General features: G+C 37.4%; 3 non-coding genes and 1 pseudogene across 3 annotated transcripts; 2 read left to right on the top strand and 2 right to left on the bottom strand.

Annotated features, from left to right (window-relative positions):
- The first annotated feature begins 15,947 nt into the window (after window positions 1-15,947).
- LOC148580097 (uncharacterized) lies at window positions 15,948-64,046 on the top strand (annotated as a pseudogene).
- Window positions 24,587-24,694, top strand: LOC148580100 (small nucleolar RNA R71). The gene has a single exon (XR_015896744.1). It is a non-coding gene; the product is annotated as a small nucleolar RNA R71 (small nucleolar RNA).
- On the bottom strand, window positions 30,891-30,998 carry LOC148580099 (small nucleolar RNA R71). The gene has a single exon (XR_015894469.1). It is a non-coding gene; the product is annotated as a small nucleolar RNA R71 (small nucleolar RNA).
- LOC148580098 (small nucleolar RNA R71) lies at window positions 42,453-42,560 on the bottom strand. The gene has a single exon (XR_015895550.1). It is a non-coding gene; the product is annotated as a small nucleolar RNA R71 (small nucleolar RNA).
- Window positions 64,047-72,089: the final 8,043 nt, after the last annotated feature.

The raw sequence follows: 72,089 nt of genomic DNA, 5'->3' as shown, positions 1-72,089 counted from the left end.
GAGGCCATTGTTCAAATAGCTCACTTACCCAAATAGCCTACCTTTTATCTTCCATTGTTAACCAATTTTGAGCCTATGCTTAACCCACTTATTCTTAATTGAAGCACATTACAAGCTTAAGTGAAAAACAATAAATGTCCTTAATTTGGATCTTTGATTAGCTTAGGCTACTGAGCGTGTTCATCATTTGATTTTGGAAAAGTTGAGAACATTGGGTAAAGATAAAAGTGTGTTTGTGTTTTTGTTGAAAAATTTTGGGAATTGGGTGCTGACGTTAGGATTTTTGCCAGTAAAGAATTTTATAAAAACAATCACATTGTAGATATAGTCTCTAAACCAACAGAAATCCCTTCGTACAAACGTTTGGTTGTCACAAGTAACAAACCCCTTAAAAATTGATAACCGAAGTATTTAAACCTCGGGTCGTCTTCTCAAGGAACGGTAGGGAAGTATGTTTTTATTAATTGTTATGAAGATTGTAAATCAGGGTTTTGAAGATGAGGAACAAGTGATTTGAATTGCAATTAAAATAAGAAAAAGACTGTAAAATAAATAAATAACTATAAAATAAACTTTTGGCAAGGTATGAGAAATTGGAAGTCCTATCCTAGTTATCCTTATCAATGATCATGAAGACCGAATCTTAATTCCACTTAGTTAACCTTTACTTAAAGTAAAGAAAGGTCAAGTGACTAATTGTGTTTATCTTCAATTCCTAGTTAATCCCTGAGGAAAGATTGGGATTATTGAAGTTCAATTCAATTAGCAAAAATAGCAGTTATCAATCATGTTGAGTTTGATAACTCTTGAGTTACTGATTTCTTAACCAAGACCAAAAGGGGAAAAGTAAATCTATTGGAATAAAAATGTCTTCAGATTGGAAGCAATAGTAACATAATAAAAGAGAGCGATAATAAACTGAAATACCTCAAATAACATTAATTCAAAGAATAATCTGTAACATAGAAGAATTCATAAATTAAATTGAGAAGATAAATAAAAAGGACTGTTGAACCTGATAAAAAGAGATAATCCTGAAAGCAAAGGAAATCCTAATTCTAAATCCTAAAAGAGAAAGGAGAGAACCTCTCCCTCAAAACTACATCTAAATTATGAAAAGTAACTAATTGGAGACTCTCTTTTGAATGGATGTATTCCCTCACTTCATAACCTCTGATCTGTGCCTTCTGGACTTGGATTTGGGCCAAAAAGGGCTTCAAAAATCGTTGGGAGCATTTTCTGCTGCGTAGCCTCTATCACGCGTCCGCGTGGGTCACGCGGTCGCGTCAATTGGAGTTTTCCTTGCCACACAGTCGCTTCAGTCATGCGTCCACGTCATATGCGTTTCGCTTAAGGCGCGCGATCGCGTCAATCACGCGGTCGCGTCACTACCATTTCGTGCTAGCATGGGCTGCGTTGTCCATGTGATCGCGTCACTACCAGTTTCTTCAAAAACTCCGTTTTATGCTTTCCTTCCAATTTTGTTTGTTTCCTTTCCATCCTTTAAGTCATTCCTGAATTAGAAGATCTGAAACTACTCAACACACGAATCATGGCATCGAATGGAGGTAAAGGGTAATTAAAATAATTATTTTTAAAGCATAGGAAACATGTTTTTCACATATATCACATAATAAGGAAGTGAAAGTAAAACCATGGAATTTATATGAATAAGTGAGTGAAGGATTGAATAAATCACTTAAATTTGGCACAAAATATATCATAAAATATGGGTTTATCAGGTACACACTCATATATTAATCATGTGTAAACCATATGCATTGATATTCTTGTATATATCTTAGTAGAAAAAAAAAAGAGAAAAATAATTGCAATAAAATGGGGACAAAAATGCCCCAAAGAAAAGGTTTAATAAAAATCAATGCATATGTGTGGTGATCAAAAGAGAATGCATGAGTGTGTGAAAAAGTGAAGAATGGGTAGTTAAGTTTGTTTAGAATTGTATAGGTTGTCATAGGTTAGGTGGGAAGTTTAAGTTAATCAAAGATTCAAAATTCTAACTCACTTGACCATATGCATCCTACCTTGATCCTAGCCCCATTACAACCTATGGGAAAGCCCTCATGATATTTGTATGCATGCATAGAATAATTGTTGATTGTTAGATGAAAAACAAATCTTAGAAAGCATGATTGGGGGAGAATTGAGTGAATCAATCCCATACACTTGAGTGGCTAGAGCGGATACACATCCGGCGAGGGTTCGATCGCTCAATTACATGTTTCCACCCATGATCATCTTTTCTTGCAAGTTTGTAAAATCTATCAATGATTCAATCCAATTGTGGTTTGCTTTGATTGCTATTGCCTTAACCCTCGTGCTTGCATGTGTATTCCTGGAGATTGATTTATTTTGACTGAGCCATTGCATTCATGTAAATAGGTTGCATATAGATAGATTGGATTTAGTTAGTTTGCATTGAATAAATGTTGATACCCCTTTGCTTCTTTCTTGATTTTAGCATGAGGACATGCTTAGTTTAAGTGTGGGGAGATTTGATAAACCCCGATTTCGTGGTTTATCTTGTGCTTATTTTAGGGGATTTATTCACCTTTTCCCACATTTATTCAATGAAATAGCATGGTTTTGTAATTCTCCTTTTAATTATGCTTAAGTGTAAAAACATGCTTTTTAGGCCCTTAAATTGGTGATTTTGATTCTGTAACAACCCTGATTTTCGAGTACGCGAGATCATTTCTGAATACACGGATTTCTCCGAAAGATCAGTAAAGGGAATACCTCTTCTGTATCATCAAGCATCTCAATCCTCATTGTCATTATATTATCTTTAACTTAGGACCTTAGTTGAGACAAGCTCGATAACGCGGTCATGAAGAACCTGGTCTGTTTTAGTTAAAAATAGAAAATCGGTTTAACCGGGTTTACGGTTTACTGGTGCAGCTTTGCACCAACACTCTCTGATGACTTTAGCAATGCTAAGGCCTCATTATACATGTTTTATTCTTATAATAAATATGTTACTAGTGTCATTTATGCTAGTAGCTCAGAAAATAATTTTTAGAGATGTTTTTACAAGTGTTCCGATACATCTAGTTTTAGTAGTATACACCTGAGATATTTTAATATTATTTTAACCCACCTCCAAGCCAACCAATCACAACTCACCTTACACCCTCAAGACCTCCAAGGCTGTCTCATTTCATCATTTTGGCCGAAAATAACAAGAGAGAAAAGAGAGAAACTTTCATGAACACTTAATCTTCAAAGCTTGATTTCTTCTGAACTAAAAGTCAAATCAAAACTCCGATTTCACCAAAATGATCCTCTCTTCTTCCTCTACATAACCATGTAACTTATCAAGGATGGAAATAAGGTGAGATGGCTGTCTCCCTCCCATTTCAATTCGGTTTTCAAGGAAAACCATGCAAAACATGTGTTTTCTTGATGTTCTTCCTTAGGAATCATGCTTAACTTGACTTGAGGGCCAAGAAATGTGAATTTCCAGTAAGTCTAAGGAGAGAAATCTCTTCCTAACATACTGAGTGAGATTTGGTCAGTTGAGAGTTTTTGGATTTAAAGTTGTTCTTGATGTGATTTAGGAGGAAAAAGTGCTTAAGGACCACCTGAAAGTTTAACCGAATTAGGAGCAGCAAAACCAGGTAGGGTGTCACGAAATTAATCTTGATTATTTGTGTTTGATTTGTGTGAATGTTGTATAAATTGGCTGTGCTAAAAATTGGTTGCATATATGATTGATTCTTGGTGAAAATTTGGTGAAATTTTGATGAAATTTGATGAAATTCAAGCTTTAAAGTTCATGTTCTTGGGCAGCTGGAAAAACGAAACCCTAAGCTTAAATTGAGGTTCAATTTGTGTTAAAATCATGTAGAAAAGATGGGATTTTAGTGGCTGGAAATTTATTATGAATTATAGTAAAAATCGGTTGCTGAAAAGACTAAAAAACAGGTAAAAACAGAGAAAGAATCTGAAGAATTTATAAAGAACATGAAGAACACTTTGAGTGTGGTGAAGAACATTGAAGAACACCTTTTAGATCTTAGAAAGGGCAAGGAAGTAAATATTTTGGTGTTTGAGGGGTTATTTTGTAATTTCTGAAAGTTAGGGTGGTTAAAGTAGAAATATTAAAAGTTACGGGTGGTAAAAAGTGAATTTTTAAAGGTTAAAAGTTAAAAAGGGGTAATTTTCGAAAAATTAATGATAAAATAATAAATAATAATAAAATATTAAATAATAATATTTAATTAAAAATAATATTTTAATAAAAATAATAAAATAATGCGGAAAAGGCAGTTTTCTGTAAAAGCTTTAGAAAGACAACTTTAAGCGCAGAATCTCATAATTACCTTCATAAAACACTTAGGAAATGGTAAGAACATATTAGTGAGGCAAAGATAAATGAAAGATAAAAAGTTAAAGAAAAGATAAAAAAAAACCAAAGAAAAGTCTGTAAAGTTTTAATGACAGAAAAACAGACAGAGACTAGTGAATGAACTAGGGCAACATAGTTAGTCCTGGAATTGCGAATAGGGTTAGTTATTATATGAAAAGTTAAACTGTTTCAGTATAGACTTAATGAACCTATACTTGGGACAGACTAACTATTCATACCGAAATTTACATAAGCTTTAAATACATACGTTAAACAGAGAAATCAGAACAGAGTAAAGAAACACAGAGAATAGAGTAACCAGAGCAGAATAAAGGGATACAGAGAAAAGAGTAACCAGAGCAAAGTAAAAAGACAAAGAGAAAAGAGTAATGTAATAAAGAGAAATGGTTTAAGTTACAATGTTGTAAAAGTAAAAGCTGTAAAGTTTGTATAGCATGATTGAACAGAGAAAGAAAGAGGTACTGCATAAGAATGTGAAAGTGATGATGATAATGAGAATGATTATGTGATGATCTGCTGCGTGAAGGCAGTCAGATAGATGGTGGTACGACCACTGAGAGTGCTTTCTGGGATACTTAGCTATAATGCAATTCTGTAAGTAAAAGGACTCTTACAGAGGTATCGAGAACACATGACTAGCATATACTCCTGTAAGTCAAAGGACTCTTACAGTGAGAGTATGTGTGTATGCTCCTGTAAGTCAAAGGACTCTTACAGTGAGAGTGTGTGTATGCTCTTGTAAGTCAAAGGACTCTTACAGAGAGTGTGTTGGGCAGATATAAGTTAACTAGCTCCGCCATGCAAGTCAAAGGACTCTTGCAGTGGTTTGCCTCACAAGTCAAAGGACTCTTGCGAGGGACATTGTCAACAGGAAAGCCTTACCTGGTCAGAGGACTCCGGGTAACGTCGGGAGCGGGTATGTAACCGACAAATGAGCTCATTACCTGGGCTAGGGCTAGACATGCATCATACTTGGTAGTGCATTTCCTTTGTTATGATTGTGGTATGAATGTATGTTTTCCTTGTTTGTATTCTATTTTCTGTGTCTATTTTGTATTTTCTTGTATCCTTCTGTTTGTGTTCTGCTATCTGTTTTCTCTATCTTCTCTATTTATCTGTATCTCCTATTTACTGTTTTTTTGTATTCTGCTATTTACCTGCTAAATAACACGGAATTAATGAACTTAACTAATAACCCCGACCCTACTAAGAACTCCCCAGTTCTTACCCCTTCTCTCTCCCTTCCCCCTTCAGATGGAAGCATGAGTACCCTTCCGTAGTTCGCTGACGATCGTTCACAAAAAGGATCCCACTCTAAATAGTCTTCTGAATCTAGAGTGAACTCCGTTACATGTTTATATGTATATACTATGAGGCCAGCCAACGTCTGCACCCCGCTTTTCTACAAACTTTAGCCTAAGTCCTCTGTACGATGTTGCTGTTATGTGGCCACTCGATGAAGTACTTGAGAGATGCTCTTTGATGACATATGATTGTGCAGGGGAGTAGCAGATGATGTTCTACCTTTTGGTGACGTTCCACCTGACTTTAGTTTTGTAGACTTAGAGCGTACTTTCCGTCGCTTTAGTAGTTTAGAGGGAATAGGTGAGTATAGAGTCTAGACTAGCCTGGGTGCCAGCTTAGGGACTTTTTGAACAGGTCAGGGCCTAGGATGTTGTATATATATATATGTATATAGTTATTATCTAGCTATATCTAGGGGTGTTCTAACTAAAAGTCTATACTCTACTAAAGGCTGGATCACTAAATGTTGTTAGCTGCTTGTGATGTATTTATGTGTGGTTGCTTATAACTGTTTTATCTATTATTATTTGTGAATTGATTATAAATGATTCTGTTCATTAATTCAAATGTTTTCAAAAAAAAAGTACCTCGCTAACTAACTACGCTTTTAACAACGAATCAGGCTCATATAATAAATAATAGATAATAATTAGGATGACAAATTGGTAGCACTCAGTTTCTGGTATGTCCTAGACGTACTGAAAATTGGATCGTTACAATTTGGTATCAGAGCAGTTCGTTCCCAGTAGAGCCTGGGGAGTGGACTGACTATGCTTCATTGCATACTCTGCTTGTGTGTCTCATGCCGTTAGGGAATCTTTAAGATACATTAGGCATGAATGTCTATGAGTGCTCATTTTGGGAATGTTCATGCTTAGCTTGTGATATTAAGACTGATCACCTTAATGTTGATTGTTTGGTACGGATAAGACCTCAATGACTGTGAATAGGCATGGTTTAATCGAGTTCCGAATGACAAATTCATGTGAGGCACAACTATTCTTATAGCTGTTATGATCTCCATGGCCATGGCTATGTGATATTTAGATGCTGTAAGGAACGAACTGATATCTTCGTCAGGAAGGCTTGAAGGAAATAGACTGCTTGAAGATGGATTCTTGCATGCGGCTGAAATTTTGAGGGCAAAATTTTCTTTTAGGAGGGTAAAATGTAACAACCCTGATTTTCGAGTACGCGAGATCATTTCTGAATACACGGATTTCTCCGAAAGATCAGTAAAGGGAATACCTCTTCTGTATCATCAAGCATCTCAATCCTCATTGTCATTATATTATCTTTAACTCAGGACCTTAGTTGAGACAAGCTCGATAACGCGGTCACGAAGAACTTAGTTTTTGAACCGTATCAGTTAGGGGTTTTGATTCGGTTTTTCGTAAATAGTCTCAGTTTGACAAACCGGACTCGATTTATGAGAGGAGAGAGATAATAGTATAATATTATCATTATATTAGTATTAGAAAATGCTTGAATGATATTATAAGGTTACCTGGTCTGTTTTAGTTAAAAATAGAAAATCGGTTTAACCGGGTTTATGGTTTACTGGTGCAGCTTAGCACCAGCACTCTCTGATGACTTTAGCAATGCTAAGGCCTCATTATACATGTTTTATTCTCATAATAAATATTTTACTAGTGTCATTTATGCTAGTAGCTCAAAAAATAATTTTTAGAGATGTTTTTACAAGTGTTCCGATACATCTAGTTTTAGTAGTTATACACCAGAGATATTTTAATATTATTTTAACCCACCTCCAAGCCAACCAATCACAACTCACCTTACACCCCCAAGACCTCCAAGGCTGTCTCATTTCATCATTTTGGCCGAAAATAACAAGAGAGAGAAGAGAGAAACTTTCATGAACACTTAATCTTCAAAGCTTGATTTCTTCTGAACTAAAACTCAAATCAAAACTCTGATTTCACCAAAATGATCCTCTCTTCTTCCTCTACATAACCATGTAACTTATCAAGGATGGAAATAAGGTGAGATGACTGTCTCTGTTCCATTTCAATTCGGTTTTCAAGGAAAACCATGCAAAACATGTGTTTTCTTGATGTTCTTCCTTAGGAATCTTGCTTAACTTGACTTGAGGGCCAAGAAATGTGAATTTCCAGTAAGTCTAAGGAGAGAAATCTCTTCCTAACATACTGAGTGAGATTTGGTCAGTTGAGAGTTTTTGGATTTAAAGTTGTTCTTGATGTGATTTAGGAGGAAAAAGTGCTTAAGGACCACCTGAAAGTTTAACCGAATTAGGAGCAGCAAAACCAGGTAGGGTGTCACGAAATTAATCTTGATTATTTGTGTTTGATTTGTGTGAATGTTGTATAAATTGGCTCTGCTAAAAATTGGTTGCATATATGATTGATTCTTGGTGAAAATTTGGTGAAATTTTGATAAAATTTGATGAAATTCAAGCTTTAAAGTTCATGTTCTTGGGCAGCTGGAAAAACAAAAATCTAAGCTTAAATTGAGGTTCAATTTGTGTTAAAATCATGTAGAAAATATGGGGTTTTAGTGGCTGGAAATTTATTATGAATTATGGTAAAAATCTGTTGCTGAAAAGACTGAAAAACGGGTAAAAATAGAGAAAGAATCTGAAGAATTTATGAAGAACATGAAGAACACTTTGAGTGTGGTGAAGAACATTGAATAACACCTTTTAGATCTTAGAAAGGGCAAGGAAGTAAATATTTTGGTGTTTGAGGGGTTATTTTGTAATTTCAGAAAGTTAGGGTGGTTAAAGTAGAAATATTAAAAGTTACGGGTGGTAAAAAGTGAATTTTTAAAGGTTAAAAGTTAAAAAGGGGTAATTTTCGAAAAATTAATGATAAAATAATAAATAATAATAAAATATTAAATAATAATATTTAATTAAAAATAATATTTTAATAAAAATAATAAAATAATGCGGAAAAGGCAGTTTTCTGTAAAAGCTTTAGAAAGACAACTTTAAGTGCAGAATCTCATAATTACCTTCATAAAATACTTAGGGAGTGGTAAGAACATATTAGTGAGGCAAAGATAAATGAAAGATAAAAAGTTAAAGAAAAGTTAAAAGAAAAACAAAGAAAAGTCTGTAATGTTTTAATGATAGAAAAACAGACAGAGACTAGTGAACGAACTAGGGCAACATAGTTAGTCCTCGAATTGCAAATAGGGTTAGGTATTATATGAAAAGTTAAACTGTTTCAGTATAGACTTAATGAACCTATACTTGGGACAGACTAACTATTCATACCGAAATTTACGTAAGCTTTAAATACATACGTTAAACAGAGAAATCAGAACAGAGTAAAGAAACACAGAGAACAGAGTAACCAGAGCAGAATAAAGGGATACAGAGAAAAGAGTAACCAGAGCAAAGTAAAAAGTCAAAGAGAAAAGAGTAATGTGATAAAGAGAAATGGTTTGAGTTACGATGTTGTAAAAGTAAGAGCTGTAAAGTTTGTATAGCATGATTGAACAGAGAAAGAAAGAGGTACTGCATAAGAATGTGAAAGTGATGATGATAATGAGAATGATTATGTGATGATCTGCTGCGTGAAGGCAGTCAGATAGATGGTGGTACGACCACTGAGAGTGCTTTCTGGGATACTTAGCTATAATGCTATTCTGTAAGTCAAAGGACTCTTACAGAGGTATCGAGAACACACGACTAGCATATACTCCTGTAAGTCAAAGGACTCTTACAGTGAGAGTGTGTGTGTATGCTCCTGTAAGTCAAAGGACTCTTACAGAGAGTGTGTTGGGCAGATATAAGTTAACTAGCTCCGCCATGCAAGTCAAAGGACTCTTGCAGTGGGTTGCTAGTGCCGCCCTGCAAGTCAAAGGACTCTTGCGAAGGACATTGCCAACAGGAAAGCCTTACCTAGTCAGAGGACTCCGGGTAACGTCGGGAGCGAGTATGTAACCGACAAATGAGCTCATTACCTGCGCTAGGGCTAGACATGCATCATACTTGGTAGTGCATTTCCTTTGTTATCATTGTGGTATGAATGTATGTTTTCCTTGTTTGTATTCTATTCTCTGTGTCTGTTTTGTATTTTCTTGTATCCCTCTGTTTGTGTTCTGCTATCTGTTTTCTCTATCTTCTCTATTTATCTGTATCTCCTATTTACTGTTTTTTTTGTATTCTGCTATTTACCTGCTAAATAACACGAAATTAATGAACTTAACTAATAACCCCGACCCTTCTAAGAACTCCCCAGTTCTTACCCCTTCTCTCTCCCTTCCCCCTTCAGATGGAAGCATGAGTACCCTTCCATAGTTCGCTGACGATCGTTCACAAAAAGGATTCCACTCTAAATAGTCTTCTGAGTCTAGAGTGAACTCCGTTACCTGTTTATATGTATATACTATGAGGCCAGCCAACGTCTGCACCCCACTTTCTACAAACTTTAGCCTATGTTCTCCGTACGATGTTGCTGTTATGTGGCCACTCGATGAAGTACTTGAGAGATGCTCTTTGATGACATATGATCGTGCAGAGGAGTAGCAGATGATGTTCTACCTTTTGGTGACGTTCCACCTGACTTGAGTTTTGAAGACTTAGAGCGTACTTTCCCTCGCTTTAGTAGTTTAGAGGGAATAGGTGAGTATAGAGTCTAGACTAGCCTGGGTGCCAGCTTAGGGACTTTTTGAACAGGTCAGGGCCTAGGATGTTGTATATATATATGTATATAGTTATTATCTAGCTATATCTAAGGGTGTTCTAACTAAAAGTCTATACTCTAATAAAGGCTGGATCACTAAATGTTGTTAGCTGCTTGTGATGTATTTATGTGTGGTTGCTTATAACTGTTTTATCTGTTATTATTTGTGAATTGATTATAAATGATTCTGTTCATTAATTCAAACATTTTCAAAAAAAAAAGTACCTCGTTAACTAACTACGCTTTTAATAACGAATCAGGCTCATATAATAAATAATAGATAATAATTAGGATGACAAATTGGTAGCACTCAGTTTCTGGTATGTCCTAGACGTACTGAAAATTGGGTCGTTACAGATTCACTTTAATTCCATTCGATGCCTTGATGTGTTTGTTGAGTGATTTCGGGTTCGTAAGGCAAGTATTGAATGAAAGAAATGAGAAGAAAAGCATACAAAGTGGAGAATGCATGAGGAAACAAGAATTGGAAATGCATCGATGGGCGCGCACGCGTACAAGGCACGCACGCGCCGAAGTGATTTCGCATAGAGATGCGCACGCGTACATGCCGCGTATGCGTGGATGAAGAAACAGCCAATCGATGCGCACGCGCACATGGCGCGTACGTGCCGGTACTCACACGTGACCCACTTAAAGGCAAAACACTGGGGGCGATTTCTGAACAGCCTATGCCCAAATCCAATTTGTTTCTGAGTGTATTTCATGCAGAATTGAAGCCCAAGAGAGGGGGGAGCAATTAGTTAGTCAGCATGAGCCTTTAGTTAGTTTTATAGAGAGAGAAGCTCCCTCTTCTCTCTAGAATTAGGTTAGGATTAGGTCAAATTGTCTTGGATCTTGAATTAATTACTTGATTTCATCTTGTTTCTTTTACAATTTCTCAATTCTACAACTTAATTTCCTTAGTTGTAATGTTAAGTTCTCATTTTTCTCTCTTGTATGTTGATGAATATTGTTAGATCTAATTTCCTTTTAATGCAATTTCATGTTTCTATGTTTCTTTTATGTTGATCTTGCTTGCTATTATTAATTTCTCACTTATGATAGTTATGGGTTTCTTTAATTTTAGCATTTTGTGATGATTATTTTTATTGCACATTAGGTCTTTGATAGAATGTTTCTTATAGTTTTTGAGTAGTTCTCTTGACCCTTGGCCTAGGCTAAAGGGGATTGAGTAATCTTGAGTCCTTGGGCTTCATTGAATTGGTAATTCTAGAACCCTTGGGGATCAATTTGATAACCATTGACTCTACCCTACTACTAAGTTAATTAGTAGCTAGGTTGGGACTTATGGATTGATGTTGATCAAGCCATTCGACGTACTCCAAGCCTAGGAGGACATTACGTACTTAAGGCTTTAGTGAGTAGACCTAATGCGCTCAGTTCCTCATAATTATCAATATTTGAATTATTGACAAGGATAGTGATCTCAATTACCTAAGTCTTAGCCAAGAGTCTTTTATCTTGCTTCCTTTAATTACTTGCTTGATTTACTTTTCTTGCTCCTCTTATAAACCAAAACCCCTTGCATTCTCATAGCAAATAATTGACCACTTCATTGCAATCCTTGTGAGACGATTGGGAGTCTAAATACTCCGGTTAATTCTTATATGGGGTTTGTTCTTTGTGACAACCAAAATTTTTTATGTGAGAATTGTTTGTTGGTTTAGAGCTATGCTTACAACGAAGTAATTATTTCATATAAGAAGAAAATCTAGACCATCGAGCGAATCTACACCTATCAACAACCTCCAAAACATATCATGGTTGAAGATTTTGAAGAGGTTTATCAAGAGATGAATTCAATCATTGGTGAATTCTTATCTACAATTGAATCCTGTCCCATTGGACATGAAATGGAGATTAAAGAAGAAGAAGCACAACCTCCCATGCCCTTGGTAAGCAATGAAGAAAAGATTGAATTGGAAGAAAGCTACCAAGAGGAAGAGGTTGGAATTGAAGAAGCTTGCCTAGAGGTGGAAGTAATCAAAGAAGAACACAAGGGAGTGGAGCTTGTAAGGTCATTGGAAATTCCTCTCCAAAAGCTATCACCATCTATTTTTCATTCAAGTGGGTAAATCTCTCATCTCTAAGCTTAATTATTCCACTTGAATATGGTTTGCTTGAGACGGATGGGCAACTTAGAGCTCTTTGTGGCTTTAAGAGCAAAAGGGAGATGGTTAGTGGTTGGCATTGTAAATCAAAGTTCATGATGCTTACATGTTCAAGGCTTAATTGCAAGGGTTGGTGTAGAAATAGATTGCTTGGGACTAGGAGGATGTTTGGTCGCTCGAGTGAGAATTCCAAGATTATGGCACCTGGATGGATTAATGATGACATGTCATCATGTCATGTTTTTCTATGCTTTTTCATACAAGAAATTGATTATTAGTGCTTAAATATTGAATGCTTTTGTGCTTAAATGGTATATTTCTTTGATCTTTTGATTTTATAAACTTTGTAGGAAATAATAGAAGAAGAAGCAATAAAAAGCACTAAAAGAAGAATCATACTCCCAAGGTGGCAAAAGAGTTGAAAACAGACTCAAGGAGGAGTAAAGAGGATTTGCAACCCTGACCTCTTCACACTCCAACACAAATAACTTGAGCTACAAAACTCCAAATGAGGTGATTTTAGTGGCAATGGAAAGTAGGAATCTAGTGCTTTCCAAGAATATATGGCACTGCATGGTGGACACTAAATCTGAGGGAGAAAACATACCCCAAAGGTGCAAAGATGAACATAGTATCAACCTGCAGTAAGGCCAGCTGACCTCTCCACCTTCCAATTAGGATAACTTGAGCTGTAAAGCTTTGAATGATGCACTCTCAAATGCATTGGAAAGTAGACATCCAGAGCTTTCCAATGATATATAATAGTATGGGGGTGAACATTAAGTTTGAGCCTCAGAAGCTGGCGCTAACTTTGGCCTCCAATCAGCGCTCATTTGCCAACTGAGCGCCACGCTCACTAATTGAGCGTTTTCGGCCTCCAAAACAACACGACCATGCCTTCTTCAAAGGACCATAACTTAAGCTACAGATGTCCAATTGATGCACTTCTAGTTGCGTTGGAAAGCTGACATTCAGTGCTTTTCAACGATATATAACAATTTATACTTGGCATGAAATTGAAGTACAAGTGATAGGCATCTTTAAGGCCCAAAAACCACGCTAAATAACAAACATGGCTGGCGTTCATTTCCCAAGTGAGCGCTACGCTCACTGAGGGAGCGTTTGCAGGATTTTCAGGCTTGGAGGCAAAGCTCCTTTCTGTCCATACATAAATGCAGCGCTCACTAAGTGAACTTGGTGCTCACTAAGAGAGCGCTAGTAAGGAAATTTGCGCACCAAAGAAGCACCAAGGGAGAGCGCTTGGAGAGTGAACGTAGCGTTCACCAAGGGAGCGCTAGTAGAAGGAGTGCGCACGTGAGGGGAGCACTAATGGAATGAACGTAGCACTCAATTCATGAACTGAGCGCTCTACTAGAAGGAGAACCAAGCCACCCCTGACCCACTTATTCAAGGCCAAATCGAAAGCAAGCAAAGCCCATTAACATGACTCAAAGGCACAAAGAAAAGCTAGATTAGGAATTTCATTCGAATTGTAATTTGTTTTCAATTTCAATTTCATTTTCATTTTGTAAAGCCTATATAAAGGCATAAGTTTCATTTCAGTGGGGAGATCTGTAAGGCTGGCTCTACTAGAGAGCAATAGGAGTAGGAGTATGAGTAGAATAGAAGGCTCTCTTTGATACACTTTTAATTTTCTGCACTCTCTACATTTCAAAATTCAATTCAGCTTTATGAAATTGCCATTGCTTACACTTCTATGCTACAATTTCCTTTTATGCTACAATTTCCTTTTCTGCTACGATTTCCTTCTCTGTAATTTTATTTTCTGCAACTTTACAATTCTGTTCATGATTTAGCTTGATTTAATCTTCCTACAATTTAAATTTCCAATTACTTATTCTCAAGTTCTCTTCGATTACTGCTCTCTTTAATTTTTCTGCACCCAATTCCCTTTACATTTGATACAATTTACGTTTCTTGCTCTTTAAGATTCTGCCATTTACTTTCTGCATTTTACAATTCCTGCAATATATGTTTAGTTGCTTCAATTTCATTCAATTCACCACTGTTAGCTTGACTAGATTAATTACCTCACTAAAGTTGCTTGATCCATCAATTCCTGTGGGATCGACCTCACTCTTGTAAGTTATTACTACTTGCCGGTGAGTTTGTGTGGAATCATTTTTCCCTCATCAAGTTGTTGGCGCCGTTGCGGGGATTTATATAGATCGACAATGATTAAGTGGGTGAGAGGTCTAGATTAAGCATTTTCTTTGTTTTTGTTCTTTTAATTTTCTGTTCTGAGTTGATGCCAAGGTGTTTGAGTTATTACCTCACTAAGAAAATTTCAACTGTGACTTGAATTTTAATTTTCACTAGTGTTGTGTTTTACAAAATTTAAAAGGAGTTCAATTTATCTCTTGATCAAACAAATTTCATGGGATATTGCCCACCATCACAATATGATTCAAGTCATTACCCTAATGATGGATGGGAATATCACCAAGAAATCACGTATTGTGAGCAACCCAATTAATGGAGATATGCTCCAGAGCCACAACTTGATCAAGCAAATCACATGAGATATTGTCCACCACCACAAGATGATTTAGGTCATTATTCTCATGGTGACTGGGATATCAACAAGGAATGAGAGAGTATGAACAATCAAGTGAAATGAACTATTTTCCAGAGCCACAAAGTGACTCATACTGTTATGACACGCACACAAATGATGGCTGGGAAGGGAATTGCAATGATTCACATTCTAATCATTCAAAGACATTATCACTTAATTATGCTGTCAATACATATATGGAAGATTATTCCTCCATACCACAAAATAATACACTCTGTGATGAATTCAACAATTACTCAAGTTGTGGGTGGGAGGATCAAAACCAAATAGGATTCAATAGTTCATACTCCACTCATCAAGAAACATCATCACTGTAGTATGCTTTCAATAAGTTCATGCAAGATTGTCCCCCAATGCCACAAGATGATCCATACTATGATGAATTCAACAATTCTTCAAGTTGTGCTTGGGAGGAACAAAATCAGAGAGCACCCAATGTGTCATACTCCATTAATCAAGAGCCATCAACACTTGAGCAAACCTTCAATTCATTCATGCTAAATTGTCCAACCTCACCTCCCAGTTTTCCACTTGAAAATTTTTCATCATTTGATTTTGCCTCAACACAAAGCCTCCTTCAAGATCCATACACCTTATCTCACCAACCACAAGATTCATTTCACTACACAGTAGACTCATCTCAACATTCACAAAATTCATTTTACAACTCACAAGATTCATTCCATACTACTCAAAACAATCTCACCACAACACATCCATATCCACAAAATTTCTCTCAACCTTCATCTTTTGAGCTAGTAGCTGAGGATTCCCTTCAAAAATCTAGAGAATTATTGGAAAAGCAAGAACAATCCTGGAAAGAGCAAGAGATCCTCTTCAAGAAAATGGATGGACACTTGGAGCAAATGAGGAGAAACTTAGAGCTACTGAGCAAGGAAGATGAAGAACAATTGGTGGATGTGAAGGAGAAAATGGAAGAACAAGAAGAAGTGGTCTCTATGACAAGTGAATTTTCAGTAAAGAAGGAAGAGGTAGTAAAGGTAATTAAACCTGAGGTTGTATATCTACAAAAGCCACTTGAGATGACAAGGGAACATAAAAACTGACAATCCTCACAAACTTTCCTAAACCAAAACATCTCAGCACTTGAATCCATGATTGAATGATATGAAGAAGAGATGAAGAAATCTTGGGAAGAATAACAAACCTCCTCTATGAAAGTGCTATTAAGTCAAATGTTGAGTGCAAAGGAGGAAGTGAAATAACAAGAAAGTGAGGAAGTCACTCAAGAGAGTTCACACTCAAGTGAAGCAGAGAAGTACATTGAGGAATAGCTCATGGAACCACCAATTCAAAAGGCTTTTGATGAAGAAAATACTCCAATAATCACACAGCAACCATGTCTTGATATCCAAGGAGTGAAGGCAACCAACAAGAACACCGAAGAGAGGATTGTGACCAAGATACCAAGGACAACATTCAAAAAAAGGTCAACTGCAAACAATCCTCCCCCTGATCCAGCAAGCAAGTTAAATTCAGCAAATAACAAAAGAAAGCTTGCTGAGGAGAGGCCAAGACAGGGGACACTAGCTGGTTCATCTCTCCCCTTGAGGTCATTCCTCTTAACAAACTAGAAGAATATGAAGAAAGTGAAGAACAACATGTCAAGCTAATGACACTAAAAGAGCGCTTGTTGGGAGGCAACCCAACCTTAGGTAACATTTCATTTCTTTGCTTTGTTTATTTTCTCTGTCTGCTTTGTTTAAAATTCAATAAATTGGCATATGATTATATTCTAAGTTTGGTGTTGTCCTGCAACAAATTGTTTTCAATCTTTTGGATAATTGCATCAAATAAAAAATGAAAGTGTCACACTGAGATTCTAATTTTGGTGTGCCACTTATTTTCTATGCAATTTATTCAGCAACACCACTTGTCTGCATAATCATAATGCCTCTGTAGTTTTGTCTTTCTTTTGGTTTGATCTTTTTTCTTTCTTTTCTATTATTCCCTTGGCTTTAGTCATATCCTTGTTTTCAATGCTTTTATTTAATTTGCTCCTTAACTGTTTTCGTTAAATACCTCACCAAGAAATCCTTATTCATGACAGATTCTTTGCTTGGTGATTGTATTTAACATATAACAGTGTTTAGTTTTAGTTTAAATAAATTGATCTGTGATTACATTCTAAGTTTGGTGTTGCTATGCAACAAAATTTGGTTCCAATCTTTACTAGATACTTACATCATTCCAAATGAAAGTATCACACTAAGTTTGGTGTGCCACTTATCTTTTATGCCATGTATCATGCACACACAACTTGTTTTTGCAATCACACTGTCTCTGTTTCCTGTGACTTCATTGATATATTTCAATTTTTCTTGCTTAAACACATGTACTACTAACATTTTATTGTGTAAGACACTCGTGATCCATCTTAGCCCCATCATCCTTGTTTTAATTGTTGCTTGAGGATGAGCAAGCATTCTGAAGTTGGTATGGGAAGGGGAAGAATAGGAGGAAAAGGACAACAACAAGGAATATGAACTACAAGGTAGTAACGCTCTTTTTTCCTCCTACTTACTTCCAGCACTGTAAATTTCATGATTGTCTTTATCTTCTCTGTATGCATGTGTGGTATGAATAAGCATAGCCTGAATTTTGAATTGTAACATGTTGCTGTGACATTATGACTACCATCTTGAATTTTGTGAGTTCAAAAGCAATAAAGCATCATGATCATAAACAAACAAGGTCATTAAAGAAGAATGCAGCATAAGCATACATGTTTTGGAAAGCTAGTATGATTAATTGTTGCTCAATTGCATTAGATTTTATTTAATTGAAGTTTTCATCTAGGACATTTTATGAAATTTTTGAAATCATGAAAACCTTGAAGGAAGAAAATGCAAATAAGGCAAGAAAGAAAAAGGTAAAGAATGAGAAAGCTAAAGGCTATGAGTACCAATGACAATTAAGTTTTTAAGTACTTGTGGTGTTTATGTATCAGGCAAAAAGCTTGAAAACAAAACACTTAGAGTCAAGGTTAGGCTCAAATGAAAATGCACTCCCTCAAAGCTCAAGGCTCTGAGTATCAATGATTAGAGAGTAAAGAAAAGAAACAAATTAGCTAAAAAGGACCTCTAATTAAATGCTTGTGGTGCTTATGTATCAAGTGGTAATACTTGAAGACAAAGCATTTAGAGTCGTAGCTTTGTTATCAACTCATGGGGCAAAGCACCCAAAAGGAGAAGATAATAAGAGAATGAAAAGCTTATTTCAAGGAAGAAACATAAGGAAAAGATTTCATAAAATGAGTTAGATAGAAGCATCAATCATTTACATTTCTTTTGTGATTGTGGCATGCATAGAAAACTAGCCGACCATGAACATTAAGTTGCTATTCTTCTTACCTTGGATTGTCAATCTCTATTGCATGATTATTTTCTTGCTTGGGGACAAGCAAGGTTTAAGTTTGGTGTTGTGATGACATGTCACCATGTCATGCTTTTCTATGCTTTTTCATACAAGAAATTGATGATTAATGCTTAAATATTGAATGCTTTTGTGCTTAAATGGTATATTTTGTTGATCTTTTGATTTTATAAACTTTCTAGAAAATAATAGAAGAAGAAGCAATAAAAAGAACTAAAAGAAGAATCATACTCCCAAGGTGGCAAAAGAGTTGAAAACAGACTCAAGGAGGAGCAAAGAGGATTTGCAATCCTGACCTCTTCACACTCAAACAAGAATAACTTGAGCTATAAAACTCCAAATGAGGTGATTTTAGTGGCATTGGAAAGTAGTAATCTAGAGCTTTCCAAGCATATATGGCACTGCATGGTGGATACTAAATCTGAGGGAGAAAACTTACCCCGAAAGTGCAAAGATGAACATAGTATCAACCTGTAGTAAGACAAGCTGACCTCTCCACCTTCCAAGGAGAATACCTTGAGCTGTAGAGCCTTGAATGATGCGCTCTCAAATGCATTGGAAAGTAGACATCCAGATCTTTCCAACAATATATAATAGTATGGGGTAGACATTAAGTTTGGGCTTCAGAAGCTGGCGCTAACTTTGGCCTCCAATCAGTGCTCATTTGCCAAGTGAGCACCACGCTCACTAATTGAGCGTTTTCGGCCTCCAAAACAGCACGACCATGCCTTCTTCAAAGGACCATAACTTGAGCTACAGATGTCTACTTGATGCACTTCTAGTTGCGTTAGAAAGCTAACATTCAGAGTTTTCCAACGATATATAACAATCTATACTTGGCAAGAAATTGAATCACAAGTGATAGGCATCTTTAAGGCCCAAAAACCACGCTCAATAACAAACATGGCTGGCGTTCATTTCCCAAGTGAGCGATACGCTCACTAAGGGAGCGTTTTTGGGATTTTCAAGCTTGGAGGCAAAGCTTCTTGCTGTCCGTACATAAATGCAGCGCTCACTAAGTGAACTTGGTGCTCACTAAGAGAGCGCTAGTGAGGAAATTAGCGCACCAAAGAAGCACCAAGGGAGAGCACTTGGAGAGTGAATGTAGCGTTCACCAAGGGAGCGCTAGTAGAAGGAGTGTGCACGTGAGGGGAGCACCAATGGAATGAATGCAGCGCTCAATTCACGAACATAGCGCTCTACTGGAAGGAGAACCAAGCCACCCCTGACCCACTTATTCAAGGCCAAATCCAAAGCAAGCAAAGAAAAGTGGAGCTCTGCTTGTTTGCATGTAGAACGGAAGTGTTTGTCAGGCACGCGTTCATAAGTGAGAATGATCATGAGCGTCACATAATCATCACATTCATCATGTTCTTGGGTGCGAATGGATATCTTAGAAGTGGAATAAGTTGAATTGAATAGAAAACAGTAGTACTTTGCATTAAATCATGAGGAACAGCAGAGCTCCACACCTTAATCTATGAGGTGTAGAAACTCTACCGTTGAAAATTACATAAGTGAAAGGTTCAGGCATGGCCGAATGGCCAGCCCCCAACGTGATCAATATGATCCAAAGTTGAATTAAAAATCATAAGATGTCTAATACAATAGAAAAAAGTCCTATTTATACTAAACTAGTTACTAGGGTTTACAGAAGTAAGTAATTGATGCATAAATCCACTTCCGGGGCCCACTTGGTGTGTGCTTGAGCTGAGCTTGAAGTTTACACGTGGAGAGGTCATTCTTGGAGTTGAACGCCAGTTTGTAACGTGTTTCTGGCGTTCAACTCTGGCTCGTGATGTGTTTCTAGCGTTTAACTCCAGACTGCAGCATAGAACTGGCGTTCAATGCCGTTTTTCATCGTCTAAACTCGGCCAAAGTATGGACTATTATATATTGCTGGAAAGCCCTGGATGTCTAATTTTCAACGCAATTGGAAGCGCGCTGGGTTGAGTTTTGTAGCTCCAGAAAATCCACTTTGGGTGCAGGGAGGTCAGAATCCAACAGCATCAGCAGTCCTTCTTCAACCTCTGAATCTGATTTTTGCTCAAGTCCCTCAATTTCAGCCAGAAAATACCTGAAATCACAGAAAAATACACAAACTCATAGTAAAGTCCAGAAATGTGAATTTAACATAAAAACTAATAAAAACATCGCTAAAAGTAACTAGATCCTACTAAAAACATACTAAAAACAATGCCAAAAAGCGTATAAATTATCCGCTCATCACAATACCAAACTTAAATTGTTGCTTCTCCCCAAGCAACTGAAAATCAAATAGGGTAAAAATAAGAGAATATACTATAAATTCCAAACTATCAATGAAACATAGCTCTAATCAGATGAGCGGGACTTGTAGCTTTTTGCCTCTTGAATAGTTTTGGCATCTCACTTTATCCATTGAGGTTCAGAATTATTGGCATCTATAGGAAATCAGAGTTCAGATAGTGTTATTGATTCTCCTAGTTCAGTATGTTAATTCTTGAACACAACTACTTTATTAGTCTTGGCCGTGGCCCTAAGCACTTTGTTTTCCAATATTACCACCGGATACATAAATGCCACAGACACATAATTGGGTGAACCTTTTCAGATTGTGACTCAGCTTTGCTAAAGTCCCCAATTAGAGGTGTCCAGGGTTCTTAAGCACACTCTGTTTTTGCTTTGGACCTTGACTTTAACCGCTCAGTCTAAAGTTTTCACTTGACACCTTCACGCCACAAGCACATGGTTAGGGACAGCTTGGTTTAGCCGCTTAGGCCAGGATTTTATTCCTTTAGGCCCTCCTATCCACTGATGCTCAAAGCCTTGGGATCCTTTTTATTTACCCTTGCCTTTTGGTTTTAAGGGTTATTTTCTTTTTTTTTTCGCAAGCTTTTCTCTATTCACTGCTTTTTCTTGCTTCAAGAATCAATTTTATGATTTTTTAGATTATCAAATAACATGTCTCCTTGTCATCATTCTTTCAAGAGCCAACATATTTAACATTCATAAACAACAACTTCAAAAGACATATGCACTGTTCAAGCATTCATTCAAAAAAAAGTATTGTCTCCACATCAATATAATTAACTAAGTTCAAGGATAAAAACATTTTTCTTTTAAGAGAGGTAATGGATTCATATTCACTACTTTAAGGCATAGACACTTAGACACTAATGATCATGTAATAAAGACACAAACATAGATAAACATTTAACATAAGAAAACGAAAAAACAGAAAATTTAAGAACAAGGAATGAGTCCACCTTAGTGATGGTGGCATTTTCTTCTTGAGGTACCAATGATGTCCTTGAGCTCTTCTATGTCTCTTCCTTGTCTTTCTTGCTCCTCCCTCGTAGCTCTTTGATCTTCTCTAATTTCATGGAGGATGATTGAGTGATCTTGATGTTCCACCCTTAATTGCTCCCAATAATTGTGTGGAGGAAAATGTATCCCTTGAGGTATCTCAGGGATCTCTTGATTTGCAGTCAAATGTTCTACCACTGAGCTATAGACCCTTGAGATGAATCTCTCCATCTCCTATGACTCGGAGGTGGAAGCTTTTGTCTTCCCTTTCCTCTTTCTAGAGGTTTCTCTGGCCTTAGGTGCCATCAATGGTTATGGAAAAACAAAAAAGCAATGCTTTTTCCACACCAAACTTAGAATATTGCTCACCCTCGAGCGAAAGAAGAAAGAATAGTAGAAAAAAAAGAAGATATGGAGGAGATGGAAGGATGTGTGTATTCGGCAATATGGGTGGGCTTGGGTGGGAAAGAGATTTTGAATTTTGAAGGTAGGTGGGGTGTATGGATGTGAGTGGTGAATGGAAAACAGAAGGGATGACTGTGAATGGAGAGAGAGAAGGTGATATAGGATTATGAGGATGGAAGGTGAGTGGAGGTATGTGGGGATCCTGTGGTGTCCACAGATCCTGAGGTGATCCTGTGGGGTCCACAGATCCTGAGGTGTCAAAGAATTGCATCCCTGCACCAATTAGGCATGTAAAATTCCTTTAAATGCAATTCTGGCGTTTAAACGCCGAATTAGTGCTTGTTTTGGGCGTTCAGCGCCAGTTCTATGCTTGTTTCTGGCGTTCAGCGCCAGCTTTCCTCAGTGTGCATTCCTGGCGTCTGAATGCCAGGATGCTACTTGTTTTGGGCGTTCAACGCCAGATCCATGCTCTGTTCTGGCGTTGAACGCCAACTAGATGCTCCTTACTGGCGTTTAAACGCCAGCAAGCCCTTCCTCCACGGTGTAATTTTTCTTCTGCTGTTTTTGATTCTGTTTTTGATTTTTCTATTTATTTTGTGACTTCACATGATCACGAACCTAATAAAACATGAAAGAACAATAAAATAAAAATAGAATTAGATAAATAAAAATTGGGTTGCCTCCCAACAAGCGCTTCTTTAATGTCAATAGCTTTACAGTGGGCTCTCATGGAGCCACACAGGCGATCAGGTCAATTTTATAGACTCCCAATTCCAAACTTAGAGTTTGGATATGGGAGTTCAACACCAAACTTAGAGTTTGACTGTGGGGGCTTTAGTTGACTCTGTACTGAGAGAAGCTTACTGTGCCTCTTTTCCATATTTACAGAAGGATGACCTTGAGTTTTAAACACAAGGGAGTCCTCATTCAATTGAAGGACTAGTTCACCTCTGTCAACATCAATCACAGCTCTTGCTGTGGCTAGGAAGGGTCTTCCAAGGATGATGGATTCATCCTCATCCTTCCCAGTATCTAGGATTATGAAATCAGCAGGGATGTAAAGGCCTTCAACCTTTACTAACATGTCCTCTACCTGTCCATAAGCCTCTTTTCTTGAATTGTCTGCCATTTCTAATGAGATTCTAGCAGCTTACACCTCAAAGATTCCCAGTTTCTCCATTACAGAGAGTGGCATGAGGTTTATTCCTGACCCAAGGTCACATAGAGCCTTCTCAAAGGTCATGGTGCCTATGATACAAGGTATTAGGAACTTTCCAGGATCCTGTTTCTTCTGAGGCAATCTCAGTTGATCCAATACATTTAGTTCATTGGTGAATAGGGGAGGTTCATCTCCCCAAGTCTCTTTACCAAATAAATTGGCATTCAGCTTCATGATTGCACCAAGGAACTTGGCAACTTGCTCTTCAGTAACATCCTCATTCTCTTCAGAAGAGGAATACTCATCAGAGCTCATGAAGGGCGTAAGGAGGTTTAATGGAATCTCTATGGTCTCTAGATGAGTCTCATATTCCTTTGGTTCCTCAGAGGAAAACTCCTTATTGATCACTAGACATCCTAGGAGGTCTTCCTCACTGGGATTCACGGCCTCCTCCTCTCTTGTGGGTTCGGCCATGATAGTCAATTCAATGGCCTTGCAATCTACTTTTGGATTTTCTTCTATATTGCTTGGGAGAGCACTAGGAGGGGTTTCAGTGATCTTCTTACTCAGCTGGCCCACTTGTGCCTCAAAATTTCTAGTGGAGGACCTTGTTTCATTCATTATACTCATAGTGGCCTTAGATAGATCAGAGACTAAGTTTGCTAAATTAGAGGTATTTTGTTCAGAGTTCTCTGTCTGTTGCTGAGTGGATGATGGAAAAGGCTTGCTATTGCTAAACCTGTTTCTTCCACCATTATTAAAGCCTTGTTGAGGCTTTTGTTGATCCTTCCATGAGAAATTTGGGTGATTTCTCCATGAGGGGTTATAGGTGTTCCCATAAGGTTCACCCATATAATTTACCTTTGCTATTGCAGGGTTCTCAGGATCATGAGCTTCTTCTTCAGAAGATGCCTCTTGAGTACTGTTGAATGCAGCTTGCATTCCATTTAGACTCTGAAAAATTATATTAACTTGCTGAGCCAATATTTTATTTTGAGCCAATATGGCATTCAGAGTATCAATTTCAAGAACTCCCTTCTTCTGAGGCGTCCCTTTACTCACAGGATTCCTCTCAGAATTGTACATAAACTGGTTGTTAGCAACCATGTCAATGAGTTCTTGAGCTTCTGCAGGCATTTTCTTTAGGTGAATGGATCCACCTGTAGAAGTATCCAATGACATCTTAGCTAATTCAGATAGACCATCATAGAATATATCCAAGATGGTCCATTCTGAAAGCATGTCAGAAGGACACTTTTTGGTCAGTTCCTTGTATCTCTCCCAAGCTTCATAGAGGGATTCACCTTCTTTCTGTTTGAAGGTTTGAACATCCACTCTAAGCTTACTCAGCTTTTGAGGAGGAAAGAACTTGGCTAAGAAAGCCTTGACCAGCTTATCCCAAGAGTTCAGGCTATCCTTAGGTTGAGAGTCCAACCATATTCTAGCTCTGTCTCTCATAGCAAAAAAGAAAAGTATGAGCCTGTAGACTTCAGGATCTACTGCATTAGTCTTAACATTATCACATATCTGCAAGAATTCAGTTAAGAACTGAAAAGGATCTTCCGATGGAAGTCCATGAAACTTGCAGTTTTGTTGCATCAGAGAAACTAATTGTGGTTTTAGCTCAAAGTTGTTTGCTCCAATGGCAGGGATGGAGATGCTTCTTCCATGTAAATTGGAATTAGGTGCAGTAAAGTCACCAAGCATCCTCCTTGCATTATTATTATTTTCGGCTACCATCACCTCTTCCTGTTCGAAAATTCCTGTAAGGTTGTCTCTGGATTGTCGTATTTTAGCTTCTCTTAGTTTCCTTTTTGGAGTCATTTTAGGTTCAGGATCTGCTTCAACAAGAATGTTCTTGTCCTTGCTCCTGCTCATAAGAAAAAGAAGGGAATAGAAAATAATAATAGGGATCCTTTTTACCACAGTATAGAGGTTCCCTTGTTGTTAGTAGAAGAAGAAAGGGAATAAGAGTGAAGAAGAATGGATAATCCAAACACAAGGGTGAGGATAGGAGCAGTGATTTGAGATAAAGAGAAGTGTTAGTAAATGAATAAAAAGAAGGAGATGGGATAGAGGAAATTTCGAAAAATAAATTTTGAAATTTAAAGTTAAATTTCGAAAATAGTTTTGAAAAAGGTTAGTAATTTTCGAAAATTAGGAATGAAATAAAATTAAAATTAAAAATTGAAAACAATTAGTTAATTAAAAAGAAATTTTGAAAAAGAGGGAAGGGATTTTCGAAAATTAAAGGTAAAAAGTTAGTTGGGCAGTTTTACTAAAGATAAGAATCAAATAAAAAGTTAAGTGGTTTGTTGAAAGAGATTTGAAATTCAATTTTTGAAAAGATAAGAAGACAAGAAGTTAGAAAAGATATTTTAAAAAAATAAGATAAAAAGATATTTTTGAAAAGATATGATTGAAATTAGTTTTGAAAAAGATTTGATTTTTTAAAATCCCAATTAATGACTTGATTCAGAAGAAATCACAAGATATGATTTTAGAACTTAAAGTTTGAATCTTTCTTAACAAGCAAGTAACAAACTTGAAATTTTTGAATCAAAACATTAATTGACGATGTGATTTTCGAAAATGTGATAAAATAAGAAAAAGATTTTGAAAATATTTCGAAAAACATTTTTGAAATTTTTGAAAATAAATAAAAAATGGAAAAGATATGATTTTGAAAAAGATTTTGAAAAAGATAAGATTTTTAAATTGAAAATTTGATTTGACTCATAAGAAACAACTAAATTTTAAAAAGTTTTGAAAAAGTCAACTCAAATTTTTGAAAATTTATGACTGAAAAAGGGAAAAATATTTTTTTTTTATTTTTGAATTTTTAAAGAAGAAAGAGAAAAACATGAAAAAGACTCAATGCATGAGAATTTTTAGATCAAAACAATGAATGCATGCAAGAACACTATAAATGTCAAGATGAACACCAAGAACACTTTGAAGATCAAGATGAACATCAAGACTTATTTTTGAAAATTTTTAATGAAAGAAAAACATGCAAGACACCAAACTTAGAAATTTTTCATGCATAGACACTATGAATGCAAGAATGCATATGAAAAACAAGAAAAGACACAAAACGCGAAAATATGAAGATCAAACAAGAAGACTGGCCAAGAACAACTTGAAGATCATGAAGATCATTAAAAATTGACTCAAGACTCAAACCAGAAACACAAAATATTTTTAATTTTTTTGATTTTATAAATTTTTTTTTTATTTTTTTCGAAAATTAATGTGAAAAAGAAAAATAAAGATTTCAAAATTTTTAATATGAATTCCAGGAATCTTTCAATGTTAGCCTAAAGCTCCAATCCAAGGGTTAGACATGGCTTAATAGCCAGCCAAGCCTTAGAAGATACAAATCAGTCATACAATAACAAATTTGATTAGCAACAACTAGCTTGCTCTTGTAATGATAGCTTGGAAGCCTCAGTCTAAATGAATTTAGACATGGCTTTACAGCCAGCCAGGCTTCTACATGCTTCATGAAACTCTAGAATTCATTCTTAAAAATTCTGAAATAATTTTCGAAAACAAAAGGAAAAATTTTTTTGAAAGATTTTTGAAATTTTTTTTTTTGAAAATAAAACGAAAAAGAAAATTACCTAATCTGAGCAACAAGATGAACCGTCAGTTTTCCAAACTCGAACAATCCCCGGCAACGGCGCCAAAAACATGGTGCACGAAATTGTGATCCCTGGTAATGGCTCCAAAAACTTGGTGCTCTAATCTTAATTCATAATTTGTCACAACTTCGATACAACTAACCAGCAAGTGCACTGGGTCGTCCAAGTAATAAAACCTTACGTGAGTAAGGGTCGATCCCACGGAGATTCTCAGCTTGAAGCAAGCTATGGTCACCTTGTAAATATCAGTCAGGCGGATATCAAATGGTTATGGAGTTTTCGAATAATAATAAATAAACAGAAAATAAAGATAGAAATACTTATGTAATTCATTGGTGAGAATATCAGATAAGTGTATAGAGATGCTTTCGTTCCTCTGAACCTCTGCTTTCCTGCTGTCTTCATCCAATCCTTCCTACTCCTTTCCATGGCAAGCTTTATAAAGGGCATCACCGTTGTCAATGGCTACATCCCATCCTCTCTGTGAAAAAGGTCCAAATGCTCTGTCACAGCACGGCTAATCATCTGGACGTTCTCGATCATACTGGAATAGGGTTCACCCTCCTTTTGCGTCTGTCACTACGCCCAGCACTCGCGAGTTTGAAGTTCGCCACAGCCATCTTTTCCTAGATCCTACTCGGAATACCACAGACAAGGTTTAGACTTTCCGGATCTCAGGAATGGCCATCCATGGGTTCTAACTTATACCACGAAGATTCTAATATCTCAGACTCGGTCCTCTGTATTAGATATCTAAGAGATACTCATTCTAGCTTGTTTGCATGTAGAACGGAAGTGTTTGTCAGGCACGAGTTCATAAGTGAGAATGATGATGAGCATCACATAATCATCACATTCATCATGTTCTTGGGTACGAATTGATATCTTAGAAGCGGAATAAGTTGAATTGAATAGAAAATAGTAGTACTTTGCATTAAATCATGAGGAACAGCAGAGCTCCACACCTTAATCTATGGAGTGTAGAAACTCTACCGTTGAAAATTATATAAGTGGAAGGTTCAGGCATGGCCGAATGGCCAGCCCCCAACGTGATCAATATGATCCAAAGTTGAACTAAAAATCATAAGATATCTAATACAATAGTAAAAAGTCCTATTTATACTAAACTAGTTACTAGGGTTTACAGAAGTAAGTAATTGATGCATAAATCCACTTCAGGGGCCCACTTGGTGCGTGCTTGGGCTGAGCTTGAATTTTACACGTGGAGAGGTCCTTCTTGGAGTTGAACGCCAGTTTGTAACATGTTTCTGGCGTTCAACTCTAGTTCGTGACGTGTTTCTGGCGTTTAACTCCAGACTACAGCGTAGAACTGGCGTTCAACCCCCTTTTGTGTCGTCTAAACTCGGGCAAAGTATGGACAATTATATATTGCTGGAAAGCCCTGGATGTCTACGTTCCAACGCCATTAAGAGCGCGCCAATTGGAGTTCTGTAGCTCCAAAAAATCCACTTTGAGTGCAGGGAGGTCAGAATCCAATAGCATCAGCAGTCCTTCTTCAACCTCTGAATCTGATTTTTGCTCAAGTCCCTCAATTTCAGCCAGAAAATACCTGAAATCACAGAAAAAAACACAAACTCATATTAAGTCCATAAATGTGAATTTAACCTAAAAACTAATAAAAATATCCCTAAAAGTAACTAGATCCTACTAAAAACATACTAAAAACAATGCCAAAAAGTGTATAAATTATCCGCTCATCACATTAGTTTTGAAAAAGATTTTATTTTTAAAATTCAAAATTAATGACTTGACTCAGAAGTAATCACAAGATATGATTCTAGAACTTAAAGTTTGAATATTTCTTAACAAGCAAGTAACAAACTTGAAATTTTTGAATCAAAACATTAATTTATACGCTTTTTGGCATTGTTTTTAGTATGTTTTTAGTAGGATCTAGTTACTTTTAGGGATGTTTTTATTAGTTTTTATATTAAATTCACATTTCTGGACTTTACTATGAGTTTGTGTGTTTTTCTATGATTTCAGGTATTTTCTGGCTGAAATTGAGGGACTTGAGCAAAAATCAGATTCAGAGGTTGAAGAAGGACTGCTGATTTTGTTGGATTCTGACCTTCCTGCACTCAAAGTGGATTTTCTGGAGTGACAGAACTCAAAACGGCGCGCTTCTAATTGCGTTAAAAAGTAGACATCCAGGGCTTTCCAGCAATATATAATAGTCCATACTTTGCCCAAGTTTAGATGACACAAAAGGGCATTGAACGCCAGTTCTACGCTGCAGTCTGGAGTTAAACGCCAGAAACACGTCACGAACTAGAGTTGAACGCCAGAAACACGTTACAAACTGGCGTTCAACTCCAAGAATGACCTCTCCACGGGTAAACTTCAAGCTCAGCCCAAGCAAACACCAAGTGGGCCCCGGAAGTGGATTTATGCATCAATTACTTACTTCTGTAAACCCTAGTATCTAGTTTAGTATAAATAGGACTTTTTACTATTGTATTAGATATCTTATGAATTTTAGTTCAACTTTGGATCATATTGATCACGTTGGAGACTGGCCATTTGGCCATGCCTGAACCTTTCACTTATGTAATTTTTAACGGTAGAGTTTCTACACTCCATAGATTAAGGTGTGGAGCTCTGTTGTTCCTCATGATTTAATGCAAAGTACTACTGTTCTCTATTCAATTCAACTTATTCCGCTTCTAAGATATCCATTCGCACCCAAGAACATGATGAATGTGATGATTATGTGACGCTCATCATCATTCTCACTTATGAACGCGTGTTGACAAACACTTCTGTTCTACATGCAAACAAGCTAGAATGAGTATCTCTTAGATATCTAATACAGAGGACCGAGTCCGAGATATTAGAATCTTCGTGGTATAAGTTAGAACCCATGGATGGCCATTCCTGAGATCCGGAAAGTCTAAACCTTGTCTGTGGTATTCCGAGTAGGATCTGGGAAGGGATGGCTGTGACGAACTTCAAACTCGCGAGTGTTGGGCGTAGTGACAGACGCAAAAGGAGGGTGAACCCTATTCCAGTATGATCGAGAACCTCCAGATGATTAGCCGTGCCATGACAGAGCATTTTGACCTTTTTCACAGAGAGGACGGGATGTAGCCATTGACAACGGTGATGCCCTGTATAAAGCTTGCCATGGAAAGGAGTAGGAAGGATTGGATGAAGACAGCAGGAAAGTAGAGGTTGAGAGGAACGAAAGCATCTCTATACGCTTATCTGAAATTCTCACCAATGAATTACATAAGTATTTCTATCTTTATTTTCTGTTTATTTATTATTATTATTCGAAAACTCCATATCCATTTGATATCCGCCTGACTGAGATTTACAAGGTGACCATAGCTTGCTTCAAGCCGACAATCTCCGTGGGATCGACCCTTACTCACGTAAGGTTTTATTACTTGGACGACCCAGTGCACTTGCTGGTTAGTTGTATCGAAGTTGTGACAAATTATGAATTAAGATTAGAGCACCAAGTTTTTGGAGCCATTACCAGAGATCACAATTTCATGCACCATGTTTTTGGCGCCGTTGCCGGGGATTGTTCGAGTTTGGACAACTGACGGTTCATCTTATTGCTCAGATTAGGTAACTTTCTTTTTGTTTTCCTTTCACAAAAATATTTCTTCAAAAACCTTTCAAAAAACAAATTTCCCTTTGTTTTCAAAAATTATTTCAGGATTTTTAAGAATAAATTCTAGAGTTTCATGAAGCATGTTGAAGCCTGGCTGGCTGTAAAGCCATGTCTAAATTCATTTAGACTGAGGCTTCCAAGTCATCATTACAAGAGCAAGCTAGTTGTTGCTAAGGATAGCCTGAACTCTTGGGATAAGCTGGTCAAGGCTTTCTTAGCCAAGTTCTTTCCTCCTCAAAAGCTGAGTAAGCTTAGAGTGGATGTTCAAACCTTCAGACAGAAAGAAGGTGAATCCCTCTATGAAGCTTGGGAGAGATACAAGGAACTGACTAAAAAGTGTCCTTCGGACATGCTTTCAGAATGGACCATCTTCGATATATTCTATGATGGTCTATCTGAATTAGCTAAGATGTCATTGGATACTTCTGCAGGTGGATCCATTCACCTAAAGAAAAGGCCTGCAGAAGCTCAAGAACTCATTGACATGGTTGCTAACAACAAGTTTATGTACACTTCTGAGAGGAATCCTGTGAGTAATGGGATGCCTCAGAAGAAGGGAGTTCTTGAAATTGATACTCTGAATGCCATATTGGCTCAGAATAAAATATTGACTCAGCAAGTTAATATGATTTCTCAGAGTCTGAATGGAATGCAAGCTGCATCCAACAGTACTCAAGAGGCATCTTCTGAAGAAGAAGCTCATGATCCTGAGAACCCTGCAATAGCAGAGGTAAATTATATGGGTGAACCTTATGGGAACACCTATAACCCCTCATGGAGAAATCACCCAAATTTCTCATGGAAGGTTCAACAAAAGCCTCAACAAATCTTTAATAATGGTGGAAGAAACAGGTTTAGCAATAGCAAGCCTTTTCCATCATCCACTCAGCAACAGACAGAGAACTCTAAACAAAATACCTCTAATTTAGCAAACTTAGTCTTTGATCTATCTAAGGCCACTCTGAGTTTCATGAATGAAACAAGGTCCTCCATTAGAAATTTGGAGGCACAAGTGGGCCAGCTGAGTAAGAAGATCACTGAAACCCCTCCTAGTGCTCTCCCAAGCAATACAGAAGAAAATCCAAAAGGAGAGTGCAAGGCCATTGAATTGACTATCATGGCCGAATCCACAAGAGAGGAGGAAGACGTGAATCCCAGTGAGGAAGACCTTCTGGGACGTCCAGTGATCAATAAGGAGTTTCCCTCTGAGGAACCAAAGAAATCTGAGACACATCTAGAGACTATAGTGATTCCATTAAACCTCTTTACGCCCTTCATGAGCTCTGATGAGTATTTCTCTTCTGAAGTGAATGAGGATGTTACTGAATAGCAAGTTGCCAAGTTCCTTGGTGCAATCATGAAGCTTAATGCCAATTTATTTGGTAAAGAGACTTGGGGAGATGAACCTCCCCTGTTCACCAATGAACTAAATGCATTGGATCAATTGAGATTGCCTTAGAAGAAACAGGATACTGGAAAGTTCCTAATACCTTGTATCATAGGCACCATGACCTTTGAGAAGGCTCTATGTGACCTTGGGTCAGGAATAAACCTCATGCCACTCTTTGTAATGGAGAAACTGGGAATCTTTGAGGTGCAAGCTGCTAGAATCTCATTAGAAATGGCAGACAATTCAAGAAAAGAGGCTTATGGATAGGTAGAGGACGTGTTAGTAAAGGTTGAAGGCCTTTACATCCCTGCTGATTTCATAATCCTAGATACTGGGAAGGATGAGGATGAATCCATCATCCTTGGAAGACCCTTCCTAGCCACAGCAAGAGGACTCCCTTGTGTTTAAAACTCAAGGTCATCCTTCTGTAAATATGGAAAAGAGGCACAGTAAGCTTCTCTCAGTACAGAGTCAACTAAAGCCCCCACAGCCAAACTCTAAGTTTGGTGTTGGGAGGCCTCAGCCAAACTCTAAGTTTGGTGTTGAACTCCCATATCCAAACTCTAAGTTTGGTGTTGGGAGTCTATAAAATTGACCTGATCACCTGTGTGGCTCCATGAGAGCCCACTGTTAAGCTATTGACATTAAAGAAGCGCTTGTTGGGAGGCAACCCAATTTTTATTTATCTAATTCTATTTTTATTTTGTTGTTCTTTCATGTTTTATTAAGTTCGTGATCATGTGGAGTCACAAAATAAATAGAAAAATCAAAAACAGAATAAAAAATAGCAAAAGAAAAATCACACCCTGGAGGAAGGGCTTACTGGCGTTCAAGCACCAATTCGGCGTTTAAACGCCAGAATTGCATGAAAAGGAATTTTACATGCCTAATTGGTGCAGGGATGCAATTCCTTGACACCTCAGGATCTGTGGACCCCACAGGATCCCCACATACCTCCACTCACCTTCCCTCCTCATAAATCTATATCTCTCTTCCCCATCACCCGTTCACCACTCATATCCATTTCTTCTTCTTCTATTATTTCTTCTTTTGCTCGAGGGCGAGCAACATTCTAAGTTTGGTGTGGTAAAAGCATAGTTCTTTTTTGTTTTTTCCATAACTATTGATGGCACCTAAGGCCAGAGAAACCTCTAGAAAGAGGAAAGGGAAGACAAATGCTTCCATCAAGGGTCTATAGCTCAGTGGTTGAACATTTGACTGCAAATCAAGAGATCCCTGAGATACCTCAGGGAATACATTTTCCTCCACACAATTATTGGAAGCAACTAAGGGTGGAACATCAAGAGCACTCCATCACCCTCCATGAAATTAGAGAAAATCAAAAAGCAATGAGGGAGGAGCAACAAAGACAAGGAAGAGACATAGAAGAGCTCAAGGACATCATTGGAAAACGCCACCATCACTAAGGTGGACTCATTCCTTGTTCTTAAATTTTCTGTTTTTTGTTTTTATGTTAAATGTTTGTCTATATTTGTGTCTTATTACATGATCATTAGTATTCAAGTAACTTTGTCGTAAAGTTATGAATGTCCTATGAATCCATCACCTCTCTTAAATGAAAAATGTTTTTAATTCAAAAGAACAAGAAGTACGTGAGTTTCGAATTTATCCTTGAACTTAGTTTAATTATATTAATGTGGAGACAATACTTTTTGTTTTCTGAATGAATGCTTGAACAGTGCATATGTCTTTTGAAGTTGGTGTTTTAGAATGTTAAATATGTTGGCTCTTAAAATAATGATGATAAGGATAAATGTTATTTGATAATCTAAAAAATCATAAAAATGATTCTTGAAGCAAGAAAAAGCAGTGAATACAAAGCTTGCAGAAAAAAAAATGGCAAAAAAAAATAGAAATAGAAAAAGCAAGCAGAAAAAGCCAAAAGGTCTTAAAACCAAAAGGCAAGAGCAAAAAGCCAATAACCCTTAAAACCAAAAGGCAAGGGTAAATAAAAAGGATCCCAAGGCTTTGAGCATCAGTGGATAGGAGGGCCTAAAGGAATAAAATCCTGGTCTAAGCGGCTAAACCAAGCTATCCCTAACCATGTGCTTGTGGCGTGAAGGTGTCAAGTGAAAACTTGAACTGAGCGGTTAAAGTCAAGGTCCAAAGCAAAAGAAGAGTGTGCTTAAGAACCTTGGACACCTCTAATTTGGGACTTTAGCAAAGCTGAGTCACAATCTGAAAAGGTTCACCCAATTATGTGTCTGTGGCATTTATGTATCCGGTGGTAATACTGGAAAACAAAGTGCTTAGGGCCACGGCCAAGACTCATAAAGTAGATGTGCTCAAGAATCAACATAATGAACTAGGAGAATCACTAACACTATCTGAACTCTGAGTTCCTATAGATGCCAATCATTCTGAACTTCAATGGATAAAGTGAGATGTCAAAACTATTCAAGAGGCAAAAAGCGTCAAGTCCTGCTCATCTGATTGGAGCTATGTTTCATTGATAGTTTGGAATTTATAGTATATTCTCTTCTTTTTATCCTATTTTATTTTCAGTTGCTTGGGGACAAGCAACAATTTAAGTTTGGTGTTGTGATGAGCGGATAATTTATACGCTTTTTGGCATTGTTTTTAGTATGTTTTTAGTAGGATCTAGATACTTTTAGGGATGTTTTTATTAATTTTTATGTTAAATTCACATTTCTGGACTTTCCTATGAGTTTGTGTGTTTTTCTGTGATTTCAGGTATTTTCTAGCTGAAATTGAGGGACTTGAGCAAAAATCAGATTCAGAGGTTGAAGAAGGATTGCTGATGCTGTTGGATTCTGACCTCCCTGCACTCAAAGTGTATTTTCTGGAGTTACAGATCTCAAAATGGCGCGCTTCTAATTGTGTTAGAAAGTAGACATCCAGGGCTTTCCAGCAATATATAATAGTCTATCCTTTGATCAAGTTTAGATGACGCAAAAGGGCGTTGAACGCCAGTTCTATGCTGCAGTCTGGAGTTAAACGCCAGAAACACGTCACGAACCAAAGTAGAACACCAAAAACACGTTACAAACTGGCGTTCAACTCCAAGAATGACCTCTCTACGTGTAAACTTCAAGCTCAGCCCAAGCACACACCAAGTGGGCCCCGGAAGTGGATTTATGCATCAATTACTTACTTCTGTAAACCCTAGTAACTAGTTTAGTATAAATAGGACTTTTTACTATTGTATTAGATATCTTATGAATTTTAGTTCAACTTTGGATCATATTGATCACGTTGGGGGCTGGCCATTCGGCCATGCCTGAACCTTTCACTTATGTAATTTTCAACGGTAGAGTTTCTACACTCCATAGATTAAGGAGTGGAGCTTTGCTGTTCCTCATGATTTAATGCAAAGTACTACTGTTTTCTATTCAATTCAACTTATTCCGCTTCTATGATATCCATTCGCACCCAAGAACATGATGAATGTGATGATTATGTGACGCTCATCATCATTCTCACTCATGAACGCATGCCTGACAAACACTTCTGTTCTACATGCAAACAAGCTAGAATGAGTATCTCTTAGATATCTAATACAGAGGACCGAGTCCGAGATATTAGAATCTTCGTGGTATAAGTTAGAACCCATGAGAGCCCACTATGTGGCTCCATGAGAGCCCACTGTCAAGCTATTGACATTAAAGAAGCGCTTGTTGGGAGGCAACCCATTTTTTATTTATCTAATTTTATTTTTATTTTATTGTTCTTTCATGTTTTATTAGGTTCATGATCATGTGGAGTCACAAAATAAATACAAAAATTAAAAACAAAATAAAAAACAGCAGAAGAAAAATCACACCCTGGAGGAAGGGCTTACTGGCATTTAAACGCCTGTAAGGAGAATCTGGCTGGCGTTCAACGCCAGAACAGAGCATGGATCTGGCGTTGAACGCCCAAAACAAGCAGCATCCTGGCGTTCAGATGCCAGGAATGCACACTGAGGAAAGCTGGCGCTGAACGCCAGAAACAAGCATAGAACTGGCGTTCAACGCCAGAAACATGCTGCATCTGGGCGCTGAACGCCCAGAACAAGCACCAATTCGGCGTTTTAACGCCAGAATTGCATGCAAAGGCATTTTACATGCCTAATTGGTGCAAGGATGCAATTCCTTGACACCTCAGGATCTGTGGACCCCACAGGATCATTTCAGCATCTGTAGACCCCACAGGATCCCCACCTACCTCCACTCATACTCTTCCCTCTTCTCAATATTCATCCTCTCTTCCCAATAAACACCCTTCCCCAAAACCCTTCACCAATCACCTCAAGCTCTCTTCCATATCACCCATTCACTATTCACATCCATCCACTCTTCCCCATAAACCTACCTCATAAACCCCACCTACCTTCAAAATTCAAAATCACTTTCCCACCCAAACCCTCCCCATATGGCCGAACCTTAACCCCTCCCTCCACTATATAAACCCCTCCATTCTTCTTCATTTTCACACAACAAAACCCTCTCATCCCCTTCTTGACCGAAACACAACCTCTCTCCCTCTCCTCCATTTCTTCTTCTTCTTCATCTCTTCTTTCTTCTCTTGCTCGAGGGCAAGCTATATTCTAAGTTTGGTTTGGTAAAAGCATAAGCTTTTTGTTTTTCCATTACCATTGATGGCACCTAAGACCGGAGAATCCTCTAGAAAAGGGAAAGGGAAGACAAAAGCTTCCACCTCCGAGTCATGGGAGATGGAAAGATTCATCTCCAAAGCCCATCAAGACCACTTCTATGATGTTGTGGCCAAGAAGAAGGTGATCCCCGAGGTTCCTTTCAAACTCAAGAAAAATGAGTATCCGGAGATCCGACATGAGATCCATAGAAGAGGTTGGGAAGTTCTAACAAACCCCATCCAACAAGTCAGAATTCTAATGGTTCAAGAGTTCTATGCTAATGCATGGATCACTAGGAACCATGATCAAAGTAAAAACCCGAACCCAAAGAATTATCTCACCATGGTTCGGGGGAATTACTTAGATTTTAGTCCAGAAAATGTGAGGTACAGAACTTTTGGGAGCAAATCAACACCTCCCTAGGAGAACTGAGTTCCAACATGGGACAACTAAGGGTGGAACATCAAGAGCACTCAATCATCCTCCATGAAATTAGAGAAGATCAAAGAGCTATGAGGGAGGAGCAACAAAGACAAGGAAGAGACATAGAAGAGCTCAAAGACATCATTGGTACCTCAAGAAGAAAATGCCACCATCACTAAGGTGGACTCATTCCTTGTTCTTAAATTTTCTGTTTTTCGTTTTCTTATGTTAAGTGCTTATCTATGTTAGTGTCTTATTACATGATCATTAGTATTTAGTAACTTTGTCTTAAAGTTATGAATATCCTATGAATCCATCACCTCTCTTAAATGAAAAATATTTTTAATTCAAAAGAACAAGAACTACATGAGTTTCGAATTTATCCTTGAACTTAGTTTAATTATATTGATGTGGTGACAATACTTTTTTTTTTTCTGCATGAATGCTTGAACAGTGCATATGTCTTTTGAAGTTGTTGTTTATGAATGTTAAATGTGTTGGCTCTTGAAAGAATGATGATAAGGAGACATATTATTTGATAATCTGAAAAATCATAAAAATGATTCTTGAAGCAAGAAAAAGCAGTGAATACAAAAGCTTGCAGAAAAAAAAAGAGAGAAAAATGGCGAAAAAAAATAATAGAAAGAAAAAGAAAAAGCAAGCAGAAAAAGCCAAAAGGTCTTAAAACCAAAAGGCAAGAGCAAAAAGCCAATAACCCTTAAAACCAAAAGGCAAGGGTAAATAAAAAGGATCCCAAGGCTTTGAGCATCAGTGGATAGGAGGGCCTAAAGGAATAAAATCCTGACCTAAGCGGCTAAACCAAGCTGTCCTTAACCATGTGCTTGTGGCGTGAAGGTGTCAAGTGAAAACTTGAGACTGAGCGGTTAAAGTCAAGGTCCAAAGCAAAAGAAGAGTGTGCTTAAGAATCCTGGACACCTCTAATTGGGGACTTTAGCAAAGCTGAGTCACAATCTGAAAAGGTTCACCCAATTATGTGTCTGTGGCATTTTTGTATCCGGTGGTAATACTGAAAAACAAAGTGCTTAGGGCCATGGCCAAGACTCATAAAGTAGCTGTGTTCAAGAATCAACATACTGAACTAGGAGAATCAATAACACTATCTGAACTCTAAGTCCCTATAGATGCCAATCATTATGAACTTCAATGGATAAAGTGAGATGCCAAAACTATTCAAGAGGCAAAAAGCTACAAGTCCTGCTCATCTGATTGGAGCTATCTTTCATTGATATTTTGGAATTTATAGTATATTCTCTTCTTTTTATCCTATTTTATTTTCAGTTGCTTGGGGACAAGCAACAATTTAAGTTTGGTGTTGTGTGATGAGCGGATAATTTATACGCTTTTTGGCATTGTTTTTAGTATGTTATTAGTAGGATCTAGTTACTTTTAGGGATGTTTTTATTAGTTTTTATGTTAAATTAACATTTCTGGACTTTACTATGAGTTTGTGTGTTTTTCTGTGATTTCAGGTAATTTTTGGCTGAAATTGAGGGACTTGAGCAAAAATCATATTCAAAGGTTGAAGAAGGACTGCTGATGCTGTTGGATTCTGACCTTCCTGCACTCAAAGTGCATTTTCTGGAGCTCCAGAACTCAAAATGGCGCGCTTCCAATTGCGTTGGAAGTTAGACATCCAGCCCTTTCCAGAAATATATAATAGTCTATACTTTGGCCGAGTTTAGATGACGCAAAAGGGCGTTGAACGCCAGTTCTACGCTGCAGTCTGGAGTTAAACGCCAGAAACACGTCACGAACCAGAGTTGAACGCCAAAAACACGTTACAACTTGGCGTTCAATTCCAAAAGAAGCCTCTGCACGTGTAAACTTCAAGCTCAGCCCAAGCACACACCAAGTGGGCCCCGGAAGTGGATTTATGCATCAATTAGTTACTTCTGTAAACCCTAGTATCTTGTTTAGTATAAATAGGACTTTTTACTATTGTATTGGACATCTTATGATTTTTAGTTCAACTTTGGATCATATTGATCACGTTGGGGGCTGCCCATTTGGCCATGCCTGAACCTTTCACTTATGTAATTTTCAACGGTAGAGTTTCTACACTCCATAGATTAAGGTGTGGAGCTCTGCTGTTCCTCATGATTTAATGCAAAGTACTACTGTTTTCTATTCAATTCAACTTATTCCGCTTCTAAGATATCCATTCGCACCCAAGAACAAGATGAATGTGATGATTATGTGACGCTCATCATCATTCTCACTTATGAACGCGTGCCTGACAAACTCTTCCGTTCTACATGCAAACAAGCTAGAATGAGTATCTCTTAGATATCAATTACAGAGGACCGAGTCCGAGATATTAGAATCTTTGTGGTATAAGTTAGAACCCATGGATGGCCATTCCTGAGATCCGGAAAGTCTAAACCTTGTCTGTGGTATTCCGAGTAGGATCTGGGAAGGGATGGCTGTGACGAACTTCAAACTCGCGAGTGCTGGGCGTAGTGACAGACGAAAAAGGAGGGTGAACCCTATTCCAGTATGATCGAGAACCTCCAGATGATTAGCCATGCCATGACAGAGCATTTCGACCTTTTTCACAGAGAGGATGGGATGTAGCCATTGACAACGGTGATGCCTTACATAAAGCTTGCCATGGAAAGGAGTAGGAAGGATTGGATGAAGGCAGCAGGAAAGCAGAGGTTCAGAGGAACGAAAGCATCTCTATACGCTTATCTGAAATTCTCACCAATGAATTACATAAGTATTTCTACCTTTATTTTCTGTTTATTTATTATTATTATTCGAAAACTCCATAACCATTTGATATCCGCCTGACTGAGATTTACAAGGTGACCATAGCTTGCTTCAAGCCGACAATCTCCGTGGGATCGACCCTTACTCACGTAAGGTTTTATTACTTGGACGACCCCGTGCACTTGCTGGTTAGTTGTATCGAAGTTGTGACAAATTATGAATTAAGATTAGAGCACCAAGTTTTTGGAGCCATTACCAGAGATCACAATTTCGTGCACCAAGTTTTTGGCGCCGTTGCTGGGGATTGTTCGAGTTTGGACAACTGACGGTTCATCGTGTTGCTCAGATTGGGTAATTTTCTTCTTATTTTATTTTCAAAAATTTTTCAAAAATATTTTCTTCTTTTTCGTTTTTCCCAATTAATATTCAAAAAAAAAATTTTTTCCTTTTGTTTTCGAAAATTATTCAAAATTTTTAAGAATGAATTCTAGTGTTTCATGATGATTTGTTGAATCCTGGCTGGCTGTAAAGCCATGTCTAAATTCCTTTGGACTGAGGATTCAACTAATCACTTCAATGCATGTAATAGCATACTAAAGCTTTGCTGGCTATTAAGCCATGTCTAACCCTCAGATTGGAGCTTTAGACTAAAGAGTACAAGATTCTTGGAATTCATATTAAAAATTTTGAAATCTTTATTTTTCTTCTTCAAATAATTTTCAAGAAAATAAAAAATAAAAATATACAAAAATCCAAAAAAAAATCATAAAATCATAAAAATCAAAAATATTTTGTGTTTCTTGTTTGAGTCTTGAGTCAATTTTTAAGTTTGGTATCAATTACATTTTTTCTAAAAAAATTTTATGCATTTTTTGAAAATTCATGCATTCATAGTGTTCTTCATGATCTTCAAGTTGTTCTTGACCAGTCTTCTTGTTTGATCTTCATATTTTCTTGTTTTGTGTCTTTTCTTGTTTTTCATATGCATTCTTGCATTCATAGTGTCTATGCATGAAAAATTTCTAAGTTTGGTGTCTTGCATGTTTTCTTTTCTTGAAAATTTTTCAAAAAAATAAGTTCTTGATGTTCATCTTGACATTCAAAGTGTTCTTGGTGTTCATCTTGACATTCATGGTGTTCTTGCATGCATCACATGTTTAGATCCAAAATTTTCATGCATTGCATCATTTTCATATTTTTCTCTTTCATCGTTAAAAATTCAAAATTCAAAAAAATATCTTTCCCTTTTTCACTCATAAATTTCGTAAATTTTCCCTATTTACGAGTCAAATCAAATTTTCAATTTAAAAATCTTATCTTTTTCAAAATCTTTTTCAAAAATCAAATCTTTTTCAATTCTCTTATTTATTTTCGAAAATTTTTAAAATATTTTTCAAAAATCTTTTTCTTAATTTTATTTCATAATTTTCGAAAATATCATCAAAAATTAATGTTTTGATTCAAAAATTTTAGGTTTGTTACTTGCTTGTTAAGAAAGATTCAAACTTTAAGTTCTAGAATCATATCTTGTGATTACTTGTGAGTCAAGTCATTAATTTTGATTTCTAAAATAAAATCTTTTTCAAAACTAATTTCAATCATATCTTTTCAAAAATATCTTTTTATCCTATCTTTTTCAAATATCTTTTCTAACTTCTTATCTTCTTATCTTTTCAAAATTGAATTTCAAATCTTTTTCAACTAACTAATTGACTTTTTGTTTGTTTCTTATCTTTTTCAAAACTACCTAACTAACTATCCCTCTCTAATTTTCGAAAATACCTCTCTCTTTCTCAAAAATTCTTTTTAATTAATTAATTGTTTCAATTTTTAATTTTAATTTTAATTTTATCTTAATTTTCGAAAATCAGTAACTCTTTTTCAAAATTAATTTTCGAAATTCCCTCTCCCTCATCTTCTTCTATTTATTTAATTACCTACTAACACTTCTCTTCATCTCATATCTCTGCTCTCCTCACCCTTGTGTTTGGATTCTCCTCCCTTCTCTTTCTTTACATTACATTCTTTTCTTCTTCTACTCACACAAAGGAATCTTTGTACTGTGACATAGAAGATTCCATATTTTCTTTGTTATTCCCTTCTTTGTCATAATGAGCAGGAGCAAGGACAAGAACATTCTTGTTGAAACAGATCCTGAACCTGAAAGGACTCTAAAAAGGAAACTAAGAGAAGTTAAAATACAACAATCCAGAGACAACCTTACAGGAATTTTTGAACAGGAAGAGGAGATGGCAGCCGAAAATAATAATATTGCAAGGAGGATGCTTGGTGACTTTACTGCACCAAATTCCAATTTACATGGAAGAAGCATCTCCATTCCTGCCATTGGAGCAAACAATTTTGAGATGAAACCTCAATTAGTTTCTCTGATGCAACAAAACTGCAAGTTTCATGGACTTCCATCTGAAGATCCTTTTTAATTCTTAACTCAATTTTTGCAGATCTGTGATACTGTTAATTCTAATGGAGTAGATCCTGAAGTCTACAGGCTCATGCTTTTCCCGTTTGCTGTAAGAGACAGAGCTAGAATATGGTTGGACTCTTAACCTAGAGATAGCCTGAACTCTTGGGATAAGCTGGTCAAGGCTTTCTTAGCCAAGTTCTTTCCTCCTCAAAAGCTGAGTAAGCTTAGAGTGGATGTTCAAACCTTCAGACAGAAAGAAGGTGAATCCCTCTATGAAGGTTGGGAGAGATACAAGGAACTGACCAAAAAGTGTCCTTCTGACATGCTTTCAGAATGGACCATCCTGGATATATTCTATAATGGTCTGTCTGAATTAGCTAAGATGTCATTGGATACTTCTTCAGGTGGATCCATTCACCTAAAGAAAACGCCTGCAGAAGCTCAATAACTCATTGACATGGTTACTAATAACCAGTTCATGTACACTTCTGAGAGGAATCCTGTGAGTAATGGGACGCCTCAGAAGAAGGGAGTTCTTGAAATTGATACTCTGAAGGCCATATTGGCCCAGAATAAAATATTAACTCAGCATGTCAATCTGATTTCTCAGAGTCTGAATGGAATGCAAGCTGCATCCAACAGTACTCAAGAGGCATCTTCTGAAGAAGAAGCTTATGATCCTGAGAACCCTGCAATAGTAGAAGTGAATTACATGGGGAACCATATGGAAACACCTATAACCCTTTATGGAGAAATCATCCAAATCTCTCATGGAAGGATCAACAAAAGCCTCAACAAGGCTTTAATAATGGTGGAAAAAATAGGTTTAGCAATAGCAAGCCTTTTCCATCATCCACTCAGCAACAGACAGAGAACTCTAAACAAAGTAACTCTAATTTAGCAAACTTAGTCTCTGATCTATCTAAGGCCACTCTGAGTTTCATGAATGAAACAAGGTCCTCCATTAGAAATTTGGAGGCACAAGTGGGCCAGCTGAGTAAGAAGATCACTGAATCTCCTCCTAGTGCTCTCCCAAGCAATACAGAAGAAAATCCAAAAGGAGAGTGCAAGGCTACTGAATTGACTATCATGGCCGAACCCACAAGAGAGGAGGAGGACGTGAATCCCAGTAAGGAAGACCTCCTGGGACGTCCAGTGATCAATAAGGAGTTTCCCTCTGAGGAACCAAAGGAATCTGAGACTCATCTAGAGACCATAGAGATTCCATTAAACCTCCTTACGCCCTTCATGAGCTCTGATGAGTATTCCTCTTTTGAAGAGAATGAGGATGTTACTGAAGAGCAAGTTGCCAAGTTCCCTAGTGCAATCATGAAGCTGAATGCCAATTTATTTGGTAAAGAGACTTGGGGAGATGAACCTCCCCTGTTCACCAATGAACTAAATGCATTGGATCAACTGAGATTGCCTCAGAAGAAACAGGATCCTGGAAAGTTCCTAATACCTTGTACCATAGGCACCATGACCTTTGAGAAGGCTCTATGTGACCTTGGGTCAGGAATAAACCTCATGCCACTCTCTGTAATGGAGAAACTGGGAATCTTTGAGGTACAAGCTGCTAGAATCTCGTTAGAGATGGCAGAAAATTCAAGAAAAGAGGCTTATGGACAAGTAGAGGACGTGTTAGTAAAGGTTGAAGGCCTTTACATCCCTGCTGATTTCATAATCCTGGATACTGGAAAGGATGAGGATGAATCCCTCATCCTTGGTAGACCCTTCCTAGCCACAGCAAGAGCTGTGATTGATGCTGATAGAGGTGAACTAGTCCTTCAATTGAATAAGGACTCCCTTGTGTTTAAAACTCAAGGGCATCCTTCTGTAAACATGGAAAAGATGCACAGTAAGCTTCTCTCAGTACAGAGTCAACTAAAGCCCCCACAGTCAAACTCTAAGTTTGGTGTTGGGAGGCCTCAGCCAAACTCTAAGTTTGGTGTTGAACTCCCATATCCAAACTCTATGTTTGGTGTTGGGAGTCTATAAAATTGACCTGATCACCTGTGTGGCTCCATGAGAGCCCACTGTCAAGCTATTGACATTTAAGAAGCGCTTGTTGGGAGGCAACCCAATTTTTATTTATCTAATTTTATTTTTATTTTATTGTTCTTTAATGTTTTATTAGGTTCATGATCATGTGGAGTCACAAAATAAATACAAAAATTAAAAACAGAATCAAAAATAGCAGAAGAAAAATTACACCCTGGAGGAAGGGCTTACTGGCGTTTAAACGCCAGTAAGGAGCATCTGGCTGGCGTTCAACACCAGAACAGAGCATGGATCTGGCGTTGAACGCCCAAAACAAGCAGCATCCTGGCGTTCAGACGCCAGGAATGCACACTGAGGAAAGCTGGCGCTGAATGCCAGAAACAAGCATAGAACTGGCGTTCAACACGAGAAACATGCTGCATCTGGGCGCTGAACGCCCAGAACAAGCACCAATTCGGCGTTTAAACGCCAGAATTGCATGCAAAGGCATTTTACATGCCTAATTGGTGCAGGGATGCAATTCCTTGACACCTCAGGATCCGTGGACCCTACAGGATCATCTCAGCATCTGTGGACCCCACAGGATCCCCACCTACCTCCACTCATACTCTTCCCTCTTCTCAATGTTCATCCTCTCTTCCCAATAAACACCCTTCCCCAAAACCCTTCACCAATCACCTCAAGCTCTCTTCCCTATCACCCATTCACCACTTACATCCATCTACTTTTCCCCATAAACCTACCTCATAAACCCCACCTACCTTCAAAATTCAAAATCACTTTCCCACCCAAACCCTCCCCATATGGCCGAACCTTAACCCCTCTCCCTCTACTATATAAACCCCTCCATCTTCTTCATTTTCAACAAAACCCTCTCATCCCCTTCTTGGCCGAAACACAACCTCTCTCCCTCTCCTCCATTTTTTCTTCTTCTTCATCTCTTCTTTCTTCTCTTGCTCGAGGGCGAGCAATATTTTAAGTTTTGTGTGGTAAAAGCATAAGCTTTTTGTTTTTCCATTACCATTGTTGGCACCTAGGACCGGAGAATCCTCTAGAAAAGGGAAAGGGAAGACAAAACCTTCCACCTCCGAGTCATGGGAGATGGAAAGATTCATCTCCAAAGCCCATCAAGACCTCTTCTATGATGTTGTGGCCAAGAAGAAGGTGATCCCCGAGGTCCCTTTCAAACTCAAGAAAAATGAGTATCTAGAGATCCGACATGAGATCCATAGAAGAGGTTCGGAAGTTCTAACAAACCCCATCCAACAAGTCGGAATTCTAATGGTTCAAGAGTTCTATGCTAATGCATGGATCACTAGGAACCATGATCAAAGTAAGAACCCGAACCCAAAGAATTATCTCACCATGGTTCGGGGGAATTGCTTAGATTTTAGTCCGGAAAATGTGAGGTTGGCGTTCAACTTACCAATGATAGAAGAGAATGCACGCCCCTACACAAGGAGAGTCAACTTTGATCAAAGGTTGGACCAAGTCCTCATGGACATATGTGTGGAAGCAGCTCAATGGAAGATTGACTCAAAAGGCAAGTCGGTTCAACTAAGAAGGCTTGACCTTAAGCCTGTATCTAGAGGATGGTTGGAGTTCATTCAACACTCAATCATTCCCACTAGCAACCGGTCTGAAGTTACTATAGACCGGGCCATCATGATCCATAGCATCATGATTGGAGAAGAGGTGGAGGTTCATGAGATTATACCTCAAGAACTCTACAAGGTGGCTAACAAGTCCTCCACTATGGCAAGGTTAGCTTTTCCCCACCTCATTTGCCATATATGCAACTCAGCTGGGGTTGACATAGAGGGAGATATCCTCATTGATGAGGACAAGCCCATTACTAAGAAAAGGATGGAGCAAACAAGAAAGCCTATTCATGGATCTCAAGAGACGCATGAAGAAGCTCATCAACAAGAAATCCCTGAGATGCCTTGATAAACCACTATTTTATGGTTTATCTTGTGCTCAATTGAGTGGATTTCATCAACTCTTTACCCACTTATTCATAATATTTGCATGGTTTTATATTTCCTTCCTGATTTTGTGCTATGATTGAAAACATGCTTCTTTGATCTTATATTTGCTTATTATTAATCCTCTCTTATTACCATTAGATGCCTTGATATGTTTGTTAAGTGATTTCAGAGATTACAGGGCAGGAATGGCTCAGAGGATGGAAAGGAAGCATGCAAAAATGGAAGGAATACAAGAAGTTGGAGAAATTACTAAGCTGTCCAGCCTGACCTCTTCGCACTCAAACGGCTATAACTTTAGCTACAGAGGTCCAAACAATGCGGTTCTAGTTACGTTGGAAAGCTAACGTCTGGGGCTTCGATTTGATATATAATATACCATAGTTGCCATGACGCTAGGTGACGCGACCACGTGCACCATGCGGCTGCAGCCGCGTGACAGGCGGGTGACCCGGGTTTGATCCCCGGCAATAGCGCCATTTTGACGTTGGGATTTTTGCCAGTAAAGAATGTCATAAAAACAGTTGTGTTGTAGATATAGTCTCTAAACCAACAGAAATTCCTTCGTACAAACGTTTTGGTTGTCACAAGTAACAAACCCCTTTGAAATTGATAACCGAGTATTCAAAGCTCGGGTCATCTTCTCAAGGAATTGCACGGAAGTATGTTCTTATTATTGGTTATGCAAAGGTATGTTTTGGGGTTTTTGGATCAAGGTAAAAAGTTAGAAAAGCAATGGCAGAGGGAATAAAATAATAACAATAAACATAAACTCTTGGCAAGGTATTAGAAATTGGAAGTCCAGATCAAGTTATCCTTATCAATGATAATAAAAATTGAATCTTAATTTCACTTAGTTAACCTTTGCTGTAACAAGGGAAGGTCAAGTGACTAATTAGTTAGATCTTTGATTCCTAGTTAATTTCTAAGAAAAAGTTGGGATTATTGAAGATCAATTCAATTGGCAAGATAACAATTAACAATTATGCTATTGAGTTGGATAATTCCTGAGTTACTGATTTCTTAACCAAAGCCAAAAGGAAAAGAATAAATCTATTGGAATAAAGATGTCTTCAGATGGGAAGCAGTAATCATGTAAATAAAAGAAAGCAGTCATGAATTGAAATACCTCAAATAACATTAATTAAGAAAATTACATGTAACCTGGAAGAGTTCATAAATTATATAAAAATAAAGAACCTGGGATTGAGAGTCACTCCTAAAACTAAGAGAAGTCCTAAATCCTAAGAGATAGAGGGGAGAACATCTCTCAAAACTAATCTAAATCATGAGAAGTGAATTATGAGAGACCCCTTATGAATGGATGCAGTCCACCACTTTATAGCCTCTAATCTGTGTTTTTTGGGCCACAAACTGGGTCAAAAACAGTCCAGAATTCGCTGGTTTTGAGTTTTGCCACGCTGGGGAATTATAGCATATTATATATCAAATCGAAGCCCCGGACCTTAGCTTTTCAACACAACTGGAACTGCGTCGTTTGGACCTCTGTAGCCAAAGTTATAGCCATTTGAGTGCGAAGAGGTCAGGCTGGACAGGTTAGCAATTTCTCCAACTTCTTGTATTCCTTCCACTTTTACATGCTTTTCTCCCATCCTTCAAGCCATTCCTGCCTTATAATATCTGAAAACACTTAACACACATATCAAGGCATCTAATGGTAATAAGAGAGGATTAATAATAAGCAAATATAAGATCAAAGAAGCATGTTTTCAATAAAAGCACATAATTAGGAAGGCAAATGTAAAACCATGCAAATAGTATGAATAAGTGGGTAAAGAGTAGATAGAAACCACTCAATTGAGCACAAGATAAACCATAAAATAGTGATTTATCAACCTCCCCACACTTAAACATTAGCATGTCCTCATGCTAAGCTCAAGAGAAGCTATAAGAGAGTGAAGAGGAATGGTAGAATGTATGAAATGCAATCCTATAAATGCAACTACATGCAAAATGATTCTACCTACTTAGTTAAAAGTAAACAAATCTTTCAAGAGGAAATATGAACTGGATTTCACTAATTCAAATCATAAGAATGAAGTACAAATAGACTTGCAAGAAGAAAATAGCTCATGAAAGCAGGGAACAAGGAATTGAGCATCGAACCCTTACTGGTAGTGTATACACTCTAATCACTCAAGTGTTTTAGGTTCGATTCTCTCAATTCTCTACTAACCTTGCTTTATAAGGCTTGCTCTTCATCTAACAATCAACATAAGTTTAATGCACAGATACACATATCAAGAGGTCTTTTTAAGGGTTGTAATGGGGTTAGGGTCAAGGTAGGATTGTATTTGGCCAAGTGGACTAAAATCTGAATCCTTAATTAACTTAAACTTTCCACCTAACTTTAGACAATCCATGTAATCATAATACAACATCTAACCATCCATTAACCATGTTTTCCACATATTCATGCATTCTAATTTCAAGTACAGTACATATGCATTGCTTTCACTATTTACTTTGGGGCATTTTGTCCCCTTTCACTTATTTTGCTCTTTTTATTTTTCATTTTCAATTTTTTTATATTATTTTTTTTCTCAATGCATATGATTAATTTATTGAATGCATGAATCATGTTCTAAACATTTCTTTCACAGTTTCATAAAGATATATAATACCCAATTCTTAAACCAATTGTTTCCAAACCCACTTTTCCCCACACTTAATTCATGAGTACTTTCACTAGTCTAAGCTAACCAAGGATTCAAATTAAGGACATTATTGTTTTTCGCTTAGAGTTAATGATATGATAGAGTAAAGAACAAATGGGTAAAATAGGCTCAAATTGGTTTGCAAGGGATAATGAAAGGTAAGGCCATATGGGTATGTAAGCTCAGTGAAACAAAGGCCTCAATCATGTAAGTGTATGCATACATCAAATAATGGAAATATAGAATTAAGGAAGACAAAGATCACAATTTTAGAGAGAAAAATACACACTAAAAATAAAATATTGGTTGAAAAATGCAACCAATTCAAATAGGCTCAAAATCTCATAGGTTTTGTGTGTTCGAGCTTTAAACCATGTTCCAGTATAATATCTCTTCAAACAAGTGTAACATTAAATTTTATTCAAATTAGTGAAATTCTCTAAAAGGTTTCTTGAAAAAGAAAATATTACTTTAACCAAGTGGTAAAATATGCAAAAAAATCAAATAAATATGCAATCAAACATGCAAATGCAACAATCAAACAAATAAAATAAAAAATTTGGTGTTGAGTCAAGAAATAGCTAACCCGTGGAGATCAGTATCGACCTCCCCACACTTAAAGATTGCACCGTCCTCGGTGCATGCTAAGATGTGCAAGTGGATGGGGGTTGTGGTTTCTCAGCTGGCTCTTTTTTTGTTCCTTTCCTTGCCGGCGGTTTGGGAGTAGCTTTCTCCTTTCCTTCCTTGGTGGCCATCCTGAAGAAGGGAAGAGAAAGTAAATTAAATTCAAATAGATATATAGCAAGGAAGAGAATGGAAGAGTGGTGATGGATGCACATTAGGATGTAATTGACATTAACACATGCTCTCGAGTACATGTGAAAAGCCAGCAATGAAAAATAGCCAGTGCATCGAAAGATAAGTGGATGCAGGGTATTTATTGGCATGCCGGAAAAGGGCATGAGTAGCATAGACCAAGCATTACTTGTAATAAATTACCATGTTTGTATTGACAATTATATTCAATTAAAATAGTAAAGGGAGTTTATGAAAAGCAAGCATTAAATAGTATAAAGTATAATAGAGAAAAGCATAATGCCATATGGGCTTTTTTACAAACACATAGCATGTATGGTAAATAATCTATTTGAAAGTATTAAATTAAACATGCAAGCATCCTTTAAAAAAAAAGTAATATATAATTGTCAAATAATTATGCAATAATCCACAATGACCCAAATAAGATTCCAACACCAGTGAAAATAATGCAATGAATGAAATATGCAAATAAATGAAGTAAAATAAAATGAAAGATAAGAAGAATGAGAAGGGAAAGAAAGAGAGGAGAAGTAAGTAAGAAATAAGGAGGGAAAAGAGAAAATCAGATTTGGGGAAGAGAAAGACAAGATATTTTGGCATATGAGGTTAAGGTGTGTGACGCTGGCGACGCGGTCGCGTGGGTGACGCGGCTGCGTGGTGTGCAATAAGGTCAGGTGATGCGGACGCGTGGGGCACGCGATCGCGTGACTTGATTTGTGCTAGTGGCACGAGTGCAGCCTCGCGGTCGCACAACTCTCTGTTCAAAACTTAGTATTGCCAAAATCTTGGGTGACGCGGTCGCGTGGTTGACGCGATCGCGTGAGTGGCCATCATGGGGATATGATGCGGACACGTGGGGCACGCGTTCGCGTGGGGCACGCGTTCGCGTGGTGAGGCTTGGGCTTCCAGCACGATTCCAGCCCAACTCCAGCTCAACTTTCGGCCATGCACCCTTTTTACGCCGATTTCAGGTCACGCGGCCGCGTGGTTGACGCGGTCGCGTGGGAGGCCATTATTCCCATATGACGCGGTCGCGTGGGGTGATTTGTGCAATTGGCACGCTTCCAGCGCTGCTCCTGCATAACTTTCTGTTCAATTTATTATTCTCTCATCTCCTTGCGACGCAGACGCGTCGTTGATGCGGTCGCGTCGCGTGCTCGCTTTTTCTTTTTTTTTTTTTAGTCTGAAAAGAAAATGCAGAATGCAGTGTTAATATGGATGTGATGCAAAACTCCAGGTTCAATAAAATAAAATAAAACTCAAAAAAAAAAAAAAACTCAAAAATGAAAAAGGAACGATTATACCATGGTGGGTTGTCTCCCACCTAGCACTTTTAGTTAAAGTCCTTAAGTTGGACATTTGATGAGCTTCTTGTTATGGTGCCTTGTGCTTGTACTGATCCAGGAATCTCCACCAATGTTTGTGATTCCAATGGCCTCCGGGATCCCAAACTAAGCATGTAAAGCCCTTAAGAAGCTTCAAACAGATTCTTAGGCTCCCGGGGTGACAAATGCCAGAACAGATTCCAGGATCCCAAACTTTACTTTTACACCCATTTTTGTCTCGATCTGCATTTTTCCAGCCGGGTGAAAGGTGATTTGAATTCTCACTGCAGTGACCAAACAGCTTCCTAGACCCATTCAGTTGAGCTTTATACCAACCCTTGCGTTTGAACTTAAAGCTTCCAACCATGATGAACCTTGCAGGACAATTCTTACCACTGGCCATCTTCCTCTTACTCTTAATATCACAAAGAGCTTTAAGTTGACCATCCGTCTCCAGTAGCCCATATTCAAGTGGGATTAGAAAGCTATGGGATATAAATTTTACCCACTTGAATGTTGTGAAGGATGATGGCAACTTATGGGGAAGTATTTTTAATGAAATTGCAAGCTCCACTCCCTTGTGCTCTTCTTTGATAATTACCACCTCTTTGCAAGCTTCTTCAATTTCAACCTCTTCCTCTTGGTAGCTTTCTTCCGGTTCAATCTCCTCTTCATTGCTTTTCAAGGGCATGGGAGGTTGTACTTCTTCTTCTTGAATCTCCATCTCTATTATACTCTTCTCTATTATGCTCTTCTCTATTATACTTTATACTATTTAATGCTTGCTTTTCATAAACTCTCTTTACTATTTTAATTGAATATAATTGTCAATACAAACATGGTAATTTATTACAAGTAATGCTTGGTCTATGCTACTCATGCCCTTTTCCGGCATGCCAATAAACACCCTGTATCCACTTATCTTTCGATGCACTGGCTATTTTTCATTGCTGGCTTTTCACATGTACTCAAGAGCATGTGTTAATGTCAATTACATCCTAATGTGCATCCATCACCACTCTTCCATTCTCTTCCTTGCTATATATCTATTTGAATTTAATTTACTTTCTCTTCCCTTCTTCAGGATGGCCACCAAGGAAGGAAAGGAGAAAGCTACTCCCAAACCGCCGGCAAGGAAAGGAACAAAAAAAGAGCCCAGCTGAGAAACCACAACCCCCATCCACTTGCACATCTTAGCATGCACCGAGGACGGTGCAATCTTTAAGTGTGGGGAGGTCGATACCGATCTCCATGGGTTAGTACTTTCTTGTCTGAAACACCAATGTTTAAATTTTCTTCGTAGATTAGTTGTTGCATTTGCATGTTTGTTTGATTTTTGCATATTTTACCACTTGGTTGAAGTAATATTTTCTTTTTCAAGAAAATTTTTAGAGAATTTCACTAATTTGAATAAAATTTAATATTACACTTGTTTGAAGAGATATTATACTGGAACATGGTTTAGAACTCAAACACACAAAACCTGTGAGATTTTTTAGCCTATTTGAATTGGTTGCATTTTATCAACCAAAATTCTGTTTTAGTGTGTATTTTTCATTTTAGTGTGTATTCACCAAAATGCACTTACATGATTGAGGCCTTTGTTTCACTGAGCTTACATACCCATATGGCCTTACCTTTCATTATCTTTGCAAACCAATTTGAGCCTATTTTACCCCTTTGTTCTTTACGTTAGCACATCATTAACTCTAAGCCGAAAACAATAATGTCCTTAATTTGAATCCTTAGTTAGCTTAGACTAGTGAGAGTGCTTATGATTTAAGTGTGGGAAATTGGGTTTGGAAATATTTGGTTTGAGAATTGAGTATGTTAGAATTTTCTAAAAATGTGAAAGAAATGTTTAGGACATGTTCATGCATTCAATAAATTAATCATATGCATTGAGAAAAACAAAAGAAAAAGAAAAATATATATATATATATAAAAGAAAAAAAAGAAAAGAAAAAAGTGCAAATAAGAGAAAGGGGACAAAATGCCCCAAAGTAAGTGGTGAAAGCAATGCATATGTACGGTACTTAGAATTAGAATGCATGAATAATGTGGAAAACATGGTTGATGGATAGTTAGATTTTGTATTGTGATTACATGGATTTTCTAAAGTTAGGTTGAAAATTTAAGTTAATTAAGGATTCAGATTTTAGTCCACTTGGCCAAATACAATCCTACCTTGACCCTAACCCCATTACAACCCTTAAAAGACCTCTTGATATGTGTATCTGTACATTAAATTTATGTTGATTGTAAGCTGAAGAGCAAGCCTTAGAAAGCAAAGTTAGTAGAGCATTGAGAGAATCGAACCTTAAACACTTGAGTGATTAGAGTGTATACACTACCAGTGAGGGTTCGAAGCTCAATTCCTTGTTCCCTGCCTTCATGAGCTATTTTCTTCTTGCAAGTTTATTTGTACTTCATTTTCATGATTTGAATTAGTGAAATCCAGTTCATATTTATTCTTGGAGAATTTATTTACTTTTAACCAAGTAGGTAGAAACATTTTGCATGTAGTTGCATTCATATAGATAGGTTGCATTTCATACTTTCTACCATTCCTCTTCATCTTTATAGCTTCTCTTGAGCTTAGCATGAGGACATGCTAGTGTTTAAGTGTGGGGAGTTGATAAACCACTATTTTATGGTTTATCTTGTGCTCAATTGAGTGGATTTCATCAACTCTTTACCCACTTATTCATAATATTTGCATGGTTTTATATTTCCTTCCTGATTTTGTGCTATGATTGAAAACATGCTTCTTTGATCTTATATTTGCTTATTATTAATCCTCTCTTATTACCATTAGATGCCTTGATATGTGTGTTAAGTGATTTCAGAGATTACAGGGCAGGAATGGCTCAGAGGATGGAAAGGAAGCATGCAAAAATGGAAGGAATACAAGAAGTTGGAGAAATTACTAAGCTGTCCAGCCTGACCTCTTCGCACTCAAACGGCTATAACTATAGCTACAGAGATCCAAACCACGCGGTTCCAGTTGCGTTGGAAAGCTAACGTCCAGGGCTTCGATTTGATATATAATATGCCATAGTTGCCATGACGCTAGGTGACGCGACCGCGTGCTCCATGCGGCCACGTCGCAGTGACGAAAATCAGCGTGTTTGAATTCTTCTCCAGCGATTTCTGGGCTGTTTTCGACCCAGTTCGCGGCCCAAAAAAAAAATACAGATTAGAGGCTATAAAGTGGGGGATTGCATCCATTCATAAGGAGGCTCACATAATTCACTTCTCATGATTTAGATTAGTTTTGAGAGAGGTTCTCTCCTCTCTCTCTCTTAGGATTTAGGACTTCTCTTAGCTTTAGGAGTGACTCTCAATCCCAGGTTATTTATTTTTATTTAATTTATGAACTCTTCCATGTTACATATAATTTTCTTAATTAATGTTATTTGAGGTATTTTAATTCATGATTGCTTTCTTTTATTTACATGATTACTGCTTCCCATCTGAAGACATTTTTATTCCAGTAGATTTACTTTTCCCCTTTTGGTTTTGGTTAAGAAATCAGTAACTCAGAAGTTATCCAACTCAACAGCATAATTGATAACTGTTATCTTTGCTAATTGAACTGAGCTTCAATAATCCCAACCTTTTCTTAGGAAATAAATAGGATTCGAAGATCAAACTAATTAGCCCCTTGACTTTCCTTTACTTTAGTAAAGGTTGACTAAGTGGAATTAAGATTCAACTTTCATTGTTGTTGATAAGAATAACTAAGTCTGGACTTCCAATTTCTCATACCTTGCCAAAAGTTTGCTTTACAGTTATTTATTTATTTTTATTGCTTTGAAAATATACCTGTGCCCATTGCCCAAACTACAAATTTCCCCAATTTACAAACTCATAACCAATAATAAGAACATACTTTCCTGCAATTCCTTGAGAAGACGACCCGAGGTTTAAATACTCGGTTATCAATTTTAAAGGGGTTTGTTACTTGTGACAACCAAAACGTTTGTACGAAGGGATTTCTGTCGGTTTAGAGACTATATCTACAACCCGACTGTTTTTATGAAATTCTTTACTGGCAAAAATCCCAACGTCATGCCTCAAGGGATGAACTTTCCTCCACAGAACTTTTGGGAGCAAATCAACACCTCCCTAGGAGAATTAAGCTCCAACATGGGACAATTAAGGGTGGAACATCAAGAGCACTCAATCATCCTCCATGAAATTAGAGAAGATCAAAGAGCTATGAGGGAGGAGCAACAAAGACAAGGAAGAGACATAGAAGAGCTCAAGGACATCATTGGTTCCTCAAGAACGAAACGCCACCATCACTAAGGTGCATTCATTCCTTGTTCTTAAATTTTCTGTTTTTCGTTTTTATGTTAAATGTTTATCTATATTTGTGTCTTATTACATGATCATTAGTATTCAAGTGTCTATGCCTTAAAGTAGTGAATATGAATCCATCACCTCTCTTAAATGAAAAATGTTTTAAAAACAAAAGAACAAGAAGTACATGGCATCGAATTCATCCTTGAAACTAGTTTAATTATTTTGATGCAGTGACAATACTTTTTGTTTTCGGAATGAATGCTTGAACAGTGCATATGTCTTTTGAAGTTGTTGTTTAAGAATGTTAAATATGTTGGCTCTTGAAAGAATAATGACAAGGAGACATGTTATTTGATAATCTGAAAATTCATAAAAATGATTCTTGAAGCAAGAAAAAGCAGTGAATACAAAAGTTTGCAGAAAAAAAGAAGGCGAAAAAAAAAAGAAAAAGCAAGCAGAAAAAGGCAAAAGCTCTTAAAACCAAGAGGCAAGAGCAAAAAGCCAGTAACCCTTAAAGCCAAAAGGAAAGGGTAAATAAAAAGGATCCCAAGGCTTTGAGCATCAGCGGATAGGAGGGCCTAAAGGAATAAAATCTTGGCCTAAGCGGCTAAACCAAGCTGTCCCTAACCATGTGCTTGTGGCGTGAAGGTGTCAAGTGAAAACTTGAGACTGAGCGGTTAAAGTCAAGGTCCAAAGCAAAAGAAGAGTGTGCTTAAGAACCCTGGACACCTCTAATTGGGGACTTTATCAAAGCTGAGTCACAATCTAAAAAGGTTCACCCAATTATGTGTCTGTGGCATTTATGTATCCGGTGTAATACTGGAAAACAAAATGCGTAGGGTCACGGCCAAGACTCATAAAGTAACTATGTTCAAGAATCAATATACTGAACTAGGAGAGTCAATAACACTATCTGAACTCTAAGTTCCTATAGATGCCAATCATTCTGAACTTCAATGGATAAAGTAAGATGCCAAAACTATTCAAGAGGCAAAAAGCTACAAGTCCCGCTCATCTGATTGGAGCTATGTTTCATTGATATTTTGGAATTTATAGTATATTCTCTTCTTTTTATCCTATTTGATTTTTAGTTGCTTGGGGACAAGCAACAATTTAAGTTTGGTGTTGTGATGAGCGGATAATTTATACGCTTTTTGGCATTGTTTTTAGTATGTTTTTAGTAGGATCTAGTTACTTTTAGGGATGTTTTTATTAGTTTTTATGTTAAATTCACATTTTTGGACTTTACTATGAGTTTGTGTGTTTTTCTGTGATTTCAGGTATTTTCTAGCTGAAATTGAGGGACTTGAGCAAAAATCATATTCAGAGGTTGAAGAAGAACTACTGATGCTGTTGGATTCTGACCTCCCTGCACTCAAAGTGGATTTTCTGGAGCTACAGAACTTCAAGTGGCGCTCTCTTAACGGCGTTGGAAAGTAGACATCCAGGGCTTTCCAGCAATATATAATAGTCCATACTTTTCCCGAGTTTAGACGACGCAAAAGGGCGTTGAACGCCAGTTCTACGCTGTAGTCTGGAGTTAAACGCCAGAAACACGTCACGAACCAGAGTTGAACGCTAGAAACATGTTACAAACTGGCGTTCAACTCCAAGAATGACCTCTCCACGTGTAAACTTCAAGCTCAGTCCAAGCACACACCAAGTGGGCCCTGGAAGTGGATTTATGCATCAATTACTTACTTCTGTAAACCCTAATAACTAGTTTAGTATAAATATGACTTTTTACTATTGTATTAGATATCTCATTATTTTTAGTTCAACTTTGGATCATATTGATCACGTTGGGGGCTGGCCATTTGGCTATGCCTGAACCTTTCACTTTTGTAATTTTCAACGGTAGAATTTCTACACTCCATAGATTAAGGTGTGTAGCTCTGCTGTTCCTCATGATTTAATGCAAAGTACTACTGTTTTCTATTCAATTCAACTTATTCCGCTTCTAAGATATCCATTCGCACCCAAGAACAAGATGAATGCGATGATTATGTGACGCTCATCATCATTCTCACTTATGAATGCGTGCCTGACAAACACTTCCGTTCTACATGCAAACAAGCTAGAATGAGTATCTCTTAGATATCTAATACAGAGGACTGAGTCCGAGATATTAGAATCTTCGTGGTATAAGTTAGAACCCATGGATGGCGATTCCTAAGATCCGGAAAGTCTAAACCTTGTCTGTGGTATTCCGAGTGGGATCTGGGAAGGGATGGCTATGACGAACTTCAAACTCGCGAGTGCTGGGCGTAGTGACAGACGCAAAAGGAGGGTGAACCCTATTCCAGTATGATCGAGAACCTCCAGATGATTAGCCATGCCGTGACAGAGCATTTGGACCTTTTTCACAGAGAGGATGGGATGTAGCCATTGACAACGGTGATGCCTTACATAAAGCTTGCCATGGAAAGGAGTAGAAAGGATTGGATGAAGATAGCAAGAAAGCAGAGGTTCAGAGGAACGAAAGCATCTCTATACGCTTATCTGAAATTCTCACCAATGAATTACATAAGTATTTCTATCTTTATTTTCTGTTTATTTATTATTATTATTCGAAAACTCCATAACCATTTGATATCCGCCTGACTGAGATTTACAAGGTGACCATAGCTTGCTTCAAGCCGACAATCTCCGTGGGATCGACCCTTACTCACGTAAGGTTTTATTACTTGGACGACCCAGTGCAATTGCTGGTTAGTTGTATCGAAGTTGTGACAAATTATTAGTTAAGATTAGAGCACCTAGTTTTTGGAGCCATTTCAAGAGATCACAATTTCGTGCACCAAGTTTTTGTGATGAGCAGATAATTTATACGCTTTTTGGCAATGTTTATAGTATGTTTTTTCAGTATGATTTAGTTAGTTTTTAGTATATTTTTATTAGTTTTTAATTAAAAATCACATTTCTGGACATTACCATGAGTTTGTGTGTTTTTTTGTGATTTCATGTATTTTCTGGCTGAAATTGAGGGACCTGATGAAAAATCAGATTCAGAGGTTGAAGAAGGACTGCAGATGCTGTTGGATTCTGACCTCCCTGCTCTCAAAGTGCATTTTATGGAGCTACAGAACTCCAAATGGCACGCTTCCAATTGCGTTGGAAATTAGACATCCAGGGCTTTCCAGCAATATATAATAGTCCATACTTTGAATAAGTATTGACGACGTAAACTGGCGTTCAACGCTAGTTCCATGCTGCATTCTAGAGTAAAACGCCAGAAACAAGTTGCAAAGTGGAGTTCAACGCCAAAAACACGTTACAAACTGGCGTTCAACTCCAAGAATGACCTCTCCACGTGTAAAATTCAAGCTCAGCCCAAGCACACACCAAGTAGGCCCCAGAAGTAGATTTCTACATCATTTACTCAATTCTGTAAACCCTAGTAACTAGTTTAGTATAAATAGGACTTTTTACTATTGTATTAGACATCTTGGGACGTTTGATTCTTAGATCATAGGGGCTGGCCATTCGGCCATGCCTGAACCTTTCAATTATGTATTTTTCAATAGTAGAGTTTCTACACACCATAGATTAAGGTGTGGAGCTCTGCTGTTCCTCAAGGATTAATGCAAAGTATTACTGTTTTTCTATTCAATTCAACTTATTCCACTTCTAAAATATTCATTCGCACTTCAATATGATGGATGTGATGATCGTGACAGTCATCATCATTCTCAACTTATGAACGCGTGCCTGACAACCACTTTCGTTCTACCTTATATTGAATGGATATCTCTTGGATATCTAATACAGGGGACCGAGTCTGAGATATTAGTGTCTTCGTGGTATAAGTTAGAACCCATGGATGGCCATTCCTGAGATCCGGAAAGTCTAAACCTTGTCTGTGGTATTCCGAGTAGGATCTGGGAAGGGATGGCTGTGACGAACTTCAAACTCGCGAGTGCTGGGCATAGTGACAGACGCAAAAGGAGGGTGAATCCTATTCCAGTATGATCGAGAACCGACAGATGATTAGCCGTGCCATGACAGAGCATTAGACCCTTTTTCACAGAGAAGATGGGATGTAGCCATTGACAACGGTGATGCCCTACATAAAGCTTGCCATGGAAAGGAGTAGGATTGATTGGATGAAGACAGCAGAAAAGCAGAGATCAGAGGAACGAAAGCATCTCTATACGCTTATCTGAAATTCTCATCAATGAATTACATAAGTATCCCTATCCTATTTTAATTTTCGTTCACTATAATATCTTTATACATTTGAATCCGCCTGACTAAGATTTACAAAGTGACCATAGCTTGCTTCAAGCCGACAATCTCCGTGGGATCGACCCTTACTCACCTAAGGTTTATTACTTGGACGACCCAGTGCACTTGCTGGTTAGTTGTATCGAAGTTGTGACAAATTATGAATTAAGATTAGAGCACCAAGTTTTTGGAGCCATTACCAGAGATCACAATTTCGTGCACCAAGTTTATGGCGCCGTTGCCGGGGATTGTTCGAGTTTGGACAACTGACGGTTCATCTTGTTGCTCATATTAGGTAACTTTATTTTAATTTTAAGTTTTTGTTTTTATTCTTTTAATTTTCGAAAAAAAAATTCCAAAAAAATAAAATAAATTTTTCTTCAGAATTTTTAAGAATGAATTCTAGTGTTTCATGAAGCATGTTGAAGCCTGGCTGGCTGTAATGCCAAGTCTAAATTCATTTGGACTGAGGCTTCCAAATCATCATTACAAGAGCAAGCTAATTGTTGCTAATCAAATTTGTTATTGTATGACTGATTTCTAGTGTTTTGGACCGGAGCTTTCATTGAAAGCTTGGCTGGCTAGTGAGCCATGTCTAATTCCTGGACTAAAGCTTTAGACTAAGAGTGCAAGATTCCTGGAATTCATATTAAAAATATTGGAATCCTTATTTTTCTTTTTCAAATAATTTTCGAAAAATACCAAAAAAATTCATAAAATCGAAAAAATCAAAAATAATTTTGTGTTTCTTGTTTGAGTCTTGAGTCAAATTTTATGTTTGGCGTCAATTGCATACTCATCTTGCATTTTTCGAAAATTGCATTCATGCATTGAATTCTTCATGATCTTCAAGTTGTTCTTGATGAATTTCCTTGTTTGATCTTTGCATTTTCATGTTTTGTGTCTTTTCTTGTTTTTCATATGCATTCTTGAATTATTAGTGCCTAGAGAATAAAAATTTTTAAGTTTGGTGTCTTACCTGTTTTTCTTTTCTTAAAAATTTTCAAAAATAAGTTCTTGATGTTCATCATGATCTTCAAAGTGTTCTTGGTGTTCATCTTGACATTCATAGTGTTCTTGCATGCATCATGTGTTTTGATCCAAAATTTTCATGCATTGAGTCAATTTTGTGTTTTTCTCTTTCATCATTAAAAATTCAGAAATAAAAAAAAAATATCTTTCCCTTTTTCACTCATAAATCTTCGAAAATTTGAGTTGACTTTTTCAAAACTTTTTAAAATTTAGTTGTTTCTTATGAGTCAAATCAAATTTTCAATTTAAAAATCTTATCTTTTCAAAATCTTTTTCAAAAATCAAATCTTTTTCATTTTTCTTATTTATTTTCGAAAATTTTAAAAATATTTTTCAAAAATCTTTTTCTTAATTTTATATCATATTTTCGAAAATATCATCAACAATTAATGTATTGATTCAAAAATTTCAAGTTGGTTACTTTCTTGTTAGGAAAGATTCAAACTTTAAGTTCTAAAATCATATCTTGTGATTTCTTGTGAATCAAGTCATTAATTGTGATTTTAAAAATCAAATCTTTTTCAAAACTAATTTCAATCATATCTTTTCAAAAATATCTTTTTATCTTATCTTTTTCAAAATCATATCTTTTTAATAATATCTTTTCATATCATATCTTTTTTAAAACATTTGATTTTAAAATATCTTTTCTATATTTTTTCTAACTTCTTATCTTCTTATCTTTTCAAAATTGATTTTCAAATCTTTTTCAACTAACTAATTGACTTTTTGTTTGTTTCTTATCTTTTTCAAAACCATCTAACTACTCTTCCCTCTCTAATTTTTGAAAATACCTCCCTCTTTTTCAAAAATTCTTTTTAATTAATTAATTGTTTTAAATTTTAATTTTAATTTTATTCCCCCTTTAATTTTCGAAAATCATCAACTCCTTTTCAAAAATTATTTTCGAAAACTTCTCTCTCTCATCTTCTTCTATTTATTTAATTACTTACTAACACTTCTCTTCATCTCATATCTCTGCTCCTATCCTCACCCTTGTGTTTGGATTATCCATTCTTCTTCACTCTTATTCCCTTTCTTCTTCTACTAACAATAAGGAACCTCTTTACTGTAACATAGAGGATTCCTCTTCTTTTCTTGTTATTCCCTTCTTTGTCATATGAGCAGGAGCAAGGACAAGAACATTCTTGTTGAAGCAGATCCTAAACCTGAAAGGACTCTAAAAAGGAAACTAAGAGAAGTTAAAATACAACAATCCAGAGATAACCTTACAGGAATTTTCGAACAGGAAGAGGAGATGGCAGCCGAAAATAATAATAATGCAAGGAGGATGCTTGGTGACTTTACTGCACCTAATTCCAATTTACATGGAAGAAGCATCTCCATCGCTGCCATTGGAGCAAACAACTTTGAGCTGAAGCCTCAATTAGTTTCTCTGATGCAGCAGAACTGCAAGTTTCATTGACTTCCATCTGAAGATCCTTTTCAGTTCTTAACTGAATTTTTGCAGATCTGTGATACTGTTAAGACCAATGGGGTTGATCCCAAGGTCTACAGGCTTATGCTTTTCCTGTTTGCTGTAAGAGACAGAGCTAGAGTGTGGTTGGACTCTCAACCCAAAGATAGCCTGAACTCTTAGGATAAGCTGGTCACGGCTTTCTTAGCCAAGTTATTTCCTCCTCAAAAGCTTAGTAAGCTTAGAGTGGATGTTCAAACCTTCAGACAGAAAGAAGGTGAATCCCTCTATGAAGCTTGGGAGAGATATAAGCAACTGACCAAAAAGTATGCTTCTGACATGCTTTTAGAATGGACCATCCTGGATATATTCTATGATGGTCTGTCTGAGTTATCAAAGATGTCACTAGACCATTCTGCAGGAGAATCCATTCACCTAAAGAAAATGCCTGCAGAAGCTCAAGAACTCATTGACATGGTTGCTAATAACCAGTTCATGTACACTTCTGAGAGGAATCCTGTAAGTAATGGGACGCCTCAGAGGAAGGGAGTTCTTGAAATTGATACTCTGAATGCCATATTGGCTCAGAATAAAATATTGACTCAGCAAGTCAATATGATTTCTCAGAGTCTGAATGGAATGCAAGCTGCATCCAACAGTACTCAAGAGGCATCTTCTGAGGAAGAAGCTTATGATCCTGAGAACCCTGCAATAGCAGAGGTAAATTATATGGGTGAACCTTATGGAAACACCTATAATCCCTCATGGAGAAATCACCCAAATCTCTCATGGAAGGATCAACAAAAGCCTCAACAAGGCTTTAATAATGGTGGAAGAAACAGGTTTAACAATAGTAAACCTTTTCCATCATCCACTCAGCAACAGACAGAGAATTCTGAGCAGAATCCATCTAGCTTAGCAAAGTTAGTATCTGATTTATCTAAGGCCACTCTGAGTTTCATGAATGAAACAAGGTCCTCCATTAGAAATTTGGAGGCACAAGTGGGCCAGCTGAGTAAGAAAATCACTAAAACCCCTCCTAGTACTCTCCCACGCAATACTGAAGAGAATCCAAAAAGAGAGTGCAAGGCCATTGACATAGTCAACATGGCCGAACCTAGAGAGGAAGGAGAGGACGTGAATCCCAATGAGGATGACCTCATGGGATGTCTCTCAAGTAAGAAGGAGTTCCCTATTAAGGACCCAAAGGAATCTGAGGCTCATATAGATACCATAGAGATTCCATTAAATCTCCTTCTGCCATTCATGAGCTCTGAAGACTATTCTTCCTCTGAAGAGGATGAAGATGTAACTGGAGAGCAAGTTGCTCAATATCTAGGAGCCATCATGAAGCTGAATGCCAAGTTGTTTGGTAAGGAGACTTGGGAAGGTGAACCTCCTTTGCTCATTAGTGAACTAGATACATGGGTTCAGCAAACTTTATCTCAAAAGAGACAAGATCCTGGCAAATTGTTAATACCCTGTACCATAGGCACCGTGACCTTTAAGAAGGCTCTGTGTGACCTAGGGTCAGGCATAAATCTTATGCCACTCTCTATAATGGAGAAGCTGGAGATCATTGAGGTACAACCTGCCTTATTCTCATTACAATTGGCAGACAAGTCAGTAAGACAAGCTTATGGATTAGTAGAGGACGTGTTAGTAAAGGTTGAAGGCCTTTACATCCCTGCTAATTTCATAATCTTAGACACTAGGAAGGAGGAGGATGAATGCATCATCCTTGGAAGACCTTTCCTAGCCACAGCAGGAGCTGTGATAGATGTTAACAGAGGAGAATTAGTCCTTCAATTGAATGGAGACTACCTTGTGTTTAAGGCACATGGCTATCTTCCTGTAATAATGGAGAGGAAGCATAAAAAGCTTCTCTCAGTACAAAGTCAAACAAAGCCCCCACAATCAAACTCTAAGTTTGGTGTTGGGAGGCCTCAGCTAAACTCTAAGTTTGGTGTTGAATCCCTACATCCAAACTCTATGTTTGGTGTTGGGAATCTATAAAATTGACCTTATCACCTGTGTGGCTCAGTGAGAGCCCACTGTCAAGCTATTGACATTAAAAAAGCGCTTGTTGGGAGGCAACCCAATGTTATTTAATATATTTTATTTTATTTTCTCTTTGTTATTTCATGTTTTATTAGGTTGATGATCATGTGGAGTCACAAAAACTACTGAAAAATCGAAAATAGAATGAAAAACAGCATTGAAAACAGAACACCCTGGAGGAAGGGCTTACTGGCGTTTAAACGCCAGTAAGAAGCATCTGGCTGGCGTTCAACGCCAGAACAGAGCATGGAGCTGGCACTGAACGCCAGAAACAAGCATGACGCTGGTGTTCAACGCCAGAAATATGCTACATATGGGTGTTGAACGCCCAGAACAAGCATCACTTTGGCGTCTAAACGCCAGAAATGCATGCAAAGGCATTTTACATGCCTAATTGGTGCAGGGATGCAATTCCTTGACACCTCAGGATCTGTGGATCCCACAGGATCACCTTAGGATCTGTGGACCCCACAGGATCCCCACATACCTCCACCTACCTTTCCTCCTCATAATCCTATATCACCCTCTCTCTCCATTCACAGTCATCCCTTCTGTTTTCCATTCACCACTCACATCCATACACCCCACCTACCTTCAAAATTCAAAATCTCTTTCCCACCCAAGCCCACCCATATAGCCGAATACACACATCCCTCCATCTCCTCCATATTTTCTTCTTTTTCTACTTTTCTTTCTTCTTTTGCTCGAGGACGAGCAAGCATTCTAAGTTTGGTGTGGAAAAAGCATTGCTTTTTTATTTTTCCATAACCATTGATGGCACCTAAGGCCAGAGAAACCTCTAGAAAGAGGAAATGGAAGACAAAAGCTTCTACCTCCAAGTCATAGGAGATGGAGAGATTCATCTCAAGGGTCTATAGCTTAGTGGTAGAACATTTGACTGCAAATCAAGAGATCCCTAAGATACCTCAGGGGATACATTTTTCTCCACACAATTATTGGGAGCAACTAAGGGTGGAACATCAAGAGCACTCCATCATCCTTCATGAAATTAGAGAAGATCAAGGAGGAATGAGGGAGGAGCAACAAAGACAAGGAAGAGACATAGAAGAGCTAAAGGACATCATTGGTTCCTCAAGAAGGAAACGCCACCATCACTAAGGTGGACTCATTCCTTGTTCTTAAATTTTCTGTTTTTCGTTTTCTTATGTTAAATGTTTATCTATGTTTGTGTCTTTATTACATGATCATTAGTGTCTAAGTGTCTATGCCTTAAAGTCATGAATATGAATCCATCACCTCTCTTAAATGAAAAATGTTTTAAAAACAAAAGAACAAGAAGTACATGGTTTCGAATTCATCCTTGAAACTAGTTTAATTATCTTGATGTGGTGGCAATACTTTTTGTTTTCTGAATGTATGCTTGAACAGTGCATATGTCTTTTGAAGTTGTTGTTTATGAATGTTAAATATGTTGGTTCTTGAAAGAATGATGAAAAGGAGAAATGTTATTTGATAATCTGAAAAATCATAAAAATGATTCTTGAAGCAAGAAAAAGCAGTGAATACAAAAGCTTGCAGAAAAAAAAAGAGAGAAAAGAAAAAAAAATGGCGAAAAAAAAAGAAAAAGCAAGCAAAAAGCCAGTAGCCCTTAAAACCAATAGGCAAGGGTAATAAAAAGGTTCCCAAGGCTTTGAGCATCAGTGGATAGGAGGGCCTAAAGGAATAAAATCCTGGCCTAAGCGGCTAAACCAAGCTGTCCCTTACCATGTGCTTGTGGCGTGAAGGTGTCAAGTGAAAACTTGAGACTGAGCGGTTAAAGTCAAGGTCCAAAGCAAAAGAAGAGTGTGCTTAAGATCCCTGGACACCTCTAATTGGGGACTTTAGCAAAGCTGAGTCACAATCTGAAAAGGTTCACCCAATTATGTGTCTGTGGCATTTATGTATTCGGTGGTAATACTGGAAAACAAAGGGCTTAGGGCCACGACCAAGACTCATAAAGTAGTTGTGTTCAAGAATCAACATACTGAACTAAGAGAATCAATAACACTATCTGAACTCTGAGTTCCTATAGATACCAATCATTCTGATCTTCAATGGATAAAGTGAGTTGCCAAAACTATTCAAGAGGCAAAAAGCTACAAGTCCCGCTCATCTGATTGGAGCTATGTTTCATTGATATTTTGGAATTTATAGTATATTCTCTTCTTTTTATCCTATTTGATTTTCAGTTGCGTGGGAACAAGCAACAATTTAAGTTTGGTGTTGTGATGAGCGGATAATTTATACGCTTTTGGGCATTATTTTTAGTATGTTTTCAATATGATTTAGTTAGTTTTTGGTATATTTTTATTAGTTTTTAATTAAAAATCACATTTCTGGACTTTACCATGAGTTTGTGTGTTTTTCTGTGATTTCAGGTATTTTCTGGCTGAAATTGAGGGACCTGAGCAAAAATCAGATTCAGAGGTTGAAGAAGGACTGCAGATGCTGTTGGATTCTGACCTCCCTGCACTCAAAGTGGATTTTCTGGAGCTACCAAACTCCAAATGGCGCGCTTCCAATTGCGTAGGAAAGTAGACATCCAGGGCTTTCCAGAAATATATAATAGTTCATACTTTGAATAAGGATTGATGACATAAACTGGTATTCAACGCCAGTTCCATGCTGCATTCTGGAGTCAAACGCCAGAAACAAGTTGCAAAGTGGAGTTCAACGCCAGAAACACGTTACAAACTGGCGTTCAACTCCAAGAATGACCTCTCCACGTGTAAACTTCAAGCTCAGCCCAAGCACACACCAAGTGGACCCCGGAAGTGGATTTCTACATTATTTACTCAATTCTGTAAACCCTAGTAACTAGGTTAGTATAAGTAGGACATTTTACTATTGTATTAGACATCTTGGGACGTTTGGTTCTTAGATCATGGGGGCTGGCCATTCGGCCATGCCTGAACCTTTCACATATGTATTTTTCAACGGTAGAGTTTCTACACACCATAGATTAAGGTGTGGAGCTCTGCTGTTCCTCAAGGATTAATGCGAAGTACTACTATTTTTCTATTCAATTCAACTTATTCCGCTTCTAAGATATTCATTCGCACTTCAATATGATGGATGTGATGATCGTGACAGTCATCATCATTTTCAACTTATGAACGCATGCCTGACAACCACTTCCGTTCTACCTTAGATTGAATGGATATCTATTGGATATCTAATACAGGGGACCGAGTGATGGGACGCAGAAGCTGGTGAATTAAAAATTATTAAAATGGTTATGTTGCAAGTATAGTTCTTAACTCACCGAAAATCTGCCTATCAATTTAAAAATATGTCACAGAGAATTTCAATTAAAATTATTGGGAGTTTTAAGTCCCAGGTCGTCTTCCAACGAGTTGCAGAAAAGTGTGCTATCTTATTAATCAGATGTTCCAAGAAGTTGAGCTAAGTAAATTGGGATGTAAATTGAGGAAATTTAAATAATATGAATAAAAGCCTTGACTGGGAGTTGATTGGTTGGAATTTCTACTATTGATGGTGTGATTGTAAGATTAATTTATAATTAATGGTTATTCTGTTTGGTTATCCTTTACTAGGTAAGGGAAAGTCAAACAAGTTAGAATGCCAGATCTGTTCACAAGTTGCAACCCACTTAGTTCAAAGGGATTGGCGTCGGTGACAGGATATCAATCCAACATTTAACCCTATTACAAATTTTCTTTCAATCATTCCAACTCAAGAGTTCCTTTTAATCAACTCCCCATCAAGTAAGGAAACTACTCACGCATTGTAAATAAGAATCCATAGCACATGAAAGGGAATTAAAAGAAGACATGATTATTGGAATTGAAATTGAATTAAAAAGAAATAATCCTTGCATTAAATAATCATAAAAGTATCTGAATGACAAAATTGAACAAAACAAAGAACATGGAAGAATAAACCCAAGTTAAGAAAACAAACTAGAATGATGAAGTCTTGATGAGGAAATACCTCTTCTCAATGTTCTAATGCTAAGACCAATTGAAAAATTAAAATCCTAAAAACCTAGAGAGGAAAACCTGAGAGAGTGAAAAAAACTAGATCTAAAAAAATGAATGAATGTGTCTTTTGTTTCTGCATGTTCTCTGACTCTGGTCTGCTATTCCGGGCGAAAAACTAGGCCAAAATGGGGTCCAAAATCGCCCCCAACGAATTTTGCAGATCCCACATGTCATGCGATCGCGTCATCCATGCGGACGCGTCATTCGTGCTTTTCCTCACCACGCGTTTGCGTCGTCCACGCTACCGCGTCGCTTTGGCTTTCCAATCCGCGCGGCCGCGTGAGCCATTCGGTCGCGTCGCTGCGATTTGCTCTCCTTCGCGCGGTCGCGTGAGCCATGCGACAGCGTCACTTCTCGTTGGTTATCTCCTCAAATTCTTGTGTTCCTTCCATTTTTGCTAGCTTCCTTTCCAATCTCCAACTCATTCATGCCCTATAAAGTCTGAAACACTTAACACACAGATCACGGCATCGAATGGAATAAAGGAGAATTAAAAATAAATAATTAAAGTCTCTAGGAAGCAGTTTCAAACATGTAATAAATTCAGGAAGGAAATCTAAATGCATGCTAATTTAATGAATAAGTGGGTAAGGATCATGATAAAACCACACAATTAAACACAATATAAACCATAAAATAGTGGTTTATCAACCTCCCAACACTTAAACATTAGCATGTCCTCATGCTTAATTGAAGGAGATAAGGAAATAAGTATGAACATGTAGAAACTCATGAAATGCAATGCAAACCTATATACATATAAATAAATGCAACTATATGATTCTTGTCCACTTGATCAAAAGTAAATAAGCTCTTCAAAACAGTTACAAATCAAATTCCCCTAATTCTATCATTATACAGTAAAATGGATAAAAGCGCAAGAAGATAGCTCATGAAAGCAGGGAACATGAAAATTCAAGTATTGAACCCTCACTGATAATGTATGTACGCTCTAATCTCTAGTGTATAGGGCGATCACTCTATCCTTCTCTAATCATGCTTTCTAACTTTTGTTCTTCTCCTAACCAATCATCAACAGTTAATATATCAATGCAAACATCATGAGGTCTTTTCAAGGTTGTAATGGGGCTAAGGTATAGGTAGGGATGTATATTTGGTCAAGTGAGCTAATAAATTGAATCTTTAATTAACCCAAGCTCTAACATAACTTGTATACACTTAATGTAATCTTTAAAGTTCATACCTAGCTACCCAGAATTCCCTTTTTCAATCCATACTCATGTATCAACTTATATTTTGGTTCTATCATATGTGCACTGATCTTTGAATTCTGAATTTAACATTGGGGTAATTTTGTCCCCTTATTTATTGATTTTTCATATTTTTTTATTTTATTTTTTTTGAATAAATAAAGCTTATCAATGCACATAGATTTTTCATTCTTATATTTTCACATGAGTAGGTATCCAAATTCCCCTTAAATTTTTATGACACATTCCCTTAACAACTTTTGTTCCCACAATTTTCCATACTTAACTAGCACACATAATTCTATCTTAAGCTAACCAAAGATTCAATTTGGGATATATAATTGTTTTTCGGCTTAAGGTTAGTAATGTGGTAAAATATCGAACAAATGGGAATTAAAGGCTCAAAGTGGTTAACAAAGTAATTGAAAAGGGTAGGCTTAATTTGGATGAGTGAGTTTAAACAAATAATGGCCTCAATCATGTGCAAGCATGCAAATATAATAACTATTGGACATATAAGATAAAACAAAATATAGATTACAATCATAGAGAAGTAAACACACAAGAGTGAAATAATTATGGTTAAATAATGTAACCATTCATAAAGGCTCAAATCTTCCACAGGTTGTGTGTTCTTTAACTCAAATATCATGTTCCAAATACAACTCAAGCAAATTTATCATAAGAATTTTTTTTTTTGGAAAATTAGTGAAATTTTTTTCCAAAGATAGATTTTAAAAGAAACTTATTGTCTTTTCAATCAAGTAGAACATGCATGCAACTATCCTAACCTATGCAATTTATTCTATTCTATAAAGGAAAGAAAAATCTAACTAAAATATCCTAATTATTGGTGCCAGAGAAGAGAATTTACCTCCGGAAGTCAGGTACTGACCGACCTCCCCACACTTATGGCTTTGCACCGTCCTCGGTGCCAGCTGTCAGAAACAGGGGTGGGCTGGTAGCAGTATCTCCATCATCGGGACCGTCATGGCTCCCTGTGCTAGTAAAGGAAGGGGAGTCCGGGGTGTCTGAGTCTCTGAAGCGTCCCTTGAGTAGCTCCTTGAGGTGTTTGAATCGGCGCTCGTTACGGCGCTCTCTCATCTTTGCTTTCTGTTCTTGCCGATCCAACCGTTCGATTATCTGCTGGAGCAATTTCTCAGTTGTAGATGCTTGTGGTGTTGAAGAAGGATTATCTTCAGCTGGAGCAGTAGGAAGGCTTGTAGTGGCTGCTGAGAGTCTGAGGTATTTCCTGTTAGGGACATATTGATCATCCCGTGGAAGCATGGCTTTGGTGTCCCCAGCTCTGTAGGAGACTCCGGCTGCTGAGACAAGATATGAGACCAAGGCGGGGAAAGGTAAGTTGCCCGCAATTTGTACGTGTTCCATAGCATTCCGGATATGTCTTGAGAGATTCAGAGGTTGGTCTGTAAGGATGCACCATAGTAGAACAGCCATGTCTGCAGTGAAAGAGGACTCATGAGTGATCAGAAAGACGTAATGGGACATGATCTGTGCCCATACGCGAGCCTCCAAGGTAAGTGCTGAAGCCAAGATTCCCTTAGGGCGGGTACGGTGGTATTTGTAGATCCAACGGCTGCCAGGTAATGTGATGACTCCAAGAATGGAGTCCCAGTCGAATTGGTATCTCTGGCGCTGAAGGGCGGCTTCTTGAAAAGCATCCATTCCTGCTGGAATAGGGGGAAGACTCAAAGCTTGCTGGTTGGCCTCTTCTGTGATGGGGACTTGCTTCTGCCGGACATAAATATTGACCTACCTTGGCTGTTTCCTTAGGAAACCCCATTGTCTTTGCTCAATTTGCGGCTCAACAAAGGTGGCAATATTGGACGGGAGGATAAGAAGGTATTCATTGTTATAGTTCCTTTCTGCCAGGATAGGGAACATCTGCTCACAGTAGCGATTGGAAAATCGCGCAGCGTTCTTTGTTGGAAAAGCTTTCTCCTTTTCGTCAACCTTTATTATCCTCTTGACTCGTTTTGTTGAGGGCTTGACTGCGGTTGAAGAAGGCTCTGCCACTAATGCTCTTTTAGTTCCTCTTCTTGCTGGTGGTTTGGATATAGCTTTCTCTTTTCCTTTCTTGGTGGCCATCCTGAAAGAAGGGAAGAGAAAGAAAATTAAATTTAAAGAGAGATACAGCAAGGAAGGAAACGGAAAAGAGGGTGAATGATGCACAGTAAAATGTAGATGACATTAACACATGCTCTCGAGTACATATGAAAAGCCATCAATGGGAAATAGCTAGTGCATAAAAAGACAAGTGAATGCAAGGTGTTTATTGGCATGCTGGCAAAGGGCATGAGTAGCATAGACCAAGCATTACTTTGTAACAAACCATCACGTTTGTATTGACAATTGAATTCAATTAATAAAATAATAAGGGAAAGTGTTGAAAAGCAAGCATTGAATAGTATATTAACATAGAGAAGTGCATAATGCCACATGGGCTTTTTCACAAACACATAGCATGCATGGTGAATAGGGTATAGAAAATATGAAGATGAACATGCAAGTAATCCCTTAAATGGGAGAAAAATAATTGTCAAATAATTTGCAATAATCCACAAGCATATAATGAGGGATGATGACTCAAAAGGTTTCTAACACCATGTAAAGAAAAGAAAAGAAGAAGAAGAAAAATAAAAATTTGAAAAGAAAAAGAAAAGAAAAAGAAAATAATAATATATATACATAATATAATAAGAATGATAGAAAAGAGAAGAAGGAAGAAGAAGGTAAAACCTTGCTAATGATGGTGAGAGAGA

Source organism: Arachis ipaensis, chromosome B10 (assembly GCF_059453495.1).
Source record: "Arachis ipaensis isolate K30076 ecotype BB chromosome B10, ASM5945349v1, whole genome shotgun sequence".
Taxonomy (NCBI): Eukaryota; Viridiplantae; Streptophyta; class Magnoliopsida; order Fabales; family Fabaceae; genus Arachis; species Arachis ipaensis.
This window is presented reverse-complemented; position numbering and strand designations above follow the sequence as displayed.